This window comes from Nicotiana sylvestris, chromosome 9 (genome assembly GCF_000393655.2).
Source record: "Nicotiana sylvestris chromosome 9, ASM39365v2, whole genome shotgun sequence".
Lineage (NCBI taxonomy): Eukaryota > Viridiplantae > Streptophyta > Magnoliopsida > Solanales > Solanaceae > Nicotiana > Nicotiana sylvestris.
In genome coordinates this window covers 37711947-37784035 of record NC_091065.1, presented here as the reverse complement: position 1 = coordinate 37784035, position 72089 = coordinate 37711947, and the positions used below count along the sequence as shown (strand labels likewise).

General features: G+C 38.8%; 6 protein-coding genes across 6 annotated transcripts; 3 read left to right on the top strand and 3 right to left on the bottom strand.

Annotated features, from left to right (window-relative positions):
- Positions 1-12521: 12521 nt before the first annotated feature.
- On the bottom strand, positions 12522-13325 carry LOC138877454 (uncharacterized). Its single transcript, XM_070157064.1, has 2 exons — positions 13119-13325; positions 12522-13049 (listed from the first exon to the last, which is right to left on the bottom strand). Exons 1-2 carry the CDS (start codon positions 13323-13325, stop codon positions 12522-12524), a joined length of 735 nt encoding a protein of 244 aa, XP_070013165.1.
- Positions 13326-18127: 4802 nt separating this feature from the next.
- LOC104211665 (uncharacterized) lies at positions 18128-21228 on the top strand. The gene is made up of 3 exons (XM_009760760.2): positions 18128-18517; positions 18589-19117; positions 21110-21228. The coding sequence occupies exons 1-3, from the start codon at positions 18128-18130 to the stop codon at positions 21226-21228; spliced, it is 1038 nt and encodes a 345-aa protein (XP_009759062.2).
- Positions 21229-21307: 79 nt separating this feature from the next.
- LOC138877453 (uncharacterized) lies at positions 21308-21862 on the bottom strand. The gene has a single exon (XM_070157063.1). It carries the CDS (start codon positions 21860-21862, stop codon positions 21308-21310), a length of 555 nt encoding a protein of 184 aa, XP_070013164.1.
- Positions 21863-26862: 5000 nt separating this feature from the next.
- On the bottom strand, positions 26863-27870 carry LOC138877452 (uncharacterized). Its single transcript, XM_070157062.1, has one exon. The coding sequence runs from the start codon at positions 27868-27870 to the stop codon at positions 26863-26865; it is 1008 nt and encodes a 335-aa protein (XP_070013163.1).
- A 25126-nt stretch (positions 27871-52996) lies between these two features.
- On the top strand, positions 52997-55667 carry LOC104243819 (large ribosomal subunit protein bL34c). The gene is made up of 2 exons (XM_009799082.2): positions 52997-53326; positions 55257-55667. Exons 1-2 carry the CDS (start codon positions 53116-53118, stop codon positions 55511-55513), a joined length of 468 nt encoding a protein of 155 aa, XP_009797384.1. The 5' UTR covers positions 52997-53115; the 3' UTR covers positions 55514-55667.
- Positions 55668-60087: 4420 nt separating this feature from the next.
- LOC138877451 (fasciclin-like arabinogalactan protein 1) lies at positions 60088-60465 on the top strand. The gene has a single exon (XM_070157061.1). It carries the CDS (start codon positions 60088-60090, stop codon positions 60463-60465), a length of 378 nt encoding a protein of 125 aa, XP_070013162.1.
- Positions 60466-72089: the final 11624 nt, after the last annotated feature.

Genomic DNA, 72089 nt, shown 5'->3' with positions numbered 1-72089 from the left:
TAGTTAACTAAGGAAAAATGACAATAAAACTAGCAATAATCAAGAGTAGAGTTAAATTCAATGGTAAAATGGTCTAGGGTTATTGATTTCCCCAATTGTCGGATGAATTCCTGACACGTTAGCTATAATCTCGTCGTAACACTCTATATGGAGTATGAATTCTGGGCTACTGCAATTATCTCTCGATCAATTACGATAATTTACCAGAAGCATTCTCTCGAACTACTCTAGTTAACAATCTATGCAACTCAGAATTATCTCACCAAAGCTTCGTTATCTCTAACCCTGCTTTTAAATTCAAGTAATTAATCTCCTATTTTATCCGAAAGTGGTATTGTTCAACAACAATCTAACCAAGTGTTCTTTCTCAAGCAACACAAGATAACTAGGCACAGTTAATCAAGGGCCCTTTTATTTAATCACAAAACAACACGTAGTTGAACAATCATAGAGTAAAAACGGCTCAATTATATCAAAACATAGTCAAGACTTCATCCAATAATTGGTTTCATCAACCCTAGATGACGGATTTAGCTACTTATACTAATAGAGAAAAATTCACTATAGAAGTCATAATCAACAATGGAATTAAAAAGAAGAAGATGAAAGCTCTAAGGAAATTCTCTGTCTTTCTCCCGTGTTATTGCCTTCAAAATCTCTCTAAAAACAGTTATCCTTCTCTTCTAGGCGAATTAGGCTTCATATAGGTTTAGGTTAGTCGCCCTAGAAATTACATAATTGACCCTGAGTTATTGGCTTCCGTCCGCTCGTTCGCAGCCGTGGATTGTATCGTGGATCTGACCACGGATTTCGCCCAGTATTCTACCTCAGTGCGCGGTCAATCCGTGGCCGCGCACCTGCAGGGGACTTCGCCACTTGGTTTTCTTTCTCTTTTCGACCATGCTAACCTCTGATTGGCCTTCATGCTCTATATTGACTCCAAAACACTTTTTAGCTTCCTCATAGCTCGGAGTAGCTCCTGCAAAACATAAACTCTTAATTAGAGCATTTTGTTATCTTTTAACATTCAAACATTGATAAAGTGCGACCAAATTAGAGTGTAAATAGTATATAAATTGCATAATTATAGTCTACTATCAACACCCCACACTTAACCCTTTGCTCGTCCTCGAGCAATCAAACCACACTCTACAGAGGCCTAACTTCCCTAACTCGTCACACCAAGAATATTCCATATAGATTGAGTACATTAGTGTAACATCCACACCTCAAGAGTTGACTCCCGCGAGCCACACATTATTCCTAACCGGCTTTCTTACTCTAACTTAGAGGTCCGGACTTACCTCTCCTTCATGAATCAAGTGCATGCTCACAACAAAAGAGATTCATTCCACAATCAACAAAATGCACACACACTGAGGAACTTCAATATAAACAGAATTCACTCACCCTCAGAAATGACATTCATATGCCACAAAAGATGCACCATAGTCATGCCCGTAGTGTATTGCTCTACTAATCGAGCTCATTTAGTCTAGTATCAAGTAGGACTTGATTTGGTTGTAATGTAGGCTACGAGACGAGTAAGATACATTTAGATATAAGAGTGACTACATCTCCCTAAGTACTTTAATACATATACTTTAACATTCAAAATCCCACACTCATGTCAAACCATAACTCCACCTTCACATCACTATATATTAACTCCATTCTTCTTTAAGCACACTTACATCAAGAGCCACCAATTATCAAGGAATATTTTTCACAACAACCCAACTATTTATTATTTTTTTTAATTCAAGTGGCTCTTACTTTATCAAAACAGTGCACCTTTCTCCTTATTTCATTAGTTCCACTCAAAAGCCAAACCCAGCACCCACACTTTAACTATTACAAAGTTCATAACTATTCAAGTGCTCATAAGAGTTTAAAAGGTACAAATAGATGGTTAATTCAAACAAATGGGTATATCTTGTAGTGTGGTTGCCAAAGAAAAAGGATTATAGACTCAATGGGGTTAACTACGATACATAACAAATGGGTGGATGAAGTATATATATGGTTCAACAAGGAAATGCCTATATCACTTCCCAGACTAAACAAGACTACTATTTTGTTTTGCAGACATACGGGGCAAGTTCTCGACATCAAATGTCGTGCACAAAATACAACAAGCCTCACACACACATGGCACATGACTCACTCCAGATTGGGTCATCAAACACTCTGATCAGGGTACTTAAGTCAAATTAAGAACATACAGTTTAAGGCATTCTTACAAGAGTCGACAACTGAGCCTAAGCGTCACACTAAAGTACCCTCTATATTCAAGGCATTACGACGTTAAGAGATCCTATTTCTATTTCTACCGATAGACCACAAGTTCCTACTAACAATAAAAAAAAAACTAACTACACCCGGTTCAAATGAAACCCTTGAAAAAGAATCGTGGCTTAAAGAAAAACCAAGGGGGAATCAATACACTACTACAAAAGAAAATCTTTTTATGTTTTTTTTCTTCTTCGACTTTAGTCCCTCAAGAAACCCGTCAAATGATATCCATTGTCAGGACAAGTAGAAAATGATTATGTAAATAAACTACGAAACTATTCTACATACAACATACCAACAAAGTATCCCTCACCCCACACTTAAAATGATGGCATGTTCCCATGACACACAAATAAAGTAATGCGAGGTAAAGGAACTTCCCTGGAAAATCAGTCTTGATCGGAGACAGTGCCGGGGTCGAGATGACACGCCCTCCCCAACGCACGCAGCCAGCCCATGATTTTCTTCTCCGACTTCGCATTTTGGGTGGCCAAGGCATCAACTCTAGTCCCCAATTCTGTGACGGAAGTGCGCAGCCCTGCCATTTCCTGTTCTAAGGTTGTCATCCGTGTACTCCATCTTACTGCAGATGGTTTTTCCACCGCGGCAACTTGTTCCTGTGGGGGTGATGAAGGCCCAACTTCCTTCTGCTCTTCATCGCTCTCCTCTAACGGCTCAGAATCATCACTATCAATTGTACGGGGCACCATTGTATCCTTCCGAATGGTCATTTTGTCTTCCCAGAACTTTGCTTCTTTCTTCACCTTGCCATCCACATTAGGGTTCTCTGGCACCCCTGTGGCCCGGCACAATCTAGTGACCAGAGAGGGGAAGAAGAACCCATACCTCCTCAGTGGTGAACAGATGAATATCTCAGACTGAATAACTTTGGTCACATCAAAATCATGGCCATTCACGAAGAACCAGATCAATGCAGCTCTCAGAACATTTACCTCAGTGGTGTTGTGGGACGGCAACAGTTGACTATTGATGACGTACAACCAACACTTTCCTTCAAAGGTGAGTGAGGCTGAGTGTAACTTCGAGTTCAGCACAACCCACACTACCTCTTTGTCTGGTACACAGATAGTTCTGAAAACATGTGCCAATATGTTGGTACTCGCTGATAAGTATCATAGTAATCCTCCTCCCCAGTGAATACAGGCAATCGATACACTCTCCTGATGGCTTCTATCGAGGCATTCACTCTTTTGGCGCACAGTGTAGATGTGATCTTCATGTTCAGAGTAGTTGGCATAGAATTCCCTGACAAGCATCAAGTTACCCTCCTTCGGCACTTCGAAGAAGATGTCCAACCTGCGCCTAATCAAATCCGTATACAAATTAGGGCATTCAGCCTGGAGGGATCTCCTGTCAACTCCCCTTTTCGGTATAGGCTTTCTAATAGCCTTCAAACTGAAATGGTCTTGGGCAGCTCTGGAGACAAACCAAGTGCGATCCAACTACGATGAACTGGCTGGTGCCCGGGCCGGGGACGAGCCTCTATGACCACTTGACGAGGCACCGTTAGTGTGTCTTTTCTTTAAAGATCTCATGGTACTTGAAGATCTTGCAAGGAATGGAGCTTAGGCAATGGTTGAGTAGAGAAGAGAAAGAAGGAGAGGAGATTTTATTGAGTTAAGAGATTGGGGGAGAAGAAAGGGAAGGGGGATGCGTTATTTTTGTTTTGGGGAAAGGGGGAAGGGTTTTAGATTCTTTTTATTAAGGGGGAGGGAAAAGAAGTAGGGGAGTGGGCGGATAAGGGGGGAATAAGTAAAAAAAACTAACTAAAAGGGGAGAAGAGAAAAGAAAAGAAAAAAAATATTTTAATTGAACCTGAATGGAGCCGCATCCACGGTCAAATCCGTGGCTGCGGACAGAGACCTATGCAAAATCCGCGGCCGCAGATATAGGCCTCTAGAAATTTTTGCTTTTTTCGCACTTTTGCCTATCTCTAGGATAATTTCATCACCCCGCGTCCTTCCGCTGCGCATACTTTAATTCCTACACCTTATTAGATCGGTTAATATTGTCACCGTTCAAAAATCAATTACAAAAATAAGAACAAAGAAAAATAATGGGTTGCCTCCCAAAAAGCACATAATTTAACGTCGCGGTACGACTATTTATAGCAAACCATGAGTTGCCTCCCAGGAAGCGCTTAATTTAACGTCGCGGCACAACACAGACTTTTATTACTACTCTTCGCTCGTGTATTGGGGCTCTTCCAAATATATCACCACTATATCCCCATTTTCTTCGACCATTCCAAGGTAATGTTTCAACCTTTGCCCATTCATCGTGAACTTATTTGTTCCATCTTCAGATTCAATTTCTACAGCTCCACTTGAGAACACTTGCACCACTCTGAAGGATCCTGACCATCGGGACTTCAATTTACCTGGAAATAATCTTAGTATTGAGTTGTATAACAACACTAGATCTCCGGGTTTGAAGTTCTGATCTAGAATATGCCTATCATGCATCATTTTCATTCTTTCTTCGTACAACCTTGCATTCTCAAATGCATGGAATCTGAATTCCTCGAGTTCATGTAACTCAGTGACTCTACTGGTGCCTGCGGCCTCCATATCTAAATTCAAATGCCGTAGTGCCCAAAGGGCTTTATGCTCAAGCTCCACCGGAAGGTGGGATGCTTTTCCAATACCAACTTATATGGTGACATACCAATTGGAGTTTTAAATGCTGTGCGGTACGCCCATAACGCATCATCCTGCTTCTTTGCCCAATCAGTCCTTCTCACATTCACTGTCTTGGTTAGGGCACTTTTGATTTCTCGGTTTGACATTTCAACTTGCTCGCTCGACTGTGGGTGATAAGGTGTGGTCACCTTATGGCGAACTCCATACTTTTCCAACAGCCGTGCGAATGCTCTATTGCAAAAATGGATTTCACCATCGCTGATTGTAGCTCTCGGGGTGCCAAAACGTGTGAATATGTTTTCCTTTAGAAAGCCTATCACCCCTTTTGCATCATTGGTTGGGAGAGCCACAACTTTAACCTATTTGTAGACATAGTCAACTACCACCCATATGTATTTGTTACCATACGAGCTAACGAATGGCCCCATAAAGTCAATCCCCCACATGTTAAATACCTCTACCTCTTGAATAGTAGTCATCGGCATCTCGTGACGTCGAGATATGTTGCCTGTCCTTTGACACTCATCGCAACTTTTCACCCAAGCATGGGCATCCTTGAACAGTGTTGGCCAATACAAACCTGATTCCAACACCTTAGCCATTGTCTGAATTCCTCCAAAGTGTTCATCATATGGTGAAGCATGGCAAACCTGCAAAAAAGAATGTTGATTTTTCTCGAGGATACACCTCCAGATCATGTTATCTACACATATTTTAAAAAGTAGAGGTTTATCCCAATAATAAGACCAACAATCGCGAAAGAACCTTTTCTTTTGAATTGAAGAGAGTTCATAAGGTACATTACCGATTGCTAAATAATTAGAAATATCAGCATACCATGACGTCTCCTCCTTTGTCACTGCTAGTTACTATCATCCTGAAATATCTCTGTTATATCTTCAACCTATACCTTCTTTTCAACTCCTTCCAACCTTGAGAGGTGGTCTGCTACTTGGTTTTCTGTCCCTTTTCTATCACGAATCTCCAAGTCGAATTCTTGTAGCAAAAGAACCTAGCGGATCAAGCGTGGCTTTGACTCCTTCTTTACTGTCAAGTACCTAAATTGTTGCATGGTCAGTATAAACAATAACTTTTGAACCAATCAAGTACTACCTGAATTTGTCAAATGCAAAAACTACAGTCAACATCTCCTTTTCCGTCACGGTGTAATTGAGTTGTGCACTGTCGTGCCCACTTTTTTCCCTTTATGCGGGGAAGTCCGGGTTTCGACATTCATGGGGGAACAACTTATTTTCTTTTGGGAATTGGGTATTTGAAGAGTCACCACCTAACGAATTAAGGTGCGTTAGGCACCTAGAGCAATTAACTCATGTAACTAGTTTTGTATTACTAGAGATTAGGGTAAGGGCTCGAAATAACCTTGAGGGGAAGGTGCTAGGCACCCCTTGCGGTCCACAACGGTAGGTCCCGGCTGAACTTAAACTATGCAAATTAGTCAATTAACAAGTAAGTAGTATTAGCACGTATTTGCAAATAAAGGTAGTTTTCATGGTCTAAATACATATATGATCAAGGAAGTTGAGATGGTCTAATGCACATATATGAAAGAAGTTTAGATAATTTAAACACATATAGGAATTGGGAAAGGAAAGTCCTAAGTTGATTATCCTATAGGATCAATCTGTGCAATGCCCGGTAATCCTCCTCAACTAGAGGGGCTACACATGACATTAGCGTGCAGGTCATCATATCCTTTTACTGCCCATTACCCTCCCCCCCTCAATAGTTATATAAGTGAGTTTGATTAACGACCTCTAAGCATGTTGTTACCAGTCCCTTCCTTGTGACCCCGGAGGAATTTAGGACCTCTAGCCTTAGCCAGTTCTAAACAATCCTAAGGTGTTTAAAAGGGAAAAGTCTAGGCGACAACAAATAACACATATGACTATCAATTAAGGAAGCAGGTAAAAGGCTCATATTTACCTCCACATATACATAGGCAAATAAACAGCACGTCTCAAACAGCTAATTTTGAAGAAGTTTAGAAAGTCTAGGAACATAATATCTAGAGGAATGTTACAGATACAGGATATGTAGTGTTTGTTTTAAGGGAAGTGGCAGAATCCTAACCAGTTTGCCTACTGGCTTTATAGCTTGTTAAGCCCGGATAATTTCACACACAAACAGAACTGGTCTCACAATTATTTAACAGCCTAAGGCTTGCCTAGGTGTGTATATGTAGTAACAATCTAGGGCTACTTATACAGTTAAACTCCTTTCATCCTATAGGCATGTTGAACTAAGTGATGAATATTATAGCAGGTGATTTTATACTGATTCATATCAGGTCATGATACATATGTGTGAGGGTTGTTTTAACCTATTTATTTTAGCGACATGTTTCAAGGAAAATGCACGTGTAGTCCTAAAACATGATCTCTTATGCACATGGAGAAGGTTATTTTTTATTAAACAGTATTAGTAACCTAATGGCAGGTTTTCTAAGTGATAGTGACTTATACAGAATCAGAAGTGAGATGATGAACTATAACATGTGATATGCAGAAGCAATAAATGTGATTGTCCTAAGTCAAGGTATCTAATGAACAAATTGTGCATGGTTTAATGCGAGTAAGCATAGCAATCCTAAAGCATGATATCTAATGCGGCATACAACCTAGAACATGATTTCTATAGCAACTCAACATAATGTAGCACCTAAAGCATGGTTTCTACCCAATTTATCCCACAAAATCACATAGCAAACTTCCTCTTTCACTAGTTACCCCAATATCCATTTACAAATAATTATTACATATCAGGATTGAATAAATTACATAGATGAAATGTAAAGTGATACTATAGGGAGCTTGAAGCAGGCCCAAAATAAACCTAGGAGTACCAGGCCTTCAATGTAGTCTCAAATGCTCAGAAATCTCATAGCCAACAAGTGTACAGGTGTGTCAGAGTTCCCTAAGGACCTCAAGGATCCCGGACAGTGCTCACACAAAGACTTTTCTCAAATAGAGACTAGTTATGTGCAGTGTGGAAGAGCCAGCCCTGATATGCCAGAGTTCAGAGAGATCTCAAGGATCCCTAAGCAGTACACATGCCAGAGGGGCAGAACTTAATAACCTAAGAGTAAGTGAGAGTGTTTGACATAGTTTGAAAAACTTAGTGAAAACAATGTGGAGATAACTTTTTAGGAATGAAAAATATTTTCTGGAATAGACCCATTTTAAGAAAATGCTATGAATGAAAACCAGTTTTTTAGAAGAATACTGATAACATTTTTTGAAAACAGTTTAGAAGAGAGAAAATTCAGTAAACAGCCAGTCAATCACAGAAGGTTCAGATTCACAAGCACTTTAGCAGGCAGGTTTACACACAAGAGTGTAAGGGATTAGGAACATATAGGAATCTCATTGAGGGTACATGAATAGGGTGCAGGGAGGCATGTAGACAATAATATGCATCGAACACCTAGGAGCTTCATAACCTTAACAAATTAACCAGGACAGTAGGCAATTAAGGCATGGAGTAAAGATGTAGAGGATAGAATTAGACACACAAGTAGGATCAACCATATGCATTATAATCACATAGTTAAGGGATTAAGCATAAATCACAAGCAGGCTGGTCAAGCATCAGATAACTGGTGAAGTGTAGACATACTAGTTATACATTGAACAGGGCAGAATTTAGGCATGCTAAGCAAAGAAGTAAATAAGAGGATAGGTTATATTCATAGTCAATGAACTAATACAGGAATGAAACACATAGAGTTTGAGTTTCAAATTTAACTAGAGACATACCAGTTGAAGAAAAGACAGAGGGCAGAATATAGAGCAAGTGTAGTCTCACTATCTAGCCTTGGCTTTCAGCCAACTAGACCCATAATAGCACAAGTAGCAAAGAAGGAGAATAGTTTAAGTGTATGCGTGTATTGTGAACTGATGTTTGTGTATTGTAGAATGAGAATGCGCGCACACACACACACACAGATATATATATATATATATATATATATATATATATATAAGTCGAATAGTATAGGTAAATAAGGCAAGAAAATAATCAAACAATCAATCAAGTAAGGTCAGTCATGAACAAATTAGCAGAATAGAAATGAGTAAAGTCAGGCTAGCACTACTTAATTTACGGAAAACTTTATACGGAATCAATCAGTAATTAAGAGCTAGGTTAAATAAGGCAAGAACTAACTCCGAAATCAATTAGGAATCGGTTCTAATAATCAAAGCATAAAATCAGGCCAGTAGCACCAATTATTAATTGCACATAAGGTAAGAATAGGTAAAATCTAACAAGGAAACACCGGTACTAAAGGAAAGCCCAATTTCAAACCCTAATTTAGGTAAGTGAAATTAATTAACAATTAATCGACAGAATTTAAGGCAAACAGGCAAAAATAGTAAAATGAACGGTTAAATGATCAGAACTCTAAGAGATTAGGCAGAAATACAGAAACATATAGTAAATAAAATAAATAAGGAAACCCTAATAGATATTTAGAGACGAAAACGTTTAAAAGTTAAATATTTTGCAGAAAAAATCGTTGAAATCAAGACCCTAATTCTAGGGTAAACCAAAATCAGTCAAGAATAATAATAATAATAGGAAAGGATTAGAAAATATCGAGATAGAAGTACTGAAATTTTAAAGACGAAATACCAAAATAAACATGAAATTGTTTCAAATCTGAGGAGATCTAAACAGATTCAACCAAAAAATAGCCAGATTCATAAAATAAACAGAGGTTGAACCAAATCTGGTTTGAACCGGAGATTTGAAACTCTAAAAATACAAAAATATTCGTACTCACGGGTATTGGGATGAACATAGACGGAAATAGTCAAGACATGAAAGATTTTGAACTAGATCTGGCTCGAGTTTGGACAGATTTGCTTTACCATGTTAGGAAAGAAACTAAATAGGGTCATAGACGAGTAACCAACGGTGAAGAGAGACCAATAATGTAAGGGAATCCATGGCTGATTCCGTTTTGGGTCAGAATCGGAGGGGATAATAGGTGACAGCGCTAGAACTAGAGAGGGGTGAAAGACGAGAGCATATGAGGGTGGCGGGTTTGGGAGAATGGGTAGGGCTAGGGATTTTTTTGATATATTAAAAGGGGTCGGTTGGTTTAGGGTCGTTGATCTTCTGAGATCAACGGCCAGGATTAGATGTCTAGGTGGGGTGGGTTTAATTACACGAGTATTTGGGTTTGGTTTTGGGTTGGACGGGTATGGGTTTAGGATAGGCTAGGTCCAAAATTGAGTATTTTCTAGGGGCTAGATTTTAAATACCCAATTAACTTAATAAAATAATTTATAAATGATAAAAATGTGATTTGTGCATGAAAATACTTTAAAATACTTACTTAATATTATAAAAATATGAAAAGTCATTTTTTGTATAGATAATATAATTGTGCATATATATAGGCTATTGCTGCAAAAATATGCAATTCTAGCCTAAAAGTACAAATATGATTGTAAAAAATGCAATTAAAATATTTAAGCATTATATGGGCATAAATGATGAATTTAGATGATTAAATCATCATAAAAATAATATGAGGGATAATTATTGTATATTTGTGTAAATAAAAAATGCAGAAATAATTTGATTTGAGGCCTTTAAAATTATAGAAAAATTGTAAAAACATTTGTGCCTATTTGTAAATGCATATACAATATTTTGAAAGTATGTATACATATACATATATATATATATATATATATATATATATATATATATATATATATGAGGGAAAAATCAACATGCACCGCTTAGCGTTCTACTTGCATAGTAAATTGGGTGCATCAGCTTGTCCTTTCGCTGCCCCAAGACTGCTCCTATAGCATAGCCACTTGCATCGTACATGAGCTCGAACGGTTGCTCCCAGTTGGGAGCAACAATGATGGGTGCAGTCACCAATCTCTTCTTCAGCTCCTCAAATGTCAACCTGCAATCATTAGAAAACACAAAGGGTTGATCTTTTTCAAAGAGTTCACATAAAGGGTTAGAAACCTTAGAGAAATCTTTTATGAAACGCCTGTAGAACCCTGCGTGCCCAAGGAAACTTCTCAATGCCTTGACCGAAGTGGGCGGTGGCAACTTTTCAATCACGTCAACCTTAGAATGGTCAGCCTCAATTCTTTTACTGGACACTCGATGCCCCAAGACTATCCCTTCTTGTACCATAAAAGGGCACCTTTCCCAATTCAATACTAAATTTGTCTTCACACATCTTCTGAGCACTCTTCTTAAATTGTGAAGACAGTCCTCGAATGAATCCGCCACCACAAAGAAATCATCCATTAATACCTCCATAATGTCTTCAACCAGTATCCGTGAAAATGGCTAACATACACCGCTGGAATGTAGCCAGTGCATTGCAAGGTCCAAAAGGCATCCGAAAGGAAAAGATGCCATACGAACAGGTAAATGATGTTTTCTCTCTATCTTCGGGGGCTATTGCGATCTGATTGTACCCCGAATATCCATCCAAGAAATAGAAGTGAGATCACCCAGCCAACCTGTCCAACATTTGGTCAATGAATGGCAAGGGGAAATGGTCCTTCCGGGTGGCTGTGTTCAATTTCCGATAATCCATGCAAATACGCCACCCTGTGACTGTACAAATTGGGATCAACTTGTTATTCTCATTTTGTATGACCGTCATTCGTCCCTTATTCGGCACACACTGAACAGGGCTGAACCAATTACTGTTAGAGATGGGGAAGATGATACCTGCATCTAACCACTTGATCACTTCCTTCTTCACCACATTTTTCATATTTGGGTTCAGCCTTTGTTGATGTTCTCTGGAAGGTTTGTACCCTTCTTCCAAGAGAATCTTGTGCATATAAAAAGCTTGGTTGATACCATTTATGTTTGCTATGGTCCAACCAATAGCAGTCTTACGTTCTTGTAACACCTGTAGGAGTTACTCTACCTGCACAGCTAGCAAACCTGATGATATAATAATAGGTAAAGTAGAATTAGGCCCTAAGAAAGTGTACTTGAGGTGAGCTGGAAGCGATTTCAGGTCCAATTGTGGTGGCTCCTCTATCGATGGTTTCGCAGGTGTTGTTGTTCTTTCTTTTAAGTGTAGTGGCTCGAACTGGGGTTTCCTTTTCCAGAACCCTTGACCTTCGAGATCCATGACCCACTCTGCCAACTCCTCACCATCCACATTTTCCAGATTCATCAAGCAGGCTTCTAACGGATCCCTGACATTAATAGTCTCATCCTCCTCTTGTAATATTACATCTACGACCTCCACCAGTGAGCAATTTGCAAATTCGCTGGGTCTCTTCATAGATTGTTGAACATTGAATATTATTTCTTCATTGTTCAACCTCATTTTCAATTCTCTAGTCTCACAATCAATCAATGCTCTCCCAGTGGCTAAAAATGGCCTTCCCAGAATGATTGGTATCTCTTCATCCATTTGACAGTCAAGAATGACGAAGTCTGTAGGGAATACAAATTTCCCCACTTGAACAAGCACATCATCTAGAATTCTTGTCGGTCTTTTAACTGTGCAATAAGCCAGTTGCAGCAACATTGAGGTCAGTCTAGCTCTGCCAGTTTTGTATAGATTGTCAAGGGCATCAAGTTTATACTAGCTCCTAAGTCACATAATGCTTTACCAAAATCATAACTCCTAATGGTGCATGGGATAGTGAAACTACCAGGATTAGACACCTTTTGAGCCATAGGCCTTGACACTACCGCGTTGCAGATCTGCATCAGAGTTATAGTGGATAGTTCCTGGAAGTCAAATTTTCGAAGCATCAGGTCCTTCATCATTTTTGCATACGCTGGTATTTCCCTCAAAACATCCATCAGTGGAATATACAATTGAATTTGTCTAAGCATTTCCATGAATTTCCTGTATTGATCATATTTCTTTTGCTTTGCCAACCTCTGAGGGAATGGTGCAGGAGTCAACCTCTGCCCACTGCTTTGTGTATTTTCTTTGCTGGAAGCTTTTTCTACCACTTGTTCTAGGAGTTGATCACCTTCCTTCTCCTTACCCTTGTCAACCTCGGTGAGCTCTGCTGACTTATCTATCTCTAATGTAACTGGAGTAGTTGGCTATGTCTCTCTCCTAAATTGAGCAACTTCTTGCCCCATGTCTAAATCTCTTCCATTCCTGAGACTCACTGCCATGAGCTGATTTGGGTTCTGCTCCTTTGGATTAATGTTTGTATCTGCAGGAAATGTCCCTTGTGGGCGATTGTTCAAGGCCATAGATAGTTGTCCCAATTGAGTTTCAATGCTTTTGATTGTTGAATCATGTGCAACTAACTTCTCTTGCATCTTTCTATTTGTCCCAATGAGTTGTTGCAGCATGCCCCTGATTTCAATCATGTTACTGTCCTGTTGTTGATGAAGTGGTTGGTAGGCCAGCTGTTGCTGGTGCTGCTGATTATAGCCATGCTGCCTTTGATAAGGCACGACTTGGCCTTGTGGTTGTGCTCCTCCTAGATTGGGGTTGTGCTGTGGCTGGTTTGGTCTGTACTATTGGTTTGATGTTGGTCCCCATTGCTGCCCACCTTGCCTCTGACCTCTAAAATTATTGACATAATTCATGCCTTCTCTGAAACCTTGGTTGTCATTCTCTCCACTCTACGAGCACACATATGACTGGTTTATGCATGGAGTGCATAAGCCTCCATTTGTGGTATCAACAATGTGCACTTGTTTCGTACCCATCTCATTGATTTTCTTTGTCAGCAAGCTCATCTGTGTCATAAGAGTGGCTATGTTTTCTGCATTTGTATTGTTTGGGTCAAGAGCGACAGAATGCACTATTGGAGTGAGTGTTGTGTCTCTCGTCATCCAGCCTGAATTTTGAGACATCTTGTCAAGAAGAATCTTACACTATGGGAATGTTTTGCTCAAGAATGCACCCCCGGTGGAAGCATCTACATTGGTCTTCAGACTGTCAGCCAAACGCATATAGAATCTCTATCCCAGCATCTGATCCGGAATGCCATGGTGCGGACACTTCACCAACATACCCTTAAACCTATCCCAGGTTTCTTGTAAAGTCTTAATCGGTTTCTGCCTGAATTGCAATATCTTATCAATTTGCCTCGCAATTTTGTTGGGTGGATAAACATGTTTAAGAACTGCTTGACTAGTTCCTCCCAAGTAGCAGTGGAGTTTATTGGGAGCGAATTCAGCCAAGTTTGAGCCTTCCCAGTCACCGAGAATGGGAACAGTAATAATTTGATTGCCTTAGGAGTCACATTCGGCTGTCTTTGAGTGACACAAATTGATAGAAAGTTCTTCAGATGTTATTGTGGGTCTTCGATGTATGACCCGGAGAACAACCCTTTATTCTACAACAGGTGCAGCATGTTTTTGGTAATCTGGAATGTCTCCGCTTGTATCTGAGGAACCGCAATTGTTGTGGCCAGGTTATCAGCAATTGGTTGCGCCCAATCATAAAGAGCAGTTTCCGGCACAAGAGGTGCTACCACTCTGATGTTTGGGTCATCTCTATCATTCCTATTATTCCCATTGACGTTGTCTACATCACCCATTTCAATTTTGAATTGTTCATTTTGTTTTAGTTGTTTGTCGTTCTTGTTAGCCCGGTTCAATATCCGAAATGGTTTCTCAGGATCTAAGAGTCCTTCAAAGAGTTCACTAGTTCTCAAGGAGCTTCTAGGCATGCACCTGAGTCACAGACAAGTTCAAACGTGAGAATTTCAATGAAAATATTTATAACACCGAAGAAAATGGATCTAAACTAATAATCCTAGCAATTCTTCCAAGTTATAATAAATAACACCGTTAGCTTCCCGGCAATGGCGCCAAAATTTGATTACGCCCAACTATGCCTTATAAAAAGGACTAATCGGTCGTTGCAAATATAATTGGGTTTAAGTCCGGAGTCGAATCCTATAGGGAGCTAACCTATTTACTATAACTTTTAACACTGCTAATGATAAGCTCAAACAATTCTCGGATGCTAGATTTTTTTAATGGATAATGAGTAGAATTTAGTTAACTAAGGAAAAATGACAATAAAACTAGCAATAATCAAGAATAGAGTTGAATTCAATGGTAAAATGGTCTAGGGTTATTGATTTCCCCAATTGTCGGATTAATTCCTGACACGTTAGCTATAATCTCGCCGTAACACTCTATAAGGAGTATGAGTTTTGGGCTACCGCAATTATTTCTCGATCAATTACGATAATTTACTAGAAGCGTTCTCTCGACCTACTCTAGTTAACAATCTATGCAACTCAGAATTATCTCACCAAAGATTCGTTATCTCTAACCCTGCTTTTAAATTCAAGTAATTAATCTCTTAACTTTCCTAAAAGTGATGTTGTTCAATAACAATCTAACCAAGTGTTCTTTCTCAAGAAACACAAGATAACTAGACATGATTAATCAAGGGCCCTTTTAATTAATCACAAGACAACACGTAGTTGAACAATCATAGAGTAAAAATGGCTCAATTATATCAAAATAGAGTCAAGACTTCATCCAACAGTTGGTTCCATCAACCCTAGATGATGGGTTTAGCTACTCATACTAATAGATAAAAATTCACTATAGAAAGTCATAATCAACAATGGAATTAAAAAGAAGAAGATAAAAGCTCTAAGGAAATTCTCTATCTTTCTCCCATGTTCTTGCCCTTAAAATCTCTCTAAAACAGCTATCCTTCTCTTCTGGGCAAATTATGCTTCATATAGATTTAGGTTAGTTGCCTTAGAAATTACATAATTGACCCTGGGTTATTGGCTTACGTCAGCTTGTCCGCGGCCGCGGATCTGACCGCGGAGTTTGCCTAGTATTCTGCCTCACTACGCGACCAATGCGCAATCCGCGGCCGCACACCTGGAGGGGACTTCGCCACTTGCTTTTCTTTCTCTTTTTCGACCGTGCTAACCTCCTATTGGCCCTCCACGCTCCATATTGACTCCAAAATACTCTTTAGCTTCCTCATAGCTCGGAGTGGCTCCTGCAAAACATAAAACTCTTTATTAGAGCATTTTGTTATCTTTTAACATTCAAACATTGATAAAGTTCGGCCAAATTAGAGTGTAAATAGTATTAACATTGCATAATTATAGTCTACTATCACGACTTACGGTGTATTATGACTTGTGTGCATGGTTGGTTTTGATTTTCAAGTAGTTCGGGATGGATTTGATATAATGATTCTCAATTTGGAAGCTTTAAGTTGGAAGAGTTGACCAAGGTTGGACTTTTGAGTAAATGATCTCGATTGGTAATTTAATGATTCTAATAGGTTAGTATGGTAATTTTGGACTGGGCATATGGTCGGATTTGAATTTGGATGTTCATAGGAGATTTTTGCTCTCTTTGTCAAAAGTTGGCAACTTTAAAGAATTGGAGAGTTCATAGGTTTGACCGAAAGTTGATTTTGGTGTTATTGGACTCTTATTACGATTTTGAGACCTTGTATAGGTTCACTTAATGGATTCGAACTTGTGCCCAAAAGTTGGTTGGCATCCGGAATGTCTAAGTATAGTTCGGACACGTTCGACAGATGCGGGAAGGTTTTGAAATTAAGAGGATGATTTAATCAATGATTCTTGATTTTGATATGGTTTGTGGTGTTTCGAGCCTTTAATTAAGTTTGGATAATATTTTTGGACTTGTTAATATGATTGGACGGGGTTCGTGGGGGGGGAGGGGGGCTCAGGTATGTTTCAGAGGGATTCTAGATCATATAGGGAGTTATTAGGATTGCTAGTTTTGGTGTGTCACACTTGCAGTTCATAGTGCGCAGGCAGCGGCAAAGCCAGAAATTTTTTCAAGGTTGTTCAAATTTGAAATAAGTGAATTTTTTTCCGATAAAGAGTGTTCAGTATATGTTATATACTACTAAAATCTAATATTTTACCTATATATGTAGTTTAATTTTTTGATGAAGAGTGGTCAATTGACCACCCTTTAACAAATGTAGCTTCGCCCCTGTGCGCAGGTGCGATGTCGCACCTACAAGGTCTCTATGTGCAGATGCAAGGTTAGGCAGGCTTGGCAGTAGGGGACCGCAGATGCGGAGATTATTCATAGAAGAGAAGGCACGCATGCGAGTGGATTCATGCACCTGCAACTCCGCAGATACGGAGTGTGTATCACATATGCGATATATGGCAAGATGGGAGAAGCTTGCTGATGCGAGATTTGGACAACATAAGCGGTGTTGTTGATATGTGTATATATACCTTATATATTTTCAGTAAATATGTGTATTTTACATTTTTCAGAATATAAGGATATTTAGGGTAAGCATATATGATTTATTCCAATATTATACATATTATTAATTATACGTGATTTTTTAACTAAAAATCAATGAAAATATTATTAAAGAAAACACATTGAGTGAATGTATATTTCAATTCAAGAAGAGTAGCAATCACTTAGAACTTATAATATAACATGAAAGTGCGGTAATTTAGCTGTGATGGGTAGAATTTGTATATAATTAATTATATGCCTATTTTAGTGAAATTTGCAAGAGAGCTTTATTTTAGGATGAGAGTTATCATCTTTCCTTTTATTTTTGCTTACTTTTAGGGATTATTAATTAGCATCTCTATGTTAATGGAATTGAGTGATTTTCTGCTAGGGAATGTATTTATTTAGTTGCCATGAATGTAAAATAACTATTGCTGCTAGGTTTTTGCAATTTTTACTCAAATAGCATATTTCATACCTTATTTCATGCGTTATTTCATGTCTCAATGGTAGTATATACTATAAATACTTATTTTTCTATAAAATATAAAAGGTAGCTATCAAAAATAATATTTTAAAATAATTTTGGTTTAACGTCATTTCTAGGATGAAGAAGATGCCTGAAGAGTGGAGGCGGAGTACGATGATCCCGTTGTACAAGAACAAGGGGGAAGTCCAAAACTGCAACAATTATAGGGGTATCAAGTTGTTAAGCCAAAAGATGGAAGTGTGGGAGAGGGTGATTGAAGGGAGGTTGAGGAGATGTGTGTCCATTTTCGAGAACCATTTTAGTTTCATGCTGGGACGATCGACCACTGAAGCCATTCATATTGTGAGGAGATTGGTGGAGCAGTTTAGGGCGGTGAAGAAGGATTGTACATGGTGTTCATTGACCTGGAGAAGGCATATGACAAAGTCCCTATAGAGGTTCTATGGAGATTTTGGAGGCTAGAGGAGTGCCTATAACGTATATTAGAGTGATTCAGGACGTGTATGATAGAGCTAAGACACGTGTTAGGACAGCAGGAGGAGACTCGGAGTACTTTTCGGTTGAGATGGGGTTGCATCAGGAATCAGCACTTAGCCCGTTTTTGTTTTCCCTAGCGATGGATTCTTTGATACATCACATTCAAGGGGAGGTGCCTTGGTGCTTGTTATTTACAGATGACATAGTCCTGATTGATGAGACGCTAGGTGGCGTTAACGAGAGACTGGAGGTCTGGAGACATACCCTGGAGTCTAAGGGTTTCAAGTTGAGCAGAACCAAGACAGATTACTTGGAGTGCAAGTTTGGCGGTGTTACCCAGGAGGCGGACGGGGATGTGAAACTCGATACGCAAGTCATTCCCGGGAGAGAAAGAGTTTCAAGTATCTGGGATCTATAATTCAAAAGGATGAGGAGATAGATGAAGATGTCACACACCGTATTGGATCAGGATGGATGAAGTGGAGGATCGATTCCGGTGTCTTATGTGATAAGAATGTGCCATTGAGACTTAAGGATAAGTTCTATAAGGTAGTAGTTAGACCGACTATATTGTATGGGGCAGAGTGTTGGCCAATCAAAAGCTCCCTTGTCCAGCAGATGAATATAGCAGAAATGAGGATGTTGAGATGGATGTATGGACATACTAGTTTGGATAGAATTAGGAATGAAATTATTCGAGATAAGGTGGGAGTGGCCCCTGTGGAGGCAAAGATGCGTGAGGCTAGGTTGAGATGGTTTGGGCATGTTAAGAGGAGAAGCACAGATGCCCCAGTCAGGAGATGTGAGAGGTTGGCCTTAGGAGGTGAGAGGAGGGGTAGAGGTAGGCCAAAGAAGTCTTGGGGAGAGGTGATCAGGCGGGACATGGCGCAACTTGAGCTAACCGAGGACATGACTCTAGATAGAAGGGTGTGGAGGTTGAAGATTAGGGTAGAAGGTTAGTAGGTAGTAGTGCATCTCCCTTTGTCTTCTCTAGCTCGATAGTATTAGCGCTAGTATGGTACCCTTTGTTCCTTAGTTTGCTATATTCGCATATCTCATTTCGTTGTTACTTGCCATTGGTGATTCCGTAGTTTGCTAGCAGTACTTCGTTCATATTCTTGTATGCTGCCTTGGAACTAATTTTCTAAATATATTATCTTGCTACTACTTGTTATCAGTACCCCTTTCATATTATCTGTTGCTATCTTCGATTTAGTTTTCTAATTATTGTTTGTTATTACTTGCTAGCAGAGCTTCTCTCACCTTCTTTAGCCCAGGATCTATCAAAATAGTCTCTCTGCCCTTCCAGGGTAGGGGAAAGGCTGCGTACAACCCACCCTCCCTAGACCCCACTTGTGGGACCACACTGGGTTGTTGTTGTTGTAATTTTGGTTTATAATAAATAGGGTGTATACCTTTGCTATTGGAGGTAAAATTTCCTTTAAATTTCTCTTTCTTCTTGTAGGAGGGATAGCTGAACGGAAGTAATATCCATTATTGAAGATATATTGAACTAAAATATAAATGGGGTTATACCATGATTTTTTGTTTAAATCACTTAAATCATTAACAAAAAAAGCATAAAAGTCATGAATACATATTTAGAGAAACAGAATGCAAAGAAGCAAAACCCATAATTCAAAGCAATATTGGATTTTTTAGTGGAGAGGAAATGAAGATACACTTAAGGAATGAGTTTTGAAATGAAAGATCAGAAGAATTTTGAGCTGTATAAGTTTTAAAAATTTTAAAGAATTAATGAATTTATGGAGGTAATAATAAATTAAATATGGGGTTGTTAGTGGTTTAATATGAGAAAGAGAAAAGAAAAGATTAGAGGAGGGAGGCTTGGCCGGTGGCAGTTAAGAAGGGGACCAAATAATTAGGGTGGAGAAGATGATGGGAACAGAGGCGGATCCAGGATTTAAACTCTATGCGTTCTACTTTTAATGTTTTAGCATTGAATCCATATTTTTAAAGTTATGGGTTCATATTTATTATTTTTGTAATTTTAACGAATTTTTACATATAAATTTTTACTCCGCGTCGAAAGCTTTGGGTTCAATTGAACCCATCATCAACACTTTACATCCGCCCCTGGATGGGAAGGGATTGGGTACCAAATAAAAAATACAGAAATTTTGACATACGACACTTAAGTAAGTGTTGGGACAAACTTTGTACAGGAGTACAAGACTAACACACTGGTTTTTTGTTAATCACACCCATGCCACTTCACTCAAGTGGTGTATTAGGCACATTTTTAAAAAAATTAGTGTGTAAAAGGTGTGTTATAGGAATTTAGTCTCAAACTTAAGAATAACCTGTCTATTCTGTCTGCTATTTTATTTTAGCCCTCACAAAAGAATAATATATTTTTATATTTAGTAATACTAATTTTTAAAGCTTATTTTATCTTTAATGAAATAATTTAACGCCACGCAAAAATGTATGTCTTATTTTAGATCACAAAGTTTGAACTTTTTTTCTTTCTTAAACTTTGTATAAAATCAAACATCATCATATAAATTCTGACATAGGAAGTAAATATTTTACAGAAAACATAAAATCCAGAAAATAAAATGAGTTGCATTATATTTGATCATCTTAGTAGTTGCTAGATTTAATTATTTAATTCTCAATCTAAAGTATGTAATATTTCTAAGTTAAACTTAGGATTTATTCATTTGCAAGTTCTAATTACTTTCACTATGTAATACTTAAATTTGCTTTTATTTTAATTATTTATAAAATTAGTCATTAAGTACTCTGCTTAGTGGTATTTACCTAAAAAAAAAAAAGAAAACCTATTTCTTCACTGCCTCACGTGTTTCTTCAAACCAAAACCCTCTGCCTCTTCAAGTTTACAATTCTCATTAATATTCGAGGTAAGCAAATTCTCTATTCCAGTGCATATTTGTATCTATGTGATTGTGTATTCTTGCAGGGAGTGATATTATTAACTGTGTTGTGAATTGTTTGACACAGAAAGATATGCGACATGCATTTTCCAAATTGTCTACTGATGAAGTTAGAAAATCTTATCTGGAGTATAACCACAAATGATCATTCGTACCGAACAATCTATCTAATCAAGTCTGAGTTTTTTTTTTTTTTGACAATATGGATATATTATATATAGAAACTAGAAGTTGCTGCTAGTACATATATTTCGAAATTGAAAATCGCCACACATTGGTGATCCAATGTTAGTGACATTTTGGTTCTCTACTAACTTAAGTCTATTACATGTCGTAATGTCTAATGACTTCTTGTAGTAGTAGCCTCCATTAACATCCTTTGACAGTTGTAAGCTCACAAAATGAGGTGGAGTTGGATGTATTTTTGCATTTTCCTTGCATAGCTGTATGTATTCTTTTTTGCATGCATCCTTTGCTAGAAGATGCGCCACTTGATTTTCTTCTTGAAAATTATGTCGTAGGAGCAGGTCCTTCCGTTGGAGCATCAACGATCTGCATGCATGAACAGTGTTAGTTACAACAAAATGGTCCTGGTTGATTACATTAATGGCTTCCGTGGAGTCTGTTTCCACTTTCAGTGGGAATAGATCGTAGCTTATTGCTATTTGAAGGCCCTCATGGATTGCCTGAAGCTCTGCGTGAAGAGGAGAGAAAGCTTTATCTACCTTCTGAAAATCTATTATCCAGTTGCCAAGATAGTTTCTGAATATCCCTCCCATGGCTGATTTGTTAACAACATTTTTGAATTCCCCATCTATATTGAGTTTGTACTAGTGATGTTGCAGGGGATGCCATTTAATGTTGATAGTAAATTTATCAGTGGGTGCAACTCTTGTGGAGTTGAGAAATAGGAATTCCGAGGCCAGATTTTGAATGTCTTTCAAGTGGGGGTGGTAGTGAGTGTTATTGAAGTTGTTATTATTTTTATTAATCCTAATTTCCCATATAATAAAAGGAAGTAGATTTGCCCAAGGAATTTTTAGTGGAAGAGTGTTAATGTTGATGTCTTTTAATTTAATGAGCCAATGAGTGTCCCTGTTAATATCAAGATTTCTAATTTTTAGAGCTTTCCATACGTTTGAGACAATAGGGCATTCAAGAAAAATGTGACTGATTTTTTCCTCTTGATTTGGCAACTGGAACAATGCGGGTTAGTATTTATCCCAATGTGATAGAGATATCATCGGTAGAAATTCTACTATGTAGGCATTGCCAAAGAAAAAATTTGATTTTATTAGGACACTGTAATTTCCATATTCAATCAAACATATTGTTATTCTCTGTATGCCAATTGTTTAGTAAGAGGTAGCATGATTTGGTATTGAATATTCCGTTTGAGCTTAGCTTCCACAAGGGTTTGTCAATGATTTGAAGTGGCTGGGGAATAGAATTAACATTGTCCATAATGGTGGGAGGAAAGTTGAATGAGATGTTATCGAAGTTCCACTTCCCATTATGAAGAAGGTATTTTATTGGAAAAGTGTTTTCATTATTTTGGAGAGGACCTTCAATATATTCTCTCAAGGGTGGTAAGTGAGGGATCTATCGAGTCTCCCAAATATTTAGGTTGGAATTTTTACCAATGAGCCATTGGATTCCTTGACTGCAAGTTTTACAACCTTTGAGAACACTTTTCCATATAAAAGAAGAACTATTATATCTCTTATTACCATATTTGAGTATCAGAAGTTTTGCCCAGGGGGTAGTTGTACTATTAAGGAGTCTCCACGATAAACCACATTGTAATACCCTATTTTTTGAATATGCATTTTTCATGCCAAGCCCACCCATATCTTTAGGTTTTGTAATAGTATTCTAATTAATTAGATGGAGTTTTTTACGATCCGTAATAGTGCCCCAGATAAAATTTCTTTGAATTTGATCAATTTGTTTGTGAATTTTTGTAGGGAGCATGGTGTATTGCATGGCATGATTGGGAATTGAGTTAAGAGTAGCTAGGGCTAGTGTAGTCCTTCCTACTATGTTCAGGAGATTTGTTTTCCAAGTGGAAAGTCTAGCTCGCATTTTATCAATGACGAATCGATAATCAGATGCCTTGGGTGCATTATTGAGGATTGGAAAGCCTAGGTATTTCCCAAAATTTTTGGCTATTTTAATATTGAAACCTGAGGCTATTTCCTTGGCCAAAATCATAGGGCAATTTTTGGAGAATATTATTTTGGATTTCTCGTTATTAATTTAGTTTTTTTGTCAGTTTTTGCCATTAGGGTAAGGTCATCCGCAAAGAATAAGTGAAATATACCTGGGTGATGGTTATATAGGCTAATAGGGTCCCAAAGATAGGTGTCTACTTGATGAAGGATTAGACGAGATAGCATTTCCATACACATGATGAAAATGTAAGGTGATAGAGGGCATCCTTGTCTGATCCCCCTACTTGGGGAAAAAAAAGATAGTTGTTACCCCGTTTACTAAAATTGTAATTTTGCTTGTACTGATGCAATTCATAATGAGACTCTTTATTCTGGTTGGAAATTTGAAATGACTGAGAGTTAGGTATATAAAAGACCATTCCAATCTGTCGAATGTTTTTTCTAGGTCTAATTTTAGGATCGTGTGTCCCTTTTTCCCCCTCATTTTTTGAAATGGGCTATTAATTCCTGGATTATGATGGCATTATCCGAAGACCTTCTTCCTTTTATAAAGCTAGCTTGGAAGGGGCTAATAATTTGATGAAGAAAGGGTTGGATCCTATTTGCGATGATTTTTGTAATAGTATTGCAAAGGCCTATGAGTCTAAAAAAATTTAGGTTATTGGCGTTAGGCACTTTAGGGACTAGGCAAATGAAAGTATTGTTAATATTTGGAGGAAGGGTTTGGGTGTTAAAAACTTGAGTACAAAGATTTTTGACTGATTGGCCTATAATATTCCAGTACCTTTGGTACAGAAAGGGGTGTATGCCATCAGGTCCTAGAAATTTAAATGGTTTAAAGGAAAAAATTGCTTTTATAACTTCACCTTTTGTTAATTGATTGTCCAGGATTGAGAGATCAAGATTATCAAAAGCTTGAGAGTTGTTCTTAATAGAAGACCAATTAGTAGAGGAGTGATCTGTTTTGAAAGCATTTTGGAAGTAATTAAGGGTATGGTCAAGGATTTGAGTTGGATCATAGATCCAATTTCCTAGATTGCCTTAGAAATAGGTTATTTTATTCTTCCTAGCTCTGTTTGTGGCAGTTATATGAAAGAATTTAGTGTTTGCATCACCATCTTGAATCCAGGACATCCTGGCCCTAATTTTCCAGTATTCATCTTCTAGTTTAAGGATCTCATTATTATCTTGTTGAAGTTTTGATTCATGATTTTGGAGAAATGAACTTGAGTGGTAATTATTGGAGTATTGAATACCCTTTAGTCTAGCCATTATTCTTAATTTCTTCCTATGGGTATCTCCAAAGTGTTTTTTACTCCAGTTTTTAATATTGTCCTGGAATTTTTAGGAACCTTGGACTTCTTTAACAAGATTTATGAAGTCCGGGTGACGACACCAAAAAGTTTCTAGCCTAAAAGGTTTATTATGATTTACACATTTTTTGGGATTAAAAATTATTAGGATAGGATTATGGTCCGAATGGGTCGTAGGGAGGTGAGTGATCGAGGCCTCTAGGAACATATTTATCCACTCTTCATTAGCAAAAATTATGTCCAGCCTTTCCATTATGAGGCCGTTATTTTTTTCCTTTTATTAGACCACATAAATTTAGGGCCCTTAAAACCTAGGTCAATTAGGTTACAAGAGTTAATACAATTCCAAAGGAAATTAGTTCTTTTATTACTGATTTTCCTTCCTCCTAATTTTTCATCTGAGGCTGGGACATCATTAAAGTCGTCACCTACTAGCCAAGGACCTCTAACTACATTGTGCATGTCTAAAATATTGTTCCACATTACATTCCTAAGTTTCTTGTCTGTGCTAGCATAAATTGAAGTAAAAATCCAAGATTTGTTGCGAGAAAATACCTCAATAGTTGCACTAATCTCCTGAATTTTACAAACGAAGCTATGGACTGTAACCTTGGTATGATCCCACAAAATGACCATACCTCCCGACTGACCTTCTGCCGGAATTTCTTTCATATCAGTAAAACCAAATAGATAGAGGAGAGGCAGATGACTGTCCATCTTGGTCTCTAGGAGAGTTACCATGCTTGGGTGATGAGTATCAATTAGGTCTCTGAAACTTAGCCTAAAGTTATCATTGTTACCCCCTCTTATATTCCAAATAATAAAGGTAGTTGACTTATTCGTGTTGAACATTGGGTTGTTTAGATCTCCATTCTCCCTCATCCTGCGTGCAAGGATTGGGTTCCTCCTCTGAAAAGGAACCAAGATCATTGCATGTTTTCCTACTATTAGGTCTGCCGGGGTCTTATGTCCATTGTGCACTTGTAAAGTGCCATTGGACAAAAGAGAATATGCTTCTGCTCTTGCATTTCCATGAATAGAAATATTTTTAGCTCGTCTAGGTTTGAATCCTCGACCATATTTTGTGTGATTAAGTTTACAAGATCTATCTCTTCATCCATTGCCTGCTCCATTTGGTTCTGATTTTGTTGAGTGTGTGGGCTTGCATGTTGTGAGCAATATGTGCATTTGATGGTAGAGGTTGGTCTGCATAATCATTCCAAGGGGTGAACACTGGGTTGATGTTGGTTGCAAACTCCGGAGTGAAGAATGGGAGTTTCATTGTTGGGATTGGGCTCTGGATTGGAATGAAATTTTGTGGCATGTTCCAATCCCCTCTCATGTATTAAATCTGGCTGGTTGTGAGGTTTGGAGCTATTAGGGTCAGAATAATGTTCAACCATACTTGGTTGGTGTAATTGTTCATTGCCAAACGAACCCTTTCGGAGATTAATTGTGCTAGGTAATGGGTTTTTTGAAGGACTATGATAGTTTTCCTCCCCTGCAACATGATGTTGAAGGAGATTGCATGTCTCAGTAATCCCATCTCCACCCACGACATTGGTTGATGATTCTGTGGCAAAAGTGGTTGGATCAAGATTCTCCTTGGTTGTTGAGTTGGATTCTGTGGGGTTTGGGGAGGGTTGTTTGCCATATTTGGTGTTAGGGATACTCTTTGAAGCTGAATTAGACAATAACGTCTTCTTATAGATATTGGAACTCTTGGCATTTTCCTTAAGAGTTTGTGAATTTATGGGAGAAGAAGGATTGGATGTGTAGGAAGAATTAAAGTTTCCAAGGTTTTCAATGATTGGATTGTTGTTTTGCATGCAATTCAACTGGCCTTGCGTGTAATTAATAGAGATTTTGTGGATCTGGGGTGGATTGGATTGGTTTGTATCTACGTGGGGAATTTCAATAGCCATTTGTCCATTGGCTGTGGTTTTGCATGCCAGGAATTTGTATTGGCCAAGCTTGTATTTGCCGTGTTTGAGCTTGTGGTATATGGGTTAATAAGGTCATGTTTAGTGAGGGGGTACTATTGGCTAGGGGGAATTATAGTTGGTTTTGGGAGCGGATAGGGGAGAGGGGTGGTGGGGTTAGTCATTGGGGTAGTGGTTTGTGTAGTGAGGGTTGGTAGTGTGTCCACTTCCTTGTTATTATTAAATTTTAATAAATTGTTAATGACGCAATTAGAGGAGTTTTCTTTCAATTCTGTCTCTTCCAATAGTTGGAAATTTTTGTTGTTTTTATGTTTTTGATTGAAATATCAGTTTTGTTGGGATTTAACTGTTATGAATTTATATTTTTACGTTTGTGCACAAATTTCTGGGAAGATAGAAATTTACTTGACTTTGCCTCAAAAATATTAACGTTAATACCTGAATCTTGATGTTTTCTTGGTGATTTTGAAGTAGTATTCATAGAACTCCATCTTTTCCCTTTGTTGAACGAGACAGTTTTCCAAATCTCTTCCTGCCTCTCTTTCCCAGTTCTGTGTTTTGGTATCTCCTTTTTGTGCTCATCTTGTGTTTGAGTAGATGTTGCTTGGGTACACTGTTTTATTGAGTGACCTAAGTGACCACAGTTTGTACATAATAGGTTGTCTCCCTTGTAGTGAATATATTGTTTGTGGGAACCAATGAAAATGAAAGGAGTTACTGGTTTGTTTAATAAAAGTTCAACACAAAGACGAGCATATCTTCCTCGGAGTGCTGCTGATGTGCAAGCATCAATTTTCAGTAGTCTACCTATTGTGCTGCCCTTTTTTTGGAGGATCACTCTATCGTAGAATTCTATGGGAAGTTGAGGTAGTCTGATCCAAATTGCAGTGAAAGATTGGGTGGCTTGAGATGCCACAAAATTAGGGACCCAACGCTGGACAGAAAGAAAGCGTCCATAGATAAACCATGGTCCTGTTTGGATGGCATTTGTCATATTTTCTTCTTTATTGAAATAGACAATATAATAATCTTCTCCAAGATCAATTAATGGAAAAGGTTCACTAGGTTTCCATAGGTCCGTTAGTTTCTTTTTTAGTATATCATGAGGGATTCTTTTTCTTTGTAGTTTGTTTATTACAGAATGCCTCCACGGGTAATAGATCCTTTGCTTATCTTCTATGGTGATAGGTACTGAAACTTTTTGATCTTGTGGAGGAGTCTGTGGGTAGGTTTTGTTCTCAAGGTCATAATGTATGTCCATAGGGGATTGATGTGGAGAGGGTGAGTCTAGTGAGATGTTATTGTCCATTTCATTGGCTAGTAGTTTGTCCTTAAAGGAAATGGATTCAGTATCCATAGGCTTGATAGGGGAGTTTATATCTAGAGGTTTGGGAGGGATGACTGATTGGTTGAAGTGTTGTGGCATATGAGAATTTCGGTGGGATTCTTTGGTTATGGGATTTTAGAGAGAATTCAACTGCGAGAACCCTAAGTCTGAGAAGTTATTGTTATGACTTAGCCATATTATACTAGCATTAGATATTATTTAGCTTGCTCTTTAAACTATATGCATGGAAGTTCATAATTTTTTCATATTTGGAGTCATGTTCAGACATAATGGTGGTATGATTGTCTTTATTTTAATTGATGACTATCTACTTTAGAGTTAACATTTGTTATTTTTAAGTCACAACATTATATTTTTTTTATTATAATTGATGATTCTCTACTTTAGAGTTAGCATTTGTTATTTTTAATTCATAACAGTATGTGTATCTATTTTATTTTCAGTTTAATGGCCTGTTGGAATATTGACAAGTTGATATCTAGTCATTTAAATGACTTGTTAAATGACAAAAATGAAGAAGAGGAAATTAAGTCAAGAAGATAAGGAATTGATGGCACTATGTCAAACTGCATGTAAGAGTATATTGATATATTATGAGAAATACATTTGCAAAGAACCATGTCGTACATCTAAACACACTAGGAATATATTTATCCACGAGATATTACATGGAAACGAGACTCGTTGTTATGAAATTTTTTGATTGAGGAAGTCGGTGTTTCTTGATTTAAGCAAAGATCTAATTGATAAATGTAGTCTTAAACCTACACGTGGGATGTCCGTGTATGAGGAGTTAGGAATATTCTTGATGATTTGTGCACATGGTGCCAGAAATCAGTTGGTACAAGAGATTTTTTAGCACTTATGAGAAACAATTCATAGGCATTTTTATAGTATTCTAAAAGCTATTGGCAAGCTTGCAAGAGATATAATTCAACTACATCCAAATTATAATAATGATGCAGGAGATCACAAGCCATGTAACCAACAATATCTCCATTTCTTTAAAGTAAGTTATCATTTTTATTAACTATATTATTGTATTTTACATTATAAATCAAAAACTTTTTGCTGTAAAGTTACATTTAATTTATCCATGTATATATTTATAGGATTATATCGGAGCACTTGATGGCACACAATAAAAGCAAGATTACCTCAAAGTTAAGAGATATCATATATCGGGCACAAAGGTTATCCTACTAAAAATATTCTTGTCATTGTCAACTTTAATATGAGTTTTACATTTGCATGGGTTGGGTGGGAATGAGTGGCTCATGATAATCGTATATTTGGTGAGGCTCTTCATAGACCCGAACTGAACTTTCCATATCCATTTGGGGACAAATATTATCTTGTTGACGCAGGATATTCACATATGAAGTGATATATGGCACCATACAAAGGGGATAATGTGAGATACCACTTCGCAGAATTTCTTCGAGGTGCGACACGGCAATTGCGAGCCCCAAATGGATATAAAGAAATGCTCAATTATTTGCATTCTTCTTGTATAAACATTATAGAGCGAACATTTAGAGTATGGAAAGTAAGGTGGTTGTAATGACCCGACTGGTTGTTTCATGAGTTACAGTCTCGTTTTTCCCATTTCTGCGTCTTTATGCATTGTTCAGTTGTATTTCATCTTATCGTGTTGGTTGGTTCGGGTTTGGAGTGGTCGTGGAGTGGAATAAGACATTTAGTCTCTCATTTAGAAGCTTAAGTTGGAAAAGATAATAGGATATTGACTTATGAGTATAAGGACTAGGATGTGAATTTTGATGGTTCGAATAGCTTCGTTAGGTAATTTTGGACTTAGGAGCATGTTCAGAATGTATTTTGGAGGTTCGTGGTAGATTTAGGTTTGAATTGGCGAAATGGAAAATTTGGCATTTTCCGGTCGTAGTGAAAATCTTGATATCGGGGTCGGAATGGAATTCCGGAAATTGGAGCAGGTCTGTAGTGTACTTTGTGACGTGTGCGCAAAGTTTCAGGTCATTCGGAGGTGATTTTATAGGTTTCGGCATTGTTTGTAGAATTTGAAAGTTTCTAAGTTCTTAGACTTGAATCCGAGGTTGATTTGATGTTTTGGTGTTGTTTAGAGTGTTCCAACGATTTGAATAAGTTTGAATAGTAATTTATGACTTGTTGGTATTTTTGGTTGAGGCCCCGAGGGCCTCGGGATGAATTCAGATGGTTAACGGAAGGACGGGGATTTAGTTTGAGCAGCTAAACTTTGTTGCTTCTGTCATTTCCGCACCTGCGGATTGGGGACCGCAAGTGTGATCCTGGCAGAAGCGAGATTGGGCTGCATATGGGGAGAATTGGGGAGATGAGGAGAACTGCAGGTGCGCACAAGGATCGCACCTACGAGACCGTAGGAGCGAGAAGCTGACCGCAGAAGCGGGATTTCCAGGGTTAAGTGAAAACCGCACCTGCGATGGTTTTCCCATAGGTGCATCGTCGCAGAAGTGACGTTGAGACTGCAGATGCGAAAAACACTGGGCAGAAGATATAAAAAGGTCTTCTTCGCGAATTTTGCTTAATTTCTCCATTTTTGAAGACGGGGGTGGAGCTTGGGTAGTGATTTCTAAAGAGGGATCGAGGGTTATCAGTTGGGTAAGCTACTTGGACCTTGTATCTTGGGTTTATGACCATTTTTCCATTATTAAATCATCATATTAGTGGAAATTAGGAAAGAAAGTTGGGAGATTAGGGCTTGAAATTGGAGATATTAAATTGGGGATTTGAGGGACCATATGAGGTCCGATTTTGATGATTTTGGTATGTATGGACTCGGGAGTGAAAGGAGTTTCTAGTTTCGCAACCTTTTTTGGAATTAGAGACATGGGTCCGGGGTCGGGTTTGAGCTAATTCGGGATTTTTGATCTAATTTGATAATTTTCGTATGGGTTTCATTTCCTTTAGCGTATGTTGATGATAAAATACTAATTTTGGTTAGATTTGAAGCATTTGCAGGCCGTATCGGGAGGCAAGGGCATTGCAGGATAGAGTTTTGGCTTAGTTAAGGTAAGTAACACTTCCAAACCTGGTTCTGAGAGTTCGAAACCCCGAACTATATGTTTTATAATTAATATTGAGGTGACGCAAATGCCAAGTGACGGGTGTGTAGGCGTGCACCGTGAGAATTGCGGCCTGGATCATTCCATGGCACCTCTTAGTGACTTTTTCTTGATGATACTTGTGTGATGATTATGTGATTAAATTAATAAGCTGTAAATCATGCTAATTATCATGTTAAGGCTTCACGCCGATAACTGCTGAAACCCGAGATGTCATTTCTTGCTGTCATATCATTAGCTTCATTGATATTCTATACTCAGTCTTGTCCATGCATATCATATCATGTCTCTATCTCAGTTATTGTTATTTGGTACATTATATCGTTGTTCCGGGCTAGTTTCTTGCTATTATGAGCCCGTGTGTGTAAGACTAGAGAGTTATAACTGAGTGAGGCCAAGAGCTTGATTATGAGTGATAGTATGGGATCGGGCTGCATGCCACAGCGGATTATTGATTATGCCTTCGTTGTCTTGTGATAGCGCTTGGGCTGAAAGGAGCCCCTCGGGAGTCTATACACCCCCAGTGAGCGTAGTTGATGTTATTGAGGGATGGATCTTCCCTAGACATGGATCTTGTCCGAAATATTTATACCTGGAGATGGATCTTCTCCATAGGGCTAGAATGGCCTTCCTCGATACTGGATGACTGTGGTTACTGATGTGTATATATTCCGGGATGGATCTTCCTGGGACTAGATGGCCATATACAGTACCGAGTGGTTGACTTAAGAGTGGAGGTACATGGTACAGTTTTCATGCTTTCCGTGCATTGGTACATAGAGATTTGCTGAGCTTTATACTCCACACTGTTCAGATTGTATTTATTTCCTGTTGAGTCTAATACTTGAACTGCAGGCATGCCTACTTTTCTGTACAGTTTAATTGTATTACCTATTGAAGTTTGGTTCGTCACTACCTGTCAGTCCATAGTTTGGACTTGTTACTTACTGAGTTGGTGTACTCATATTACCCCATGCACCTTGTGTGCATATTCAGGTATCTCAGGGCACGGTAGCGGCTGTTGACCACTCCGATTGCAGACTTCACGGAGATAGCGAGGTAGCTTCCTGGCGATTGTAGTTCCACTTTTCTCCTTCTCTATCTTCCTATTAGTACATTGTTGCTATTTTCAAACTATTTTGGTCTTGTCTTGTTTCGGAACTATTGTAGTATTGCTCATAACTTAGTGACACCCGAGGTCGGGCTTTTACTTTCCAATTTTGTTTTGGTTTAACTTTATACATTTTATTGAATTTTAGTTAAAAAATGGTTTAACTTAAGTTTTAAATGAAATATGGATTATTTTGGAAATGTGTTGGCTGGCCTAGGTTCACGATAGGCGCCATCACGACCGAGTCGGTTTTGGGGTCGTGACAAGTTGGTATTAGAGCCTAGGTTACATAGGTCTCACGGGCCATAAGCAGGTTTAGCAGAGTATCGTGGATGGGTACGGAGACGTCTGTACTTATCCTTGGGAGGTTGTAGAACCTTTAGGAAAAACTTCACATTCTTGAATTCTTGTCGTGCGAATCTGTTGACTCTGGTAACTAAACTTCTATTATTCTATTCTCTCACAGATGGTAAGGACACGTGCTACCGGTCAGGCCGGACAACCACCAGTACCACCAGTTGAGGCCACTAGAGGCTGGGACACGGTCAAAGCCGTGGTAGGGGCAGGGGTGTAGCACGCACAACAGCTAGGGCAGCACCTGCAGATCCACTAGCCGCCCCAGTTCATGATCAGGTCCCAGTTGCGGATGCTCCAGCAGGACCAGCTCAGGCACCAACTGTGCCTATTGTTATTTCGGGTCTTCAGGAGACCTTGGCTCAGATCTAGACCGTGTGCACTAGCCTTGCTCAGGCAGTCGCAGTTTCTACTATAGCAACTACTTCTCAGACCGGGGGAGGCACTCAGACTCTCGCCGCCCGTACACCCGAGCAGGTTGTTCAGGGACTACAGACACCGGAGGTACCACCTGCCCAGCCGATTGCACCTGCTCAGGATTATATGGTACCAGTTATGCCTTATGAGGAGCAGCATCGATTGGAAAGGTTTGGTAGACTTCAACCTCTGAATTTCAGTGGTGTAGAGGGCGAGGATGCCCAGGGTTTCTTGGAAAAGTGTCAGAGGATGCTACGTACAATGGGTATTCTGGAAACCAGTGGGGTCTCGTTTACTACTTTTCAATTTTCTGAAGCTGCCTTTACTTGGTGGGAGGCTTATGAGAGCCATAGTCCTGTTGGTCAGCGCCTCTTACCTTGCATCAGTTCTCCATTCTCTTCCAGGAGAAGTATGTACTGTATTCCCGTAGGGAGGAGCTGCGCAAGTAGTTCGAGCAGTTGCGTTAGGAGGACATGACCGTGATATAGTATGATATGAGGTTCTCCGATTTGGCTTGTCATACTATCTGGCTAGTTCCCATGGATAAGGAGAGGATCATGAGGTTTGTCGATGGCCTCACTTATCAGCTACAGATTTTTCTAACTAGAGAGAGGGTATTTGGTGCTTTTTTGAGGAGGTGGTAGACGTTTCCAAAGAGATAGAGTCAGTTCACCGCCAGGAGCGAGATGAAAGGGAGGCCAAGAGGCCTCGGGGATCTGGTAGTTTTGGTGGTGTTCGTTTGGGAGGTCAGTTTCAGCATGGCAGAGGCTGTCCATTCAGACATGCTCAGCCAGCTCGTTCGGGTCACCGTGGTGGATCATCGGGCCATGGTTCTCACAGTTCACATCAGGGACACTCATCTCTCAATGCCCTTTTAGCTTAGAGTTCGACTCATGCACCATCAGTTCAAGATTCATCTATGCCTGGTTCTTCTAGTAGGTATCCCGGTACTAGGGGCTCCCTTCAGTCCCCACCACCATTTGCTAGGAGAGGTTTCTTCGAGTGTGGAGATTTGGGTCATATCAAGAGGTTTTGTCCCCGTCTTATAGGAGGTTCATCCCAGTAGAGGAGCCAGCCTTCTACTTCAGCACCAGTTATTTCCCCACCCGCTCAGCCAGCTCGGGGTGGAGGTCAGTCAGTTTGGGGTTGCCCTATAGGGAGAGGTCGATCAGGTGGTGGTCAGGCCCGTTTCTATGCACTCCTAGCTAGACCAGATGTTATTGCTTCACATGCGGTGATTGCAGGTATTGTCTCAGTTTGCCACAGAGATGCCTCTGTGTTATTTGATCCTGGTTCCACTTTTTCATAGGTGTCATCATATTTTGCTCATTATTTGGATACGTCCCATAAGTCTCTTGTTTCATCTATCCGTGTATCTACTCATGTGGGCGATACTATTTTTATGGACCGTGTATATCGGTCTTGTGTGGTAACTACTGGGGGTTTGGAGACCCGAGTGGACATTCAGTTGCTTTGTATGGTGGATTTTGATGTGATATTAGGCATGGATTGACTATCTCCGTATCGCGCTATTTTTGACTATCATGCTAAGATAGTGATGTTGGCTATGCCGGGTGTGCCACGGATTGAGTGGCGAGGTTTGTCGAATTATGTTCCCAGTAGGGTGATTTCATTCTTGAAGGCCCAGCGGATGGTTGGGAAGGGTTGTCTTTCTTACTTAGCCTTTGTGAGGGATGTTAGTGTAGTGACTCCTAGTATCGATTCTGTTCCAGTAGTGAGGGACTTTCCGGATATGTTTCCTGCAGACCTGCCGGGCATATCACCGGACAGGGACATTGACTTTGGTATTGATTTGGTGATGGGCACTCAGCCCATTTCTATACTACCATATCGTATGGCACCAGCGGAGTTGAAGGAATTGAAGGAGCAACTTCAGGAACTCCTTGATAAGGGGTTCATTCAGCCTAGTGTGTCGCTGTGGGGTGCACCTGTTCTATTCATGAAGAAGAAGGATGGCACTATGAGGATGAGCATTGATTACAGGCAGTTGAACAAGGTCACAATCAAGAACAAGTATCCTTTGCCTCATATTGATGATTTATTTGACCAGCTTCAGGGAGCGAGGGTATTCTCCAAGATTGATCTTAGGTCGGGGTATCACCAGTTGAAGATCAGGGACTCAGTATTCTTAAGATAGCTTTCAGGACCCGATATGGTCATTATGAGTTCCTTTTGATGTCTTTTGGGTTAAACAATGCCCCAACATCGTTCATGCATTTGATGAACATCGTGTTTCGGCCTTATCTCGACTCATTCATTATTGTATTCACTGAAGATATTCTGGTGTACTCGCATAGTCAGGAAGAGCACGTTGAGCATCTGAGAGTGGTATTGCAGCGGTAGAGAGAGGAGAAGCTTTATGCAAAGTTCTCCAAGAGTGAGTTTTGGCTCAATTTAGTGGCTTTCTTGGGGAACATGGTGTCCAGTGAGGGTATTCAGGTTGATCCGAAGAAGATAGAGGCGGTTCAGAGTTGGCCCAGACCGTCCTCAGCCACAAAGATTCACAGCTTTCTTAGTTTGGCGGGTTATTACTGTCGGTTTGTTCAGGTATTTTCATTTATAACATCACCCTTTACCAAATTGACTCAAAAGGGTGCTCCTTTCATGTGGTCGGATGAGTATGAGGTGAGCTTTCAGAAGCTCAAGACTACCTTGACCACAGCTCTAGTGTTAGTTTTGCCATCAGCTTCAGGTTCTTATATAGTATATTGTGATGCTTCTCGGATTGGCATCGGGTGTGTGTTGATGTAGGAGGGTAGAGTGATTGCTTATGCTTCTCGACAGTTGAAGCCCCATGAGAAGAATTACCCTGTTCATGATTTGGAGTTGGCCGCCATTGTTCACGCGTTGAAGATTTGGAGACATTATCTCTATGGTGTGTCTTGTGAGGTGTTTACTAATCATCGTAGCCTCCAGCACTTGTTCAAGCAGAAGGATCTCAATTTGAGGAAGCGGAGATGGTTGGAGCTACTAATGGATTATGATATTACTATCTTGTATCACCCGGGGATGGTCAATGTGGTGGCCAATGCTTTGAGTAGGAAGGCGGTGGGTATGGGCAGTTTGGCATATATTCCTGTTGGGGAAAGGCCTCTTGCAGTTGATGTTTAGGCCTTGGCCAATCGGTTGTGAGGTTGGATATTTCGGAGCCTAGTCGGGTCTTACCTTGTGTGGTTTCACGGGCTTCCTTGTTTGATTGCATCAGAGAGCGCCAATATGATGATCCTCATTTTCTTGTCCTCAAGGATAGAGTTCAGCATGACGATGCCAGTGATGTAACTATTGGTGATGACGGAGTATTGAGGATGCATGGCAGTATATGTGTTCCCAATGTAGATGGGCCTCAGGAGTTGATTCTGGGGAAGGCCTATAGCTCGCGGTATTCCATCCATCCAGGTGTCGCAAAGATGTATCAGGATTTGAGATAGCACTACTGGTAGAGGAGAATGAAGAAAGTTATAGTGGGATTTGTAGCTCGGTGCCTCAATTGCCAGCAGGTGAAATTTGAGAATCAGAGACCGGGTGGCTTGCTTTAGTAGATGGATATTCTAGAGTGAAAGTGGGAGCGGATCACTATGGATTTTGTAGTTGGACTCCCACAGACTTTAAGGAAGTTCGATGCTATTTGGGTGATTGTGGATCGGCTGACCAAGTCCGCGCACTTCATTCCTATGTGTACTACATATTCTTCATAAAAGTTAGCTGAGATTTATATCCGAGAGATTGTTCGCCTGCATGGTGTACTAGTTTCCATCATTTTAGATAGAGGTACTCATCTCACTTTGCAGTTTTGGAGAGCCGTGCAGCGAGAGTTGGGTACTCAGGTCGAGTTGAGCACAGCTTTTCACCCTCAGATGGATGGGCAGTCCGAGCGCACTATTCAGATATTGGAGGATATGTTACGCGCTTGTGTTATTGATTTTGGAGGGTCATGGGATCAATTTCTCCCGCTCGTGGAGTTTGCATATAATAACAGCTATCAGTTGAGTATTCAGATGGCTCCATATGATGCTTTGTATGGGAGATGGTATAGATCTCCAGTAGGTTGGGTTGAGCCGGGGGAGGCTAGGCTTTTGGGTACAGACTTGGTACAGGATGCTTTGGACAAGGTAAAGGTGATTCAGGAGCGGTTTCGTACGACGCAGTCAAGACAAAAGAGTTATGCTGAAAGGAAGGTTCGTGATGTGTCTACATGGTTGGAGAGAAGGTTCTACTGAAGGTTTCACCCAGGAAGGGTGTTATGAGATTTGGGAAGAAGGGTAAATTGAGTCCCCGGTTTATTGGGCCTTTTGAGGTGCTTCAGAGGATTGGGGAGGTGGATTATGAGCTTGCTTTGTCACCCAGCTTATCGAGTGTGCATCCGATATTTCATGTTTCTATGATCCGGAAGTATATTGGTGATTCATCTCATGTTTTGGATTTCAACACGGTTCAGTTAGACGGTGATTTAACCTATGATGTAGAGCCAGTGACTATTTTGGAGCGGCAGGTCCGAAAGTTGAGAGCAAAGGATATAGCTTCAGTGAAAGTGCAGTGGAGAGATCGGCCCGTGGAGGAGGCTACTTGGGAGACCGAGCGGGAGATGTGGAGCAGATATCCACACCTGTTTGAGGCTTTAAGTATATTTCTAGACTCGTTCGAGGATGAACGTTTGTTTAAGAGGGGGAGGATGTAACGACCCGGTCGGTCGTTTCATGAGTTACAGTCTCGTTTCCCCTATTTCTACTTCTTTATGTATTGTTCAGTTGTATTTTTTCGTATCGTGTTGGTTGGTTCGGGTTTGGAGTGGTCGTGGAGTGGAATGAGACACTTAGTCTCTTATTTAGAAGCTTAAGTTGGAAAAGTCAATCGGATGTTGACTTATAAGTAAAAGGTCTCGGATGGGAATTTTGATGGTTCGGATAGATTCATTAGATGATTTTGGACTTAGGAATATATTTTGGAGATCCGTGGTAGATTTAGGCTTGAATTGGCGAAATAAGAAATTTGGCATTTTTCGGTCGGCAATGGAAATATTGATATCAGGGTCGGAATGGAATTCCGCAAATTGGAGCAGGTCCGTAGTGTCATTTGTGACGTGTGTGTAAAGTTTCAGGTCATTCAGAGGTGATTTGATAGGTTTCGGCATTGTTTGTGGGATTTGAAAGTTTCTAAGTTCTTAGGCTTGAATTTGATGTTGATTTGGTATTTTGGTGTTGTTTTGAGTGTTCCGACGGTTTGAGTAAGTTTGAATTGTGGTTTATGTCTTGTTGGTATTTTTGGTTGAGGCCCTGAGGGCCTCGGGATGAATTCAGATGGTTAATGGAAGGATGGGGATTTGGTTTGAGCAGCTGAACTTTGCTGCTTCTGTCATTTCCGCACCTGCGGATTGGGGACCGCAAGTGTGAGCCTCACAGAAGCGAGATTGGGCCGCATATACAGAAAATTGGGGAGGTGAGGGGAACCGCAGGTGCGCACAAGGACCGCACCTGCAATACCGCAGGAGCGAGAAGCTGACCACAAAAGCGGGATTTCCAAGGTTAAGTGAAAACCGCACCTGCGATGGTTTTCGGGCAGGTGCGTCGTCGCAGAAGCGACTTCGAGACCGCAAGTGCGGGAAACATCGGGCAGAAGGTATAAAAAGGTCTTCTTCGTGAATTTTGCTTAATTTCTTCATTTTTGAAGACGGGTGTGGAGCTTGGGCAGTGATTTCTCAAGAGGGGTCAAGGGTTATCGGTTGGGTAAGCTACTTGGACCTTGTATCTTGTGTTTATGACCATTTTTCCATTGTTAATCATGATATTAGTGGAAATTAGGGAAGAAAGTTGGGAGATTAGGGCTTGAAATTGGAGAGTTTAAATTGGGGATTTGAGGGAACATTTGAGGTCCGATTTTAATGATTTTGGTATTCATGGACTCGGGAGTGAAAGGAGTTTCTAGTTTCGCGACTTTTGTTGGATTTCGAGATGTGGGCCCGGGGGCCGGGTTTAAGAAAATTCGGGATTTTTGATCTAGTTTGATAATTTTTGTATGGGTTTCATTTCCTTTACCGTATGTTGATGATCAAATACTGATTTTGGTTAGATTCGGAGCATTTGAAGGCCGGATCGAGAGGCAAGGGCATCGTGGGATAGAGTTTTGGCTTGGTTGAGGTAAGTAATGTTTCCAAATTTGGTTCTGAGGGTTCGAAACCCCGAACTATGTGTTCTATGATTAATATTGAGGTGACGCAAATGCCAAGTGACAGGCTTGTGGGTGTGCACCGTGAGAATTACGGCCTGGATCATTCCATGGCACCGCTTAGTGACTTTTTCTTGTTGATACTTGTGTGATGATTATGTGATTAAGTTAATAAGCTGTAAATCATGCTAATTATCATGTTAAGGCTTCACGCGGATAACTGTTGAGACCCGAGAGGTCGTTTCTTGCTGTCATATCATTAGCTTCATTGATATTCTATACTCAGTCATGTTCATGCATATTATATCATATCTCAATCTCAGTTATTGTTATTTGGTTCATCATATCGTTGTTCCAGGCTAGTTTCTTGGTATTGTGAACCAGTGTGTGTGAGACTGGAGAGTTATGACTGAGTGAGGCCGAGAGCCTGATTATAACTGATAGTATGGGATCTGGCTGCACACCGCAGTGGATTATTGATTATGCCTTCATTGGCTTGTGATAGCGCTTGGGAAGAAAGGAGCACCTCCAGAGTCTATGCACCCCAGTGAGTGCAGTTGATGTTATTGAGGGATGGATCCTCCCTGGACATAGATCTTGTCCGAAGTATTTATACCTGGAGATGGATCTTTTCCATAGGGATGGAATGGCCTTCCTCGGTACTGGATGACTGCAGTCAGTGATGTGTATATATTCCGGGATGGATCTTTCCTGGGCCGAATGGCCATATACAGTACCGAGTGGTTGAGCACTTGAGAGTGGAGGTACATGGTATATTTTTCATGCTTTCTGTGCATTGGTACATAGAGATTTGCTGCGCTTTATACTCTACATTGTTTAGATTATATTTATTTCCTGTTGAGTCTAATATTTGAACTGCAGGCATGCCTACTTTTCTGTACAGTTTAATTGTATTACCTGTTGAGGTTTGGTTCGTCACTATCTGTCTGTACATAGTTTGGACTTGTTACTTACTGAGTTGGTGTACTCATGTTACCCCATACACCTTGTGTGCAGATTCAGGTATCTCAGGGCAAGGTAGCGGATGTTGACCACTCCGGTCGCAGACTTCACGGAGATAGCGAGGTAGTTGCCTGGCAATTGCAGTTCCGCCTTTCTCCTTCTCTATCTTTGCTATTTCCAAACTATTTTGGTCTTGTCTTGTTTCGGAACTATTGTAGTATTGCTCATGACTTAGTGACACCCAAGGTCGGGCTTTTACTTTCCGCTTTTGTTTTGGTTTGACTTTATACCTTTTATTGGATTTCAGTTGAAAAATGGTTTAACTTAAGTTTTAAATGAAATGTGAATTATTTTGGAAATGTGTCGGCTGGCCTAGTTTCACGATAGGCTCCATCACGATCGGGTCGGTTATGGGGTCATGACAGTTGTCTATTTTGAGAGATATGCCTTTCTATCATATTAACACTCAAAGAGATATTGTACTGGCTACAATAGAGATTCACAATTACATTAGAAAGAAATGTAAAGTGGACAATGCATTTCAAGAAGCTGAGAATGAGAGATATGTGCTACTTGTTGATCCTGATGTTGGAAGATTGCATGCATCAATATTGCAAATGTAGAAAATGTGAAAAATAAAGGAGATAATAATTTTGCGATGGCAATTCGTGATCTAATTGCCCAAGATATTTACGATAGTTGAATGTTTTAGTTTAATTTGGCACAAACTGTCGCGACCCAAATTTTCCTCCGTAGGATGTCCTGATGGCACCTAGTCTTAGGGACTAGGCAAGTCTATTATTTACTGAAATAATAACAGTAATAAATACGATTGACAAATGCGAAGAAAAAATCTCGATACAAAGTTTACAATCCCAAAACCGGTACTACAAGTCATAAGCTCTACAGAGTTTTGCTAGAAACCTCTAAATACAACTTTTCTGAAGTAAGGATAAACAGTGTAAAAATAACATTAGAAGGTGACTCCAAAGCCTGCGAACGCAGCAGCAGGTTTACCTTGAGTCTCCATAGCAAAAATCTGCACAACTAGCTAATGATCGGCTGACTTCGAAATACCTGGATCTGCATAAAAATTATGCAGAAGCGTAGTACGAGTACACCACAGTGGTACACAGTAGTATCAAGATTAACCTCAATGGAGTAGTGATGAGAGACAGACAAGACACCTACTGGTCTGAATAACCTGGACGATGTATAGGCATAGAACTAACAGAGTACAATGTATCTACAAAGCTACGCATAATGATAACCATAATAGGGTACTTGCAAAGCGAAATAGAACCAACTACTAGCAGCGAAACACAAAACAAGTAATTAATCAGTGGAGCAAGATGAACACATTTAAATCCGGTGAACACAGATAAAGTAAAGGCAAGCAGTAACTCAATAAGAATGATCGCTTTCACACCAGTTTTTAGCCAAAAATCTCCACGAGGTATCGAACCTCAGAATATTCACAATTCATGGGTCCCAATTCCTGAACCCTAAACATTTGGCATCTTGTGCCCTCATTACAAATTGATAACTGCACGGACGACTCACGTGCCACTAGAGCCATTCTCACATAGAAGGCAAATAGACAAGGGTGTGTAGAAATGATCAATAACATTAGAATCCATCTTCTTAAACCGTTAGGGGTAATTAAATATGTGTATGCTTGTGCCGGTGTTCTATCACGTTTCAGGTCAATTAATAAGAATAGAAACAATAAATGTCACATAACAAACAGTTACCACGAAATGTACATGGTATAACTCGCATAGGGTAAGTACGCCACTACACAAATATCAACAATAACAATGCTCCCAGGCCATCACAATTCATCACAAACAATCTCTGACATAGCCCACCTTGTCTCGCTACGTGCGTAATCATAAAGTAAATGCGCACCTTGTCTCACCGCACGCGCATAATAATATTCTCACCTTGTCTCGCCACATGCGCAAACACACACATATAGCTCGCCTAGTCATGCCGCATGTGCATAAACAACAGTAACAATAGCACGACAAAAACCTCGTGCAAACACCCGAGCAAAATATCCCAACAACATCATGTGCCAACAATACCACAACATAATAGAATGGCCTTCAAAACATATGCCCATATTCCACAACATTTCCACTAAACAATCTCAATACCTCAATTGTGCATAGCCCTCGGCTCAACAAACTGAGTACTACAACAACAACCATAACAATACACAAGAATACGACAAGTAAATCAACTCAAAAGCTTTAGAACTCAATGAAACGATAGAGCGAGCTCACAAAGAATAAACACAATAGCGGATACCAGTCACAATAAGAGTAGCTCATCAAGGGAGAATTTATATGTAATAATAACTTCACAAAGTACAATTCGACAACAAGGGAGACAACATGAGTCATAAATTCCAAATAAGGATGAGGCAGCTATGATAAATGATAACTAACTTCTTTTAGGTATGAGAAAATTATGGAAACAATACAGTAACTTAATTAAGGATAAGCTACGAGAAAGATAGCATGGTAATTAAAGAGGCAACAACTTTAGTTAAGGCACATAAGAGTCAAATAGGCAATAAGAGTGGAGCATGAAGTAATTAATTCCAATTAAGACACGTAGGAGTGAAATTAGTGAACGGGGGATTTAATATAACAAACAACTTCATATCTAATGAACATAAGGGCCTAAGAACCCTAAAAGGTCTACTTTCCACAAATAAGCCCTAGCACGTACTCGTCACCTCGTGTACACGACCCTTACATGATACAATTAGCATAGAATACTCAAATCCTAAGGGGTAGTTCCCCCCACATGAAGTTAGGCAAGATACTTACCTCAAAGAAGACAGAGCGTCACTCTAAAATGAACCTCTCAAGTGGAATAACCTCCGGATGGTTTAAATCTAGCGAAAATAACTTCAAAGCATAAATAAAACTTATAAGAAATTATTGTGGATAATAAAGCTTCAATATTTATCAAAAAACTAATAGTCAACCCAAAAGTCAACTTCCGTACCCGCACCTCGGAACCCGATAAATTTCACAAAATCCGAACATCCATTCCGATATGAGTTCAACTATACTAAAATTATCAAATTTCGATACCATTTTATCCCTCAAATCATCCTCCTATCCCAAAGATAAAAAGCGCCCGGTCCTCTTCTCTTGTGTCGAAGTGTAGTGTAGTGTGGTGTGGTTTTGAATTTTACATTTTGAAAGTATTCTTCAAAATCCTCATTTTTCCTCAACTTAAAACACAAATTAAATGATAAAAACAAAGATAGAATCATGGAATATAATAAATTCTAGGTGAAGAACACTTACCCAATTGATTTTCTTGAAACCCTCACAAAGAATGGCTCAAAACCTAGCTCTACAACTCCAAAAATGTTGAAAATAGCTAACCCTTCGAATAAAGTACTTTATATTCTGCCCAGGTGTTTAATGCATCGCGATCATGGAAAATCACTCGCGATCATGAAGAAGAAGAATGAAGGCTGCCAAATCGTGCTACGCGAACATGATAGCATGCTCGCAAACACGGAGAGGAAAATCTTATGGCCCAACGACTGAGCTACACGAACGCGCGAAGCAGTACGCAAACACGAAGAAAGGAATTGTACACCTACGCAAACGCGGACAGAAGAATGCAAACACGAAGAGGAAATATTTCATCCTCCAAAATTACACTACGCGAACGCGCATACACAGATGCGAACACAATGAAGGAAACTAGATGACAGAATCAGTAGTTCAAAAACCTGAAGAAATGGCCCGTAGCCCATCCGAAACACACCCGAGGCCCTCGGAACCCTGTCTAAACACACCAACAAGTTCCATAACCTAACACGAACTCACTCGAGAGGTCTCAAACCACATCAAACAACATCGAAACTACTAATCACACCATGAATCGAACTCATGAACTTTCAAATCTTCCAACTTTTAAACCTCAAGTCGAAACCTATCAAATCAACCCGGAATGATGTCAAATTTTGCAGGCAAGTCCAAAATGACATAACGGAATTGTTCCAACTTTCAGAATTGCATTCCGACCCCGATATCACCAAAGTCAACTCTTGGTCAAACCTCTCAACCTTCCAAAACTTTAACTTTTTCAACTTTAGCTGAAATGCTTCAAAATACACTATGGACCTCCGAATCCAAATTCGGACACACACCTAAGTACACAATCACCCATACGAAGCTGTTAAAATCATCCAAACCCCATTCCAGAGTCGTTTACACAAAAGTTAAATTTTGGTCAACTTTACCGCTTAAGCTTCCAAAACTATAATCCTTCTTACAAATTGACTCGGAATCATCTCGTAACTGAACTCGACCATGCGTGAAGTCATAACATATAATACGAAGCTGATCAAGACCTTATGCTGCCAAACATAACTTTAATTTTCAAAATGACCGGCCGGTCGTTACATCCTCCCCCTCTTAAATAAATGACTGTCCTCGAACGTGCCAAGAATCGCCCCGAAGTCATCATATCACTGAATGCATCCATCCAACATACACCCGTGTCACCCTAATCCACATAAGCCTGATGACACCATCTCAACTGCAACTTATCCCTTCTACCAATACTATTAAGCCTTAGAGCCAAAGTTCTCAACCATCTTCTCATCTCCAAAAAGACTTGATTCCTACATTCACACCAGTATCAACCTCAACAAACTGCAACAACTTATGCCTACACCCACAAAGTACAACCACACAACATGACACACCACACATAGGCCTATAACAACATTTTTTTTCACAATAGCTGCCCATAATCAACTCCAGCACCGGTAATTAGCCTCATATCCGTTGGAACCCTGTTTCAACCCTTCACAATACTAAAAATGATGCAAGAAACATGAAAACCTCATGACTATTCACCCGAATCAGCAGGTCACATCTAATGCCATCGGGCACACAAAACTCAAGCTAAAACTCAATAAGCACAACACGAAAATGACTGAATATTTAAAGATAAACACATAAGAGAAATATCAAACAAGCCCGACGTACACAACTCTCTATCAGTACCATTCTACGAATCAATTTACAAGGAAAATCAAGGTCTATAAATAAATCACAAGGATCTCAACTGATATAACTTCCACCGTAATACGCAGCCCGGCTGAAGCATATCAAATCACATGAAATTGCGATGGTCTCACCCTCAACTCTAAATCACAAGTAGAATACACATCATACCAACTGAAACCTTCCACTAACTCAATTTTCCAATAAAATCACAACACTTACTAAACTCTCATCCTGGTAGGGCATCTAAATCACAAATCGTAACCAAATTACTCAGGAATTATATTAAAACCTACCGTAATAGGCAACATGAATTCACTTCTAGTCTCATAAATCTCAATAATGAATAAAAAAAGTGATCGACACGGGCTACCACTATAGAATCTCCCAACAGGGTAAACACATAAGTAGAATGCTAAATCATGAAATCACCCATAAGTGGAGCAACAAATAGGGGAACTTACCCCGATGAGAAGAACTGAAGCAAAAGACGAATGGTGTTCCTCTATAATGAATTAAAAGCATACTTGTATGACATCATCTGGCGCAACGGCCTCAGACATACTGTATGAAATACATCTACGAGTCGGGCATCCCCCTCTTTGGTGCCCTCTACTCGCCTGAGTACCCCACTGTGACACATCTGTCTGGAGTCTAGGACAATCTCTCACCATGTGGCTGGCATCTCCACACTAGAAGCAACCTCTCTGCTGACGTGTTTGTGGGAACTATGCGGTACGGGTGCTCTAAGACCCATGATACCTAAAACACTGTGCGAAGCCTGAAGTGCAAACTAAACTGGCTGGCCCATAAAACCTCTACCATGTCGTACCCTGCCTCCAAAATAAGGACCAGCATATCTCTCTGGTCAGCGAGGCCTCCTAGCCTCCCTATCCTCTCTCTCCTAACTTAGCCTGCCCTCTCTCTCCTGGCCCCGCATGTCCCCTCTCTCTTGGTCCCACATGCCCTCCAATAGGTGAGCAATCTCTACCACCTATTAAAATGTAACATCCGAATCCAACTCCCGAGCCATGCTGACCGAATATCATGTCTGAGCCCCTCAATGAATCGACAGACTCGCTCCCCAATTTTAGCGACCAAAGCAGGTGCATCTCTAGCCAGGTCGCTGAATCTAATGGCATACTCTGACACTGACATAGTGCCCTAGTGCAACTTCTCAAACTCCGTGCGCCATGCATCCCAAAGGGACTGAGGAACAAACTCTCTCAGGAATATCTCTGAAAACTGAACCCATGAAAGTGGAGCTCATCGGCTGGGCTACCTAACTCATATGCCCGCCACCACTGATAAGCCTCTCCCCTGAGCTGGAACATAGTAAAAGCAACCCCACTCATCTCTACAATACCAATAGTGCGGAGAATGCGATGGCACTTCTCTAGAAAGCCATGTGTACCCTCTGAAGCCAAACCACTGAAAGTAGGAGGGTCATACTTCTTGAACCTTGTAAGTCTAAGTTGTTTTTCCTCAGATGTTGTTGCCATAACCACGGGCTAAACTGGAACCACAGGCTATGTCACCATGACACACGGAACCTGACCAACGGGAACGCACTGCTCTGGAGTACGGGCGGCGGGAGTCTGGGCTCCTCCCCCGGTCTGTGAAGTAGTTGGTGCAACCAGAATCAAACCCGCCTGAGCCAATATACCAAACATGCTCAGGAACTGTGCTAAGGTTTCCTAAGTTCGGGGGTAATAGCAGGCGCCTCTGGTACCTATTCCCTAACCGGAGCTACTGGCGGCTCCTCAACTACTACTCTGCTAGGTGCCCTAGTCGCGACATATGCTCCTCTTTGGCCTCTATCTCTGCTCCTAGTGACACATGCTCCGAGGATAGTGTCATTAGTAACTGTAGCTCGTTTCCTCACCATATGTGAGAGAATAAAAAGATAAAAGCTTAAACCGCGAGATTAATAAGCTCTCACAAAAGAGATAAAAGGAGTGAAACTATCCTAATAGTTTTGTAACCTCTCGAAGATCCGTACCGATCCTGCTAAACTCGCTTATGACTTGTAGCATTTATGAACCTAGAGCTCTGATACCAACTTGCCACGACCCACATTTTCCTCCGTAGGATATCGTGATGACACGTAGTCTTAGGGACTAGGTAAGCCTAACATTTACTTAAATAATAACAATAATAAATACGATTGACAAATGCACAGAAGAAATCTCATTACAAAGTTTACAATCCCAAAATCGGTAGTACAAGTCATAAACTCTACAGAGTTTTGCTAGAAACCTCTAAATACAACTGTTCCGAAGTAAGGATAAAATATGTAAAAACAACATCAGAAGGTGACTCTGAAGCGTGCGAATGCAGCAGCAGGTTTACCTTGAGTCTCCACAGCAAAAATCTGCACAGCTAGCTAACAATCGACTGACTTCGAAATACCTGGATCTATACAAAAATTGTGTAGAAGCATAGTATGAGTACACCACAACGGTACCTAATAAGTATCAAGACTAACCTCAGTGGAGTAGTGATGAGGGACAGTCAATAAACCAACTGGTCTGAATAACCTGGACAATGTATACGCATAGAACTAATAGAGTACGATATCTCTACAAAGCTATGTATAATGATAACCATAATACGGTACTTGCAAAAGGAAATAGAAGCAATAACTAGCAGGTGAAACACAAAACAAGTAATAACACAGTGGAGCAAGCTGAACACATTTAAATCCGGTGGACACAGATAAAGGAAAGGCAAGCAGTAACTCAACAAGAACGACCGCTTTCACACCAGGTTTTAGCCAAAAATCTCCATGAGGTAGCGAACCTTAGAATATTCACAATTCATGGGTCCCAATTCCTGAACCCTAAACATTTGGCATCTCGTGCCCTCATTACAAGTTTATAACAGCACGAACAACTCACGTGTCAATACAGCCATACTCACGTAGAAGGCAAAGAGACAAGGGTGTGTATAAATGATCAATAACATCAGAATCCATCTTCTTAAACCGTTAGGGGTAATTAACTACGTGTATGCTTGTGCCAGTGTTCTATCACGTTTTAGGCCAATTAATAAGAATAGAAACAATGAATGTCACATAAGAAACAGTCACCACAAAATGTACACGTTATAACTCGTACAGGATAAGTACATCATTACACAAATATCAACAACAACAATGCCCCCAGGCCATCACAAGTCATCACAAACAATCCCAAACCACGTGCACAATAATAAAGTAAATGCCCACTTTGTTTTGCTGCACACACATAATAATGTTTCCACCTTGTATCACCACATGCACAAACACACACATATAGCCCACCGTTGCATGTGCATAAACAACAGTTTCAACAACACGGCACAAACCTCGTGCAAACACCCGAACAAAATATCCCAACAACATCACATGCCAACAACACCACAACACAATAGAATGGCCTTCACAACATGTGCCCACATTCCATAACATTTCTACTAAACAATCTCAATACCACAACCGCGCATAACCCTCAGCTCAACAAACTGAGTACTACAACAACAATACACGAGAATACGACAAGTAAATCAACTCAAAAGCTTTAGAATGCAAAGAAACGGTAGAACGACTCACAAAGGATAAACACAATAGAGGATATCGGTCACAATAAGAGTAGCTCAATAAGGGAGAATTTATATGTAATAATAACTTCACAAAGTACAGTTCGACAACAAGGGATGCAACATGAGTCATAAATTCCAAATAAGGATGAGGCAAATATGATAAAGGATAACTAACTTCTTTTAGGTTTGAGCAAATTATAGAAACAATATAGTAACTTAATTAAGGATAAGCTACAAAAAAGATAGCATGGTAATTGAAGAGGTAACAACTTCAGTTAAGGCACATAAGAGTCAAATAGGCAATAAGAGTGGAACATGAAGTAATTAATTCTAATTAATACACGTAGGGGTAAAATCAGTAAAAAGGGAATTTAACATAACAAACAACTTCATATCTAATGAACATAAGAGCCTAAGAACCCTAAAAGGTCAACTTTTCACTAATAAGCCTGAGCACGTACTCGTCACCTCGCGTATACAGGCTTACATGATACAATTAGCATACACGACTCAAATCCTAAGGGGTAGTTCCCCCACATGAAGTTAGGCAAGATACTTACCACAAAGAAGAAAGACCGTCACTCTAAAATGAACCTCTCGAGTGGAATAACCTCCGGACGGTTCAAATCTAGCCAAAATAACCTCAAAGCATAAATAAAACTCATAAGAAACTTTTTCGGATAATAAAGCTTCAGTCTTTATCAAAAAAGCTAAAAATCAACCCAAAAGTCGATCCTGGACCCGTACCTTAGAACCCGAAAAATTTCACAAAATTCGAACACCCATTCCGATACGAGTTCAACTATACTAAAATTATCATATTCTAATACCATTTCGTCCCTCAAATCATCATTTTACATTTTGAAAGTTTACTTCAAAATTCCCACCTTAACTCAAAACACTAATTTAATAATAAAAATAAAGATAGAATCATGGAATATAATAAATTCTATGAGAACACTTACCTAATTGATTTTCTTGAAAACCCCACAAAGAATCGCTCAAAATCGAGCTCTAGAACTCCAAAAATGTTGAAAATAGCTAACCCTCGGAATAGAGTACTTTATATTCTGCTTAGGTGTTTAATGCATCGCAATCGCGGAACATCACTCGCGATCTAGAAGAAGAACAATGAAGGCTGCCAAATCGTGCTATGCGAACGCGACATCATGCTCGCAAACGCAGATAGGAAAATCTGATGGCCTAATAACTGAGCTACGTGAACGCGTGAAGTAGTACACAAACGCGAAGAAAGGAATTGTACACCTACGCAAATGCGGACAGAGGAATGCGAACTTGAAGAGGAAATATTTCATCCTCCAAAATTACACTACGCAAATGCGGATACACGGATGCGAACACGATGAAGGAAACCAGATGATAGAATCAACAGTTCTAAAACCTGAAGAAATGGCTCGTAGCCCATCCGAAACACAACCGAGGCACTTGGGACCCCGTCTAAACACACCAACAAGTTCCATAATCTAACACAGACTAGCTCAAGGTTTCAAATACATCAAATAACGTCGAAACTACGAATCACACCATGAATCGAACTCATGAACTTTCAAATCTTCCAACTTCTAAACCTCGCACTGAAACATATCAATCAACCCGGAATAACGTCAAATTTTGCAGGCAAGTCCGAAATGACATAATGGAGCTATTGCAAATTTTGGAATCGCATTCCGACCCTGATGTCACTAAAGTCAACTCTTGGTCAAACCTCCCAACCTTCCAAAACTTCAACTTTTCCAACTTTCGTCGAAATGCTTCAAATTACTCTACGGACCTCCGAATCCAAATCTGGACACACGCCTAAGTCCAAAATCACCATACGAAGCTGTTGAAATCATCAAAACCCCATTTCGGAATCGTTTACATAAAAGTCAAATTACATTCAACTCTTATCGCTTAAGCTTCCAAAACTAGAAACCTTCTTCCAAATTGAGTCCGAGTCATCCAGTAACTGAACTCGACCATGCAAGTAAGTCATAACACATAATACAAAGCTGCTCAAGACCTTATGGCGCCGAATGGAACTTTAATTTTTAAAATGACCGACCGGGTCATTACACAAACAATACACATTAAGGTTGTGTTTGGTATGAAGGAAAATATTTTCCAATTTTTCCATGTTTGGTTGGCTTAAATGTTTTGGAAAATATTTTCCTTATGAACTCATTTTCCTCCAATTGGAAGAAAATGTTTTCCTTATCAAGAGAAGGGAAAATATTTTTCAAAACTTCTTCTCAACCTTCCTCATCCTATTCCCCACTCTCACCAACCCACCCACCCAACCCCAACCCCACGCCTACCCACCCCACCTCCATCTCTCCAAAAAGGTTTTTTTTTTCAAATTTCAATTTTTTTTCCGTCACCACCCACCCTGGTACCCCCTCCCCCCACAAAAAAAATTATTTTTTTTACTTTTTTTGTAATTTTTAAATTTCTATTTTTTCTTTTTTCTGCACCACCCACCCCACTTCACTGCCCTCACCCCCTCACCTCGCACAAAAAATAAGTTTTATAATTTTCAAAAAAAATTCATTTTTCTGCACATCCTCCCTCCCCCCCCCCCCCCCAATTTTTTTTTTATATTTTCAATTTTAGTTTTTTCATCTTTCGGTTTACAGGTTCGAAATTTTACAAGTTCCAAAGTTATGAGTTCGAAGATTTATTTCTTTAGAAGTATATGGGTTTAGAAATTATAAAGTTTACGGGTTCGAAAGTTTGCGGTTTCTAAAGTTTTGTGATTCGTAAGGTTGTTGGTTCGAATATTTATGGCTTCATATTTGTTGTATCTAAATTATTTATGAATACTCATGAGAAGTTATTTTCTTTAATTTGCATATCAAACACCGAAAAATGAATAAGATTACTACTTGTTTTCTAAGAAAATAACTTTTTGGAAAATATTTTCTATTATACCAAGCAGACCCTAAGTGTTTGTTTTTTCTCTTCAACTATTTTGTCATATTTAGGTTTATTTGTTTATTGAGAAACTTTTGTTAGTTTATTAATTATTATTATATAACTTAAGATTATATGCTTATCATAAAATAAATTATATTTATCATAAAAATTATCTTATCTAATCACAATTATATTTAAAAAAAAATGACAAATAGAATATTTTATATTTAAATCGATCTCGAATCTTAAATTTTGAAGAAATTACACCCTTATAAGTGTAAACAGTTCTAAGGTTATTTAAGAGGGTGTTTGGCTAAGCTTATAAGCTGGTCAAACTAGCTTATAAGCACTTTTCGGCTTATCTACACGTTTGATAAAGTTAAAAGTGCTTATAAGTCAAAAATAAGCCAAAAGTCATAAGCTGGTCACCCCCATCTTATGAAATTTTAGCTTATAAGCACTTTAAGTTTGACCAAAATTTTTACTATTTTATCCTTAAAATATTCCTTTTTAGAACAAAACTCCTACATCGATACTCACTGCCTCAAGTATTCAACCCAAACCCCCTCCCCTCTCCCCCTCCCCCACCTCTTCAAGTCTGCAATTCTCATTGACTATTTAAGATAAGCAAATTCTCTATTCTTTTGCATATTTATATGTACGTGATTGTGTATTAATATTTATATCTTTGAACTGTATGTAATTAATGAGGACATATCAAATTTTTGGTGTATTGCTTTCTAAGTGTTGTGGTGATGAAGACAATGTTTGTTTCTCTTCAAATAATTTGTCCTATTTAGGTTTATTTTTTACTGAGAAACTTTTATTAATTTATTAATTATTATAACTTATGATTATATGCTTATCATAAAATAAATTATATTTATCATAAAAATTGTCTTATCTAAGCACGGTTGTATTTAAAATAAAATGACAAATAGAATATTTTGTATTTGAATCGATCTGACATCTAAAATTTTGAAGAAATTATGCCTTTATAAGTGTAAACAGTTCTAAAGTTATTTAATTCATTTTAATATAAAAAGAGCTTATCAGCACTTTTTTATCAAATAATGCAGCAATTTATTATCAATTTCATCACTTGTACCCAAACACGTAATTGCTTATTTATTAAAACAGTTTCAGCACTTAAAACTATTTTTCAGCAGCTAATGCTAATCAGCTACTTCAAATCAGCTAATCCAAACGGGCTCTAAGTCACTTTAATAGAAAAAAGAGCTTATGAGCATTTTTTTATCAAACACTAGAGCAACTTATTATCAATTTCAGTACTTGTACCAAAACACATAACTGTTTATTTATTAAATTAATTTCAACACTTACAAGTTCTTTTCAGCGCCTGATGCTTATCGTCTAATTCAAATCAGCTAATCAAAACGGGATCTAGGTCGTAAAGAGGAAAAAGGCAAAGATTAGGGTGTGAATTGCAAAAGAGGTGAATATTGAATACCAATGGATAATTTAACCCGTTATCCTTCTCCGATTCCCAGCTCTGCAGATAAGGCGCTAAAACCCCATAAGTACCTTTGTAGATAGAATAACGAGGAGGGAGAGTTTGTCAAAGAGAGAAAGAATGGCTTCTCTGTCAGTGGTTTGTTCAGGAATAGGAAGGCATGTGCCATCAGCCTCACTTTCTCTACTCACTGGTTCTTCAAGAACGAGCTCCGTATCCTTGAAAATGGCACCTTGTGCTGCTACGGCATCAACTCGTTCTGGGCTGCTTCACTGCTCTTTTGTTCCTTCTTCTGCACTTTCATCCCTATCTGCTTCTTCTTCTTTCTCCGGTAAGTCCCATAAATTTTCAATCATTTTTCCTTTTTCGCCGACACCCTCAACTGAAAAGGTTCTATCTTGGTTTTGCAACTTGAATCTTATGCACAATTTTGATGTGAAAATAGGACAAGAGAAATTAATTATTAATTTTATTTTGTTGTTTGGTGAATTGGGTCTTGCGGAAATTGGAGATTTCAGTTGTCGATTGGATTGACAATGTGTTGATGTTTCTTGGTTCCCGTTAATGTTGCTTTAAGTTACTTCGTGTGGGTACATTATGATTACTAAACAGTGTAGCTTAGTGGTTAATGATGTGGGAGGAGACTCAAGTTCAATCCTAGGGGATGCAAAATACACTAAGGGGTCGTTTGGTATGAGGTACAGGGATGGTATAAAAATTTAATACTAACTTAATACTCTGTTTGGTTAGCAAACCAGGTATAAGTTATCTCGGTGTTAATTTTAACACTGGAATAACTTATACGTTATAGAGGGTGGGGTAATTAGTACCGGTATAACTTATACCTTCTTCTTAGAAATTATGCAATTTTCATTCTTAATACAATATACCAAACAGTGAATAAACAACAATCTCAGCATAACTAATCCCAGCATAACTTATCCCAACATAACTTATACTGAGATTATTTCTTATCACTGTTTGGTTTGGTGTAGTAAAGGTTTTGAAAAGGCAGTTATGTCTTTAGACATGCTTATCCATGTATTAAAAATTATGTTATTGCTAATGTCATGGTTTGGTATGTATAGAAATAGTACATCCCCTAGTGATTTCGATCTGTCTAAGCCTTAAGCCTTAGTGGACAAAGTTATTCGTTACCTGTTCTAGGGGAGTTACTAGGTACTTAATAGAATAGTCGAGGTGCGCATAAGCTTGCCTAGACTCCACTGTCATAAAACAAATTGCTTTTTGTGGGTGCATTGTAACTACCAATAATTGCAGTGATTATGGTTAAAGAAGGTTATTATCCTAGTACTGTTGGATTATATCCACGTATAGATTTGAAGGTATTATACTAATGCTTGACCAAAAAGGAGAGAAAAAGAGTACGTTGCAATTCTTGATTGTGATGTTTTGTATTCCACATAATTCACATTTGGAGTGTCTATTTTGGATATTTTAGGTCTGACATTGGCGTGCTACTGAAAAAATTGAATCGTATTGCTAGTTTTATGGTCAAAATCCATTGGTTAAAGCTAGATTATAGAACAATTGAACCGTAAAAATTTTGAACAAGGAAGAAAACCTTAAGGGCCAAAAGGCATATACCTGGAGGAAATGTGATAAATATATGCAGATTAACATTCTATGTTGATATTTCCTAGCAATGGGTATGAAATTAAACCATAGTCCACTTAGTTTCTTCCTTTGTTCGAAGTTCTACAGTTCATTGATAGTGTCTATTGAGGACGTTGTAGGTTTGAAATTGGAATGCTAATGAAAATATTGAATCGTACTGTTAGTTTTATGGTCAAACTCGGTTTGTTTAAAGGTAGATTATAAATAATTGAACCATAAAACTCCGAGCGAGGAAAACAGTAAGGTCCAGAAGGCATTCACATGAGGGAATGTGATAAATATATGGAGGCTAACATTGTGTTGATATTTCCTAGCATTAGGTATGGAACGAAACCATTTTCCACTTAAGTTTCTTTAACTTTTATCTTGTGATCTAATCAGCTAAATATGTGTCATTATTTTCGTCCTTTAATATCCTTATGGTCGATCTTATGAGAACCCGTGCAACATGCAGCACTCTAGTCACTTTGCCCTTTTCATAGCCGTTAGTGTGTAAATCTTTTCCAATTTGTAGCATTTGCATTAGTCGCAAATGTGAGTTTTATGAAAGTAGTTCTGGTCAGAATTTTGTATTAAATTGGCATTGTGAGTAGTGCAAACTTGATCGTTACCTTCTGGCTTAGGTTCATCACTTGGATTTGGTTTCAATTCCAACATTGGAGTGACCACCACAAAAAGGCGTGGGCTGGTGGTGAGGGCAAAAAAGTATGCTCTTTGTCAAACTAAGAGGAATAGATCAAGGAAGTCATTGGCTCGGACTCATGGTTTTCGTAAGCGTATGAGCACCACCAGTGGCAGAGCTGTCATTAAGCGAAGACGTGCCAAGGGCCGATGGGAACTTGCCCCAAAGTCTTCACCTAGAACAGGCAAACGAGCTTGATGTTTACTGTTTTCACATGAGTGATTTTTGCTGGTAATATGTAATCTTTTACAGAAATTTGCTTGCGACAGGTTCAGCTGTAATTTTCATTTGTATTATTCAAAGAACTAGCTAATTTCCATTTTTTCTATTATCCACTACTCATTGATCCTTTTATTTTTTGCCGTACTTGTGTTTGTTCTTCTATTATCCCATTTTTTTCCTTCTTCTTAACGGGTTTTGTCTACAAATGACGCTGAGAAATCCACAGCAGGTTTTCGGTTTGTCTGTTTCATTATAGGGCATCTTTTGAGGTCCAATGGCTTGATCAAAAAATTTTTACCATTGCTTATTTAATACTCCCTCTGTCCCATTTTGTATGAAATACTTTTCTTTTAGTTTGTCCAAAAAAGAATGACGCTTTTATGTATTTGAGGACAATTTAACTTTAAATTTCTCATTTAACCCTTAATGACATAATTTTATAGCCACACAATTGTCTATGGCATGCTTTAGATCACACGTTTCAAAAAATCTTTTTTTTTTTTTCATATTTCTTAAGCTCCTTGTCTATTTAACCAGGATTAATAATTTTTCTTTTCATGTCTGCCAATGGAAAAAGTACTAAAGTAACTTGTTTTACTAAACAGGGGAATAGGAGACTTGACATGCATGTACATGTTGCAGAGTGTTATGGGCATTTAACAAGGGTGCTATTGTTTTCTCAAAAGTCATTCACTGTTATCTTTGTTTTTTATATTTGTCTAAACTTTTTACCTGCTTGAGCACATGTAGATGGGTGATCTCTGCACTGCATCTGCCTCTGGCTTCATGGTGCATCTACAGAATTCTACTTCATAACTGAGGAATTAGGACTATGCTACCGAAATCATTTGGCACTTGTAGAGTTGAAATATGGTATATAAATCGTTTGGTGGTATGAGTAGAGAATGTTCAGGTTTATGAACAACCATGAATTCTTAGCCTTATTACCACTTCTTTGTTTTGAAGTTTCAATTTTTGTTCTCAGCTTTTATGAATTTGCTGCGACAAATTCTCAGGCTCATATAAGAAGGCCAGGCCATACCCTCCTCCTTTCAAACTGTAACTTTTGCATTTACAAGTGGTAATAAGATCATGACAAGAGTAGAGAATGTTTGGTCTAATCTATCTTCATTTATGAACTGATAAATTTTATAGAGTATGGAGGTGTCCTTAGTTTAGTTCTCAGTACCTTAATTGCTGATGATTCCACCAGGTCCAGTGAGATAAAATTGACAGCTATTGCATTTTATACATTGAATCAACTTGTTCTCTTACTGAAATATACTCATTCGGTTTGAGTGATTGGATGAAATAATCATGGTAGAGAATTTGGTATTGCGTAACAACATGGGATAAATTATCCATGCATTATTAATCACTTCATTACAATCCCTGCATTATGCCTTGCAGCAACTATTTTGACATCTTCAAGAGCTTCTATTTAAACACCAGAAACTGGCATCAATACATATCCATGCGTCGTGACATGAGTCTCACAAAATCAACCTGAACTTCCTCCCATATTAGCTTCTTTATCTCTATATTAGTATCTACGGAAGGCAATGTAGATTCTATTCCTCTTCAATCTACTTATACTGTATGGATAAGATATGCGGGCACTGCGGGGAAAGGTGTCTATGAGCCAGCTCATGCAATGTAGAACGTAAAGTTTAACTTGATTTTGATGTTTAGAGTAGACTTGTGACTTGTCTTCAGATCTCCACTAGTAAATAAACTGGAAAATGGATCCTCTTCATATCTACCGGGATAACCATGCTCTCTTGTTCCATGAATACCTTATAACAATTCATATCGGATACAAATGAAACGTTATTTACTGTTTGAACCAGGTTTATTTACAGGATACAAACTGTGAGATGAGCTTTCAATTACTCCAGTTTTACGAGGAATATGATAATTTCCAGAGCCAGAGGCTCCTGCAATAGGCTTAACCTGCTGTAATATGCATTTCTCCAATCAGCTACACATATTAGGAGACTATTGGAGAAATCATGTTTTTCAAATACATACACTTCCACAAGTCTAAGTATTCATGATAAAGAAAAGATTTAATACCCTAAAATCCCCCTAAACTATCAAGTTTTTGTCAGTTTCCTACTTAAACTATTCAATGTCCCCAACCCCCCCCCCTTCCCCCGAACTATATTGCCCTTCATATTAAAACCCCCTCATTGCATTCTTAGAGGTGCTTTTAGTACACGCTCCTAATTGTCTAAAAAACGTGCCATGTAGCACTACACGTGGCTATTGAACTCAGCCTATAAATCCGTCTAAATTATCACTTTATTGTCAGTTACCTACTTAAACTACCTGGTGTCCCCAAAACTCACCTGAACTATATTCCCCTGTATATTAAAACCTCATGTTGGACTTTTAAAGGTATGTTTGTCTAACTATATTAACTTATGATTCGTACAAAGTTTTTTTTATATAGTTTACTCATGATGTATTACTCTCGAATGATTGATTAATTATAAGAGTTTTGGCCAAAAGAATATCTAATGTATTGTACATGTTAATTTTAGGTTTAATTGTGATTGTGCTTTATGCTAGACTCCAATTGATAAGTCCTTATTTATATTCACTTTGTAGCACAATTAAAATATAAATAACGACATACAGTGTTGTATCTCTTAGAAGACATCTTGTATTACATAAAAAAATTACAAAAAATAAAATTTCGCAAATAAAAAATCAATTGCGCAGCAATTACATTCTCTAATTCCGGATTACATCAAGAAGGTTCAAGAGATTCAACTTTATTCTTTACAAGGTATTTGAGTTTAATAAGAAGATTTAAATTGGTATTCTGTCAACAATATGTGTAAACATGAAAGAATACTAAAACAAGAAAGAGAATAAATAATTTCAGAGGAAACAAAAGATGGAGAAATTTTTCTAGAGGAAACCCATATGGAGAACTGAAGAAAAAAGGTTAAAAAATGAAGAAGAAGGTGAAAAATAAAGAAGAAAGGTGAAAAAATAAGGAAGAATGGTGAAAAATGAGGAAGAAAGATGAATATAACTGAAGAGAATATTTATTAAGAAAAATAAATTTGAAAGAGCATTAGACTAATTAGTCATTATTTTCTGTTAAGTGGGTCATTTTGATAGCTTTTTCAGCTACCACGCGCTCCCAAGCGAATATCTACACATGTTATGCCAGGTCAGCGACGAGGAGGTTTTAATACGAGCGGCAATAGTTTAGGGGGGTTTTAGGGATACTAAATAGTTTAAGTAAGAAACTGACAAAAATGTGATAATTTAAGGGGGTTTCAGAGTATTATTGTTTCTCAAAAATTAGAAGTCATAATGATTAAAACCTTTGTTAAATTTTCATTTTCGTCAAAAAAAATTTCTTTCTCAGTATTACTTCACATCTTCGTTTAGAGAAAGCATAATAGTAAGAAACTTTGATAAGATGGAATGCATTGGCAAAATTGTATTTAAAATTTAGCAAAATGGAACCATCGGGGTCCATTCAGATGATCATTCAACTATTTAAAATTATGGACTAATATAACTTTTCTTTCGTTTATAACTGGAAAGTCATCCAACTATTCCTATTGCACACAGATGGTCATTCAACTAGAATTATCTCACTTTTCGGTGGAAAAATATGGCATGACAGTTTACATGGACTTTCTATATTTTTGGACCAAATAAAATAATTACCACCCAAATAAAACATAGAAAATTCACCCATACACCCAACCCACGGCACTAAAAATAAAAAAATCTACCACTCGATAAAAACAAACGCTAAACTCATCCCTGTTGTAAATGCATCTCGTATCTCTTCTTCTTGTAAAAATCAGTGAAATTTGATTTCATGGTTTTACTCTAGTTTAATAACATAATAACAGTACAAGGTTAAGGATAGAGTGACATGTGTTCTTCTTTTGTCAATGACCTATATTCTTCTTTCTTCTACTTTTTATAAATAATAATGGGTACGGATTAAAGACCGGAGTGAAACCATAAAAAAATTATTTTTATAAGAAGAAGAGAGATGCATTTGCAATAGGGATGCATTTTTATATTTGGTTTTATTTAGCAGGTGGATTTTTATTTTTAGCGGGTTAGGTTGGGTATATGGGTGGATTTTTTATGTGTTGTTTGGGTGTTAATTATTTTATTTGGTCCAAATATATTAAAAAAAAGAAGTCATATGAACTGCCATGTCATATTTTTTCACTGAAAAATTTGATAATTCTGGTAGCTATTTGTATGCAATTGGAATAGGAGCAAACTTCATTTATGGCCAGCCGCTAGAAACTAATATCAGCCGCTAGCCACAAAATTACAGTATGTATTTTATAGTCTAAACTAATTAAAAGGTTATCCCAAGACCACTACCACTCTTCCCCCTCTCTATGGCATCCTCCTCCGCTCTCTCCGTCATTTCTCCGCCGCTATCAAAATTCAAATCATACCATCCGTTCATCCTCACTCAACACCACAACCACCACCTCCTCAAAACTCTAACTTTCCGGTGAGCATTTGAAGACAATGTTGACTGTGGATTAATGGTATTTTGCCCTAGAGATGACGCAATGAAGAATTTTGTTCCAAAATTTAATAAACTGACGGCGGAAGGGAAGCAATCTTTGCTTAAGTATCATGGAGTTCCGGTGTATCAATCAATGGATAGCTTGAAATCCAACAATGGCGTAAGGTTTAAGAAGTACGATTTCGTTGTGCGAAAGGACGGTAACGTTGTGACTTTGAAGACCAAAATTGTGACGGCAAAGATTACTGGAACTCTAATTGATGAAAAGTCGTTGGCTATTTTTACTATTAATAAGGTTTTGATACCGAAGGAGTTGTTTAAGACTGCACCTGCGAATAGTTCGGCGTCGGTGCCGGCATCGAAAGCTGATGCCGAATATGAGGCTAATATTTGAAAGTCATTTTAGATTATGTATTATACCGGTGAGAATTTCTTTTGAATATTGGTATTATTACATAATATATATATACAAAATAGACTGTTACTATACAAAAATTATACAAAATAGACTATCACTATACAATTTATATACAATAGACTGTCACTATACAAAATAGATAAAAAAAAAATAGATTGTCATTATACGAAATATATATTAAATAGACTGTCACTTCAAAATATATACAAAATAGACTATCACTATACAAAAATATACAAAATAGACTGTCACTATATAATTTATATACAATAGACTATCGCTATACAAAATATATACTAAATAGACTGTCACTATACAAAATATATGTTAAATAGATTGTCACTATACAAAATATACTATTAACAACAACAACAACAACAACATCCCAGTATAATCCCACTAGTGGGGTCTGAGGAGGGTAATATGTACGCAGACCTTACCCCTACCCCGAGGGGCAGGAGGCTGTTTCCAGGAGGCCCTCGGCTCAAGAAAGTGACAAGAGACGATATATTAGTACTAATCAATAGACTCATAATAACATAACATAACATAACATAAAATAAAAATAACAACAATATAATAAATATAGGAAGTACGAAAAAGATAGAAGATATAATAATATCCAGCAGATAAAGCCCTGCATCAGTAGCTGACCAGTAGCATCCTAAGACTAACTCCTAACTGGCTAGTCTCACTTTAGTGCACTGTAGAAATACTCACAACTTCCCCTAGCCTACAACCTTAATGCTCGACCTCCACAATTCTCTGTCAAGGGCCATGTCCTCAGTAATCCTAAGTCGCGTCATGTCGTGCCTGATCACCTCTCCCCAATACTTCTTAGGTCTCCCTCTACCTCTCCTTGTGCCCACCACAGCCAGTCGTTCACACCTCCTCACCGGTGCCTCAGTGCTCCTCCTCTGAATGTGCCCGAACCATCTGAGTCTTGCTTCCCGCATCTTGTCCTCCATGGGGGCCACGCCCACCTTCTCTCGAATATCTTCATTCATAATCTTATCCATCCTTGTATGCCCGCACATCTACCTCAACATCCTCATCTCTGCTACTTTCATCTTCTAGATGTGAGAGTTCTTAATCGGCCAACACTCGATCCCATACAACATGGCAGGCCTAACCACTGCTCTATAAAACTTACCTTTTAGTAACGTTGGCACTTTTTTGTCATACAGGACTCTCGACGCTAACCTCCATTTCATCCACCCCACCCCTATACGGTGTGTGACATCATCGTCGATCTCCCCGATCCCCTGAATAATTGACCCAAGGTACTTGAAACTACTCCTCTTAGGAATGACTTGAGAGTCGAGCCTCACTTTCACTCCTACTTCCGTCGGCTCGGCCCTAAATTTGCACTCGAGGTATTCCGTCTTCGTCCTGCTCAGCCTGAAGCCTTTAGACTCAAGGGTCTGTCTCCAAATCTCTAGCCTCTCGTTGACGCCGCCTCATGTCTCATCGATTATAATTATGTCATCAGCAAATAGCATGCACCATAGCACATCTCCTTGAATATGATGAGTTAGTGCATCCATCACTAGGGCAAATAGGAAAGGGTTGAACGTAGACCCTTGGTGTAACCCAGTAACAACCGAAAAATGCTTGGAGTCGCCTCCTACTGTCCTAACCCGAGTCTTAGCTCCATCATACATGTCTTTAATCACCCTAATGTAGGCTGCCGGGACCCCTTTAACTTCTAAGCAGCTCCATAAACCTCCTTAGGAACCCTGTCGTACGCTTTCTCTAGATCAATAAACACCATGTGGAGATCCTTCTTCTTATCCCTGTATTATTCCACCATCATCCTAATAAGGTGGATAGCTTCTGTGGTAGATCGCCCCGGCATGAATCCGAACTGGTTGTCTGAAATAGACACCGTCTTTCGCACTCTCATTTCTACCACTCTCTCCCAGACTTTCATGGTATGACTCAGTAATTTGATACCTCTATAGTTGTTACAGCTCCGGATATCACCTTTGTTTTTATACAATGAAACCATTGTACTCCACCTCCACTCTTCAGGCATCTTATTAGTCTTGAATATAACATTATACAACCCAGCAAGCCATTCCAAGCCTGCTCTACTCACACACCTCCAAAGTTTAACCGGAATTCCGTCTAGCCCGGTAGCTCTGCCCCTTCTCATCTTACGCATTGCCTCCATGACCTTATCGACCTCAATGTCCCTACAATAACTTAATTCATGGGGACTGTCGGCATTACTCAATTCACTTAGTACAATATTTTGATCCCCTTCTTCATTTAGAAGTTTATGAAAGTAGGTCTGCCATCTCCTCTTAATCTGGTCATCCCCTATCAAAACTTTGCCGTCATCATCTTTTATGCACCTCACTTGGTCTAGATCCCGAGCCGTCCTCTCTCTCACCTTAGCGATTCGGAATAACTTCTTCTCCCCGCCTTTGTTCCTTAGTTCCTCATACAGACGAGCAAAAGCTGCCGTCTTAGCCTCCGTTACTGCCATATTTGCCTCCTTCCTAGCTACCTTATACCTCTCATTATTCGCTCTCTTCTCCTCCTCACCAGTGCTCCATATTAACCGTAGGTAAGCCGCCTTATTTGCTTCCTTTTTACCTTGGACAACTGCATTCCACCACCAGTCTCCTTTGTGGCCACTGGTGCGACCTGAAGATATCCCTAACACCTCTCTCGCCGCCTTCCTTATACAGTTCGCCATCGTCGACCACATAGTGTTTGCGTCCCCACTACTTCTCCAAACTCCTATTGCCGATAACCTTCCTTCCAAATCCTGAGCTTTATCCTTAGTCAAGGCGCCCCACTTAATCCTTGGGCGTCCTCGTCCTGACCTCTTCTTCCTCTTTATCATAATACCAATGTCTATCACCAAAAGTCTATGCTGTATTGCAAGGGTCTCTCCTAGGATAACTTTGAAATCCTCGCACAACCTTCTGTCGCATCTCCTGAGGAGGAGATAGTCAATCTGAGTCTTCGCCACCAAACTTTGGTAAGTAACCAAGTGCTCCTCCCGCTTCGGAAAACATGAGTTCGCAATCACTAGATCGATTGCCTTGGCAAAGTCCAACAGCGAAGTGCCCCCTTCGTTCCGCTCCCCGAAACTAAAGCCGCCATGCACCTCAGTATAACCACCTGCCGATGACCCAATATGACCATTGAAATCTCCTCCTATGAATCACCTCTCGGAAGGCGGAATACTACGAACGACGTCATCCAACCCCTCCCAAAAGCTCCTTTTAATCTCCTCATCCAAGCCCACTTGCGGCGCGTACGCACTAATGACATTTAAAGTACACTCACCCACCACCAATTTAATAGTCATTAGTCTATCATTCACCCGCCTAACCTCTACCACCGACTCTCTAAGATGGCTATCTACCAGGAACCCACTCCATTCTTACCTCTCCGGACTCTAGAGTACCACAACTTATACCCATCCGTATTTTTTGCCCTCGATCCAACCCACCTAGTCTTCTGAACACATGCTATATTAATCTTCCTCTTTTGAAGGATCTTTGCCAACTCTACAGACTTACTCGTTAGTGAACCTATGTTCCATGACCCGATTCTCAACCTATAGGCTCTCTTGCCCCCTCTACCTCCCCTACCTCCTGTCCCACCCCCTGACCCTGGGCCCACACTTTGCCCCACCCAAGGACATGCCCTTAATCTATCATCCCAGACTGCAGCCACTACACCTACGACAATCTAAAGGAAACTCGCTAGTGCACAACAGACAACGAATCAAACTAGAAGGAAACAAGTGACTACTAATACATTAGTAGAATGATTGAACTAAACTATTGTGAACTAAAGTAACATCAACTTAGCTAACACCAAAAGAGAACGGGAGGTACCAACTCCCGAGAACCAAACCTGTGTTGATTTGCTATATTCGATGTAGTTGTACGGTCACACACCGCTTCCCACCACCCTTTGCTGATGCACGTCCAGGTTACTCTCCTTTGCTAGTGCTCGTGGGCCTAACTTGTCTCCAACACTTCGAGAATTTCCCTGAAAACACAGAAAAACCACGACCCAAAAACCAAAAAGAGGGCTGTCACCACTACCACTGGTGTAGCCCTGACAGTAGTAGGAAAAATGTAGGGAAAAGCAAAGAACTACACAAAATTCACCAAGTTCTACCGTGGTACAACAAAATGCACAGATCAAAACTATACCCTCAAGAAAAATAAATCAAATCTGGAATCTGAAAAATAAATCAAATCTGGAAAGAACAAAAGGAAAATAAATGAGAAATTATTTTTAAAAAAGGTACTATACCTGAAGAAACAAATTGATTTTAAGTGAAATCCAAAAGCAGATGACAACAACTCAAAACACACTTTGCAAACTTTTTGGGCAGCAGCAACAATCCCATTAATACCACATCAATTTCCCATATACCGTCTCTACTTCAATTAATTCCTTCTTAATAAACCGTGAATCTCGAAGACAAGAAGGGGTTGGGGGCAAGAAGACAAGGGGGTGGGGTGGGAGCAAGAAGACAAGAGGAACAAGAAAGAAAGGGGAAGTAACTGGAAAGAAGAAGAAAGCAGGAAGGAGAAAGAGAGGAAAAGAAGAAAAGGGTAGGGTGGGGTAGGGGTATTACCTGGTCCGGTGGTCGATGGAGGTCCGGTGATAGGGACGTTAGAAAGATGAGATGAGAGAGACGTTAGAGACTTTCTACCCTATAAATCTTAGTAGAGGAGGTTCCACAAAATATACTGTCACTATATAAGAAAATATATAAAATATACTATCAATATACAAAATAGACTGTCACTATACAACAAATATACAAAATAGACTGTTCCTATACAAAAAATATACAAAATAGATATTTCGGGCTATTAGATGTAATATGTTTGGGCGGGAGGGCCGTTTTCTGTTAATGGGCAAAAATATGGGCTATCAAAATTTTGAGGGGCTTAGAGGGTAGTTTTCTCTAGGAATAATTGAGTGACTTTCTTGTTGCAAAGAAAAATTATTTTAGTCCATAATTTTGAATAGTTGAATAATCATCTGAGTAAGGGACTCGAAAGATCGTCACGAGCTCTGGTGGCATCATATGCAACTTTGGCATTTATTTCCGTAGGATTTCCATCAACTAATATTTTCAACAACTAAAACAAAACTGTAATGTTCTATTACCTTTTTGATTAATACTCTCTCGGTTTCACTTTAATTGATTTTTTAATTTTTTATTGTGGTCTATAATATTTGATTTTTTAGATATGAAGAAGGAATATCTTCTTTTTTTTTTCAAAATTGTCATTGGAATAAAGAGTCTCGGAGTATTTGTTATATTTCTAACAGACAAATTAAAGAGATAGTTGTAACGACCCGGCTGGTCATTTTATATATTTGGACCCCGTTTTCCTATTTGATAATCCCTGTATGTATATTTTTTGTTATGTAACTTGTGGGGATGGTTGGTTTGAGTTCGGACAAGTTTTGAAATGAGTTGGAATATTTAGTTCCAAGGTTGGAAGCTTAAGATATAAGAGTTTATCAAGGTTTGAATTTTGTATAAACGACCCCAGAATGGTGATTTGATGGTTTCAATAAGTTTGTGTGGTGATTTTAAACTTAGGCGTATGTCCATATTTGCATTTGAAGGACCCTAGGACGATTTGATTCTATTTGACAAAAATTTGAAAATTGAAGGTTTGGAAAGTTCATAGGTTTGATGGGGAGTTAACTTAGAGGAAAAGGGAACCGGCCGGTTTTGTTACTAGGCCGATTTTCGATTATTTTTTATTGGGTTTACCAGTTCCGAGCTTTCCCAGTGCAAAATTTAACCGGAATGGTTCCAGGCCTAATGGGTTGGGTCGGGCTTATTTAATTTTTTTTTTGTATTTTGTATATAACAATCATAATTTATATTAAGATAAAGTAAAAATGTAAAACACTCAACTTTAAAAGCCTTATATTTTGAAAAAATAATTTTGAATTTTAGATAATACAATGAACATGAAAAAAATATAACTTATAGTAAAAGTCTTATACTGGAGTGTTGATAAATTGATATGTAAGGATCAAACTTCAAAGGCTTTCATAGTTTCATTTCAAATTTTCTTTATCGAATATTACTTCAAATTAATCTAACAAACTAAAACAATAATCTTAAATAAGTCTAATAATTTTAAAATAAAACAAATTGTCTCAAATCAACTTAAATACGAATTTCTGGAGGACGCTCAAGACAATTCTTCATATGCCTCTTTAAACAGCTTGTGCCCTCTCACTTTCGATGAACATTTAAGACGCGGCCACAGTTCTTGCACTTTACTTTGTGAACTTCTTCATTTTCTTCTACCACCTCAAAGTATTCTCAAACATATGAGCGCACTCTAGAAAAACGGGGCATGATTTAACTTGAATTGAGAATTTGGGTTTGAGAATTGAGATATGAGTGAAGAAATGAAGAAGAAGGGGGGGTCTATTCAAAATTTTTCAAATGGCTAAATTAATAAATAATAAAAGTGTTATTATTTAAAAAACAAAAAAGCTATTCTTGCAAATTAGCCATTGGGCAACGGTCAAAATGGCAGCTGACCGTTGCCAAATGGACAACTTTATAAAAAAATTGAAATAGTCGTTGAACCGGTCCGGGACGGTCTGGTTAACCGGTTCCCAAATGACTTGAACATAACGGATTGTATCAGTCCGTTAACCGATACCAAAAATCTACCCGACACAGGCCGGTTCCCATCCCAAGCCAGCCCTGCCCGGCCCCCTTACTACCAAACCGGTCCGGAACTGGGCCAACCCTGCCCATTTGACACCTTTGCTTTAAGGCTATCAGGTTCGAATTGTTGTTTTGGAGGTTGGAATAGGTTCATTATGCCATTTGGAACTTGTGTCCCAAATTTGGGGTCATTCCGGATTGGTTAGGCTTGAATCAGATGTTTGGTTTGAAGTTTGAAGTTTATGAGCTTAAGAGATTGATCTTGATCGGCGATTGTGGTTTTGATATTATTTTGTATGATTTGAGACCTCGAGTATGTTCCTGTTATTTTTGGCCTGTTGATATGGTTGGACGGGGTACCGTGGGGCTCGAGCGTGTTTCCGGATGGTTTTAGATCATTTCTTTAAGATTTTGAATTGCTAGTTTTCCTCTGAGTTGCAGTGCTTCACGATCCCAGAGATAGTCTCGCATTTGCATAGAAGAGGAAGCAGGCATAAGGATTTTCCTCTTCGCACTCGCAAAGCAGGTATCACGTTCGATGAGAAGAGGGATCTGAAGCAGCGCGATCGCTTGAAGGGGACGCGTTCACGAAGGAATGATGCTAGAGGGAGGAATGTCTTCACGTTCATCGAGCTAGGCTCGTATTCACATAGGCTTAAAAAGTGGCTAGGCATCACGCTCGCGTAGGGGCTTCGCATTCACGAAGAAGGGGCGGCAGCTGGTCAAGAATTTGGCCTTCACTATTGCGAAGTGGGTCCTGCAATCGCGAAGTGTATAACTGGACAGAAGTATAAAATGTCATTTTTGGGACTTTGAGCTCATTATCATATTATGAGTTGGGAGCTCAGATTGAGGCAATCTTCACCCACTTGGATCGGGTAAGTACTCTTGACTCGGATTTGATTATTATTCATGATTCCATCCTTGAATTTGGAATTTGTTGATGAATCTAAGTGAGAAAAATTGGGGATTTTAGAAAATCTTTTCTAAAGCGAAAATAGATATTTGAACCCTGATTCAGAGTCGAATTTGTACGAAATGGTGTGTCTTATTTGTGAGTTATGTCGGGTTTTGGGGTGCGGGCCCGAATTGACATTTTGGTTAACTTTGAATATTTGAAGAAAAATCAAAGCTTTATTTTTTGGGTTGTTTCCTATGATCTTAATTGATATTATTAGTTATTTTTAGCTAGATTCGAGCCGTTCAGAGGGCAGTTCCCACGGGAAGGCAGTTTTAGAATATTGATTTGGCTTATTTGAGGTAAGTATCTTGCCTAAAATTAGTTAAGACACTAATTTCCTGAGTTATTAGTGTTGGGTACATGCTATGTGTGGCGCACATGCAAGGGGTTGGGCCCATGTGCATGCATCAGGGTTTTATTCATGCTCGGGGTAGTGCTTAAGCTAATTTATGCCACGAATTGATCGCTAAGCTTCTTACTATCATGCTTCTTATGTTTGTACCCTTTGGTGAGCTGAATTGAATCATGTCATAGGTTACATGTAGGTCAATCTCATGTTCAAACATTCTAATTGTCATTTTGGCGTAATTCCTAATTTGAGCTATGGTAGGACACTTCGCACATGCATATACCTTAACATGCTACTTATATCAGTCCATAAGTATGTAATTTGACATTTATTGTTCATGTATATGTATACTTATATATGCTTTCAGTGTGATAAGGACTGGATTGATAGCACATGAGTGGTCTGTGCTGCTTGGATTATATGGCACGTAAGTTGTCCGCGCAGCGTGTGGATAAGGATACATCCTCCTAGGGTCACCCTCTCATGTTTCTCTCTTGATGGTGTACACACGGTATGAGGAAAAACTAATCAGTGTTTGGTTTTTGAATCTTTTCTCTATTTGCAAACACCTTGGACATATACATGTTTTATTCGCATATCTTCTAAATAACTAGATCTGGAATGTATACATGTATCGCCGTGAATATCTTCTCTATATGCTATTTGGTTCGATTAGTGAGAGTATTATTGCTCCCTAAAGTTCACGCAAGTATACGTGGTCGTACAAGTAATAAAATGATAAGTCGAGTATCGAACCTACAGAGACTTGTATCAACTACCTACTAAATTCACTAAGATTGCTATTCATTCGAGCCAATTCGAGTTCAAGAGTGTAATTATACTAAACAATAATTCTAAGTAGTAACTAAATTATCAAGCAGTAAAATGATTGTTGTGTATTTAGTAGAGACAAATATTCCAGGGTTGTGATCAATTCACCAATCATATTTTGTCCAAGTTAACTCTCCCTTTCATGCAATTCACTCATGGTTGCTAAATAATCGAACAATTGCTCTCATAGCCTCTCCTAAAGTATTACTCACCTATTCAAAATAGATTAACGCCTATATTCCTATGAAATCTATCTATTAAGAACACATTAAAATTACGATATTTAATTAAGCATGGTGACTAGGTATATTCCTATCGTAACCACAAATCCCCCCCCCCCAGAGTTAAGATCGTGCTCTCTTCAATTCTTCTCTAATCTAAATAAGGCTTTCCCAAGCACATCATAGATAGTAAATAGAACCTAACTATTGGCCCGACAATTAAGCAAATAATCACAGAATTAAAGAAACAATCATATATTAGTAAATTATAATCAAGATTAAGTCAACTTCAAACAACAATATTCATGGCTAAATCACAACACCGGAACTATGGGTTTTAGCCACTCATGATAGTATCAAACAAATTCATAAGTGTTGGATAATTGAAAATACTAAGAACCGATGAAGAAATATGAGATATCCTTGCTCCCGAATGCTCCTGTGTTTCCCTAGGTCTAAAGTATGTCAAAAGTCTCAAAAATAACATTTTACATGTATTTATACCAAGTAGGGTCGGACCCAGAAGAAACTCCTTTTCCTACACAAAATAAGATTAGGACCCTATAAAAATTACACAGGCGTGCCGCATGGGGCGATGCGCCACGCGGTATGGTAGTGGGATTTATTAGAGAGCGTGCAAAATTGACAACAGTAGAAAATAGGTGGCCGTGGCGCGCCACGAGCCGCCCACGAACCACAGTTGTGGTGGATTCTCAGAGTTAACATTTTCCTTGGTTTTTGACATCCGGATGTGGTTCTCGACCCCTGAACATGATATGGCTTAATCCCTTTGGATTTTACTTAGACTTCAAAGATCCAAATAGCTCGATTTCATTTTGTAGCATCTATATAGCTTGGAATCACTCCTACAAGGTATAAAATACGTAGTGCAAAATACTAGCGATTAAAACTCAAACTCAATTAAAGTGCAGTAAATTAGAGTGCGATAAGCGACTAAAATATGTAATTATAGGTTATTAACATCCCACACTTACACCATTGCTCGTCCTCGAGCGATCACACTACACTTTATATAGGCACAACCTTTTTTAAATAATTCTCCTAACTCATCATACCAAGAATCTTTAAAATAGACTAAGCATAAGAGTGTAACATCTTCACCTCAAGATTTAACTCACAAGTACCACACATTATTCACAACTTACTCACTTACTCTAACATAGAGGTCAATGACATTAAATTTCCTTCATGAATCAAGTGACCTCACACGAGAAAAGAGAGTAGTTCCACACACAATAAAATTTAAGACAATTAGGTACTCAAGATAGAAAGAATTCACTCATTCTCAGAAATAACATTCATATGCCACAAAAAATGCACCATAGGCTTGCCCGTAGTGTACTACTCTACTAATTGAGCTCATTCAGTCTAGGATCAAGTAGGACTTTAATTAGTCGTAATGTAGGCTACGGGACAAGTAAGATACATTTGGATATAAGAGTGACTACATCTCCCTAAGCACTTTAATACATACACTTTACCTTTCAAAACCCCACACTTATGTCAAACCATAACTCCACCTTCACATTAATATATATTAACTCCATACTTTTTTAAGCACAATTACATCAAGAGTTACCACTCTCAAGGAATATTTGCACAACAATACAAGTATTTTTACTTTCTTTTCAATTCAAGTGGCTCTTACTTTTTCAAAACAGTGCAGTTTTCTCCTTATTTCATTAGTTCCACTCAAAGCCAAACCAACCACCCCATACTTTAACTTTTACAAAGTTCATAACAATTCAAGTGCTCATGAGAGGTCAAAAGGTTCAAATAAATGGTTAATTCAAATAAAGGGTAAGGCTTGTAATGTGATTGCCAAAGAAACAGGCTCAAAGGAGGTAACTATGATACATAACAATTAGACGGGTAAAACATATAATTGGTTCAACAAAAAAAATGCCTATATCACTTCTAAGACTGAACGAAACTACTATTTTGCTTTGCAAACACACGGGACAAGTTCTAGACATCAAATGCAATGCACAGAATTACACGCAAATCTCACACACACATGTCACATAACTCACTCAAGATTGGGCTCATCCTAGCCAAAGCAGTTAAGCAAAGTTAAGATCATACAATTTAAGGTACTTGTACAAGAGTCAAAAACTGAGCCTAAGTGTCATCACCAAAATAATCACTATTCTCAAGGCATAATAAATTCAAGAGATATTGCTTCAATTCAATTCATAGTACAATGGTTCCTACTCTTAAAAAATAAAATTAACCACACCCGGTTCAAACAAAACCCTTGAAAAAGAACCGAGACACAAAGAAAAACCAAGGGGGAATTGCTACACTACCTACAAAGAAAATATTTTTGTCCTTTCTCTTTAGACTTAAATCCCTCAATAAAACTGTCTAGGAGATCCATCGTCGGTAAAAGTCCTAATTTTTTGATTTTTTTGATTTTTTCTTTTTTTTTCTTTTTTCTTTTACTTTTTATATTTTTAACAAAAACTACTACACTAAGAACGAGTACTACAACTAAGCTAAGATAGCACAGAAAAT

Excerpts from the sequence above, each read along its gene's own strand:
- LOC138877454 (XM_070157064.1), bottom strand. The coding sequence starts at position 13,325 with ATGATTGAAATCAGGGGCATGCTGCAACAACTCATTGGGACAAATAGA. Across the intron at positions 13,050-13,118 it reads ACCCAAATCAGCTCATGGCA|CCAACTACTCCAGTTACATT; the intron begins GTGAGTCTCAGG and ends AGAGAGACATAG.
- LOC104211665 (XM_009760760.2), top strand. The coding sequence starts at position 18,128 with ATGGAGATTTTGGAGGCTAGAGGAGTGCCTATAACGTATATTAGAGTG. Across the intron at positions 18,518-18,588 it reads CCCAGGAGGCGGACGGGGAT|GATGAGGAGATAGATGAAGA; the intron begins GTGAAACTCGAT and ends ATAATTCAAAAG. Across the intron at positions 19,118-21,109 it reads GTTGAAGATTAGGGTAGAAG|GGAGTGATATTATTAACTGT; the intron begins GTTAGTAGGTAG and ends GTATTCTTGCAG.
- LOC138877453 (XM_070157063.1), bottom strand. The coding sequence starts at position 21,862 with ATGGGAGGGATATTCAGAAACTATCTTGGCAACTGGATAATAGATTTT.
- LOC138877452 (XM_070157062.1), bottom strand. The coding sequence starts at position 27,870 with ATGGATACTGAATCCATTTCCTTTAAGGACAAACTACTAGCCAATGAA.
- LOC104243819 (XM_009799082.2), top strand. The coding sequence starts at position 53,116 with ATGGCTTCTCTGTCAGTGGTTTGTTCAGGAATAGGAAGGCATGTGCCA. Across the intron at positions 53,327-55,256 it reads TGCTTCTTCTTCTTTCTCCG|GTTCATCACTTGGATTTGGT; the intron begins GTAAGTCCCATA and ends CTTCTGGCTTAG.
- LOC138877451 (XM_070157061.1), top strand. The coding sequence starts at position 60,088 with ATGGTATTTTGCCCTAGAGATGACGCAATGAAGAATTTTGTTCCAAAA.